The sequence below is a fragment of the Cololabis saira genome, chromosome 9 (assembly GCF_033807715.1).
Source record: "Cololabis saira isolate AMF1-May2022 chromosome 9, fColSai1.1, whole genome shotgun sequence".
In the NCBI taxonomy this organism is placed as follows: Eukaryota; Metazoa; Chordata; class Actinopteri; order Beloniformes; family Belonidae; genus Cololabis; species Cololabis saira.
Window position 1 is genome coordinate 2,921,554 of NC_084595.1, and position 72,089 is coordinate 2,993,642.

The following is a 72,089-nucleotide window of genomic DNA, read 5'->3' on the forward strand; positions in this document are numbered from 1 at the left end:
CATGCATATACACAAACATACACAGCCACACAAACATATACATACACACACACACACACACACACGCATGATCGTATACATACACACACACACACATAGACATACACACTGGCTTGTTCACCTGCATGCTGGCTCTCTAGTTTTTGGGTTTAGGTAGGGGTAGCGATAGCTTAGCTCAGACTGCGATCAGATCTCAAGATTTAGGTCGATTGCTGTTGTTGTTTTGGTTGGCTCCGTGCCGGTTTCATGTTTTGTTTGTGGTTTTTTGTTGCAGATTTCCAGTGCGTGTTTCCATGTGTTCCTGCTTCCTGGATTGGCAGTGGATGTCGTCACCCCCACCCCCCCCCCAAAAAAAAAAAAAAAAGAAAAAAAAAAAAAATCACTGGGTTTGTATGTGTATATTTATGTATGTGTACGCATATGTATGCGTATATATATGTATATATATTAAATATAGTAATAATGCACATGTGTATGCTTTTGGTTTCTACCGTCATGGTATCAATCATTAATATGTGTGCAGACAAGGGAAAAAAAAAAGAAAGGTACAAACTGTCCTCCTACAATTTACGTGCTGTATGTACCGTATTCCTTGATCCCTCCATTGAACAAAGTTTACCATATTTTTATCATTTTTCAGGATGTCTGGGTTGTTCCATATGGGTGTACGGTCACGTGGAAAAAGTGAAATTTTAGCTACTTTAAGAAATTCCCACCAAGCTGTCAGATCAAGAATTATTAATACCTTAATATGTGCGGAAAATGTTTATGAAAGTTTATCTGATCTAATCACCAAGTGTTTATGAAGCTATCTCTAATCTAATTACCAAATGTTTATAAGGCTATATCTAATCTAATCACCATTTAGTGAGAGAGAAAGAGAAAAGAAAAAAAGGCAAATTTTGAACTCATCTATCAGAAGAGCCAGGGAGTTATGTTGGGGTTCCGGTACAGTTCTCCGTTCACGTACAGCCGGTCCACGGTGATGACAGCCCGACATCCCTCCGTAATGAGCCTCCTCCGGACCGGGAAGAGGACTCGGCGACGGTCCAGGATCTCCCGGGGGAACTGGTCGTTCACAGAGAACGGCAATCCGCGTAGCTGTGGTCCACGCCTCCGAACCTGCTCCTTCTGCTTAAAGTGTTCAAACTTGGCAACAATGGGTCTGGGTCTCTGGGCTTCCGATATTCTTCCTCCAAGGCGATGGACGCGGTGAAACGTGATGGAATTTGCCATGTCTTCCGGAAGCTTCAGGTGGTTCCGGATGAAATCCTGAACAGTTTCCTCAGGATCTTCATCAGGTTTTCGGGGATCCCAGAGAACACTAAATTGTCTCGCATGCTTCTACATTGAAGGTCTAAATTTGCCTCTTTCATGGAATTATTCTCCCTTTTAAGCTGACTCATCCCCTCTGTCAGAGTTTTTACCGACTCCTTTAAATCCCGGTTTTCAGCCGCGAGCGATTCCACCTGCCGTTGGCTGAATTCCAGGGAGGGCTGCAGCGCTTGTATCTCCCTGTGAAAAACCTCAAGGAGGGACAGACGGTTCTCAAAGCCATTTAGCCGGGCGTCGATGGACAGCAGGGCGTCTGTAGTGGTGTTACCTGGGAGGGAGATGGCTCCAGGTGATTTTTCGTCCCGGGATCTTTTTGACGATGAGGCGTTCGGGGTAGCTGCGTCTTTTTTACCCATGACAATCCTATTGTAGTTTTCTTCCATATACTCCACCAGGGACTCTATGGTTTCTTTCTTATCCAGATTATTTATACCTATATAACCTCTCTGTAGAATACATTTTCGCTTAATGTACTCTTACTATTTGTTTAATAACCGAAAATATATTTTTCAGCTCGACATTGAATGCTGCTGCTGTCTCGTGCTCCTCGTGGTCCTACCACATCTCACGAGAACTCAGTCTCTCTCGCGAGAACTCAGCCTACTGGTCTCCTGGTCTCAGTGAGGACTCTGGTCTCCTGGTCTCAGTGAGGACTCTGGTCTCCTGGTCTCAGTGAGGACTCTGGTCTCCTGGTCTCAGTGAGGACTCTGGTCTCAGTGAGGACTCTGGTCTCCTGGTCTTAGTGAGGACTCTGGTCTCAGTGAGGACTCTGGTCTCTGGTCTTAGTGAGGACTCTGGTCTCAGTGAGGACTCTGGTCTCAGTGAGGACTCTGGTCTCCTGGTCTTAGTGAGGACTCTGGTCTCAGTGAGGACTCTGGTCTCTGGTCTTAGTGAGGACTCTGGTCTCAGTGAGGACTCTGGTCTCTGGTCTTAGTGAGGACTCTGGTCTCTGGTCTCAGTGAGGACTCTGGTCTCAGTGAGGACTCTGGTCTCTGGTCTTAGTGAGGACTCTGGTCTCTGGTCTCAGTGAGGACTCTGGTCTCAGTGAGGACTCTGGTCTCCTGGGCCCTCATTTATCAACCGTGCGTACGCACAGATCTGTGCGTAAAGCGTGCGTACGAGCATTCCCACGCAAAGTATGGTATTTATCAACATGTATTTGTGCGCAGAAACACGTGTAAATATACGCACAGCTCCGACCATGCGTACACACAAAACCTAGTGGTAGAACAGTGAAACTACAAATAGAACCCATTAAAAGAGTCTCAAACTTTACATGTGAAGTTTGAGATCGCTGAACTGACTGAACGGGGAACATGTTCACATGTTCCCCGTTTCCTCCAATTAATAAAAATTCTCCATAAGTAATTCAGACATTTTGAATAATTGGTGTGACAAGCTATAAAAGACAGCTTTGGCAGGACGACCTGAAAAGAAAATACAAGTACCATGGCTTATCTTGCACTGTTGGAGGATTTAGAGACTGTGCGCTCCGCAAAAACAACGCTCCGAGGGAGCGTTGTTTTCAAAGAGCTGATCTGTTGATCTGTGAGAGCACGGAGCGGCTTCTCAGCAGGTACCGCTTCCCCAAAAACATTCTGATGGATCTATGCTGTGATTTACAACTCCATCCCAGTCACATCCAGCTCCTGTCCACCCTGGGATGTTTGTCCACCGGAACATTTCAGAGAGAGATTGGAGACATGCGGCATTTCGCAGCAGAATCATGCCGGCAGTGTTGTATGCAATCATTTCTCTGGCCCTAATTTACACCCAGTTTCCATACACACATCACCAAGTCGAAATTAAACGAGGATTTCACGCCATCGCCGGATTCCCAAACATAATTGGAGCTATATTGCACCCAAATCACAATAAAAGCACCGAATTTAGTTACGTGAACATGAAAGGATTTCATTCAATCAATGCACAAATAATCTGCGATGCAAATATGTCTCTGTTGCCAGTCGTTGCCCGGTGGCCTGGAGGAACGCAACATTCATTTATTCTGCAGAACAGCTCTAGTGGTGTTTGCACCTCCAAGCAGGAGCTTTTGACTCCAACCAAATCTTAATTTATATGGATAATCTTCCAAGAAATATATCAAACATGGTCAGCTTAATTATTTTACAAGCCAAATATCACATACATAAATGCAAATGGAATAAAAAAACGATATTGCCAAAAGCATAGTTGCATCGCAGATTATTTGTGCATTCATTGAATGAAATCCTTTCATGTTCACGTAACTAAATTCATTGTGTGATGGTGCTTTTATGGCAATGTGGGTACAATCTAGCTCCAATTATGTTTGGGAATCCGGCGATGGCATGAAATCCTCGTTTAATTTCGACTTGGTGATGTGTGTATGGAAACTGGGTGTAAATTAGGGCCAGAGAAATTATTGCATCCAACACTGCCGGCATGATTTTGCTTAGTGTCGGCTGCGAAATTCTGCATATGTGAAAATGTTCCGGTGGCAAAAAATCCCAGGGTGGACGGAGCTGGATGTGACTGGGATGGCTTGCGTTTTGTCTCTCGCTCCATTATGTTGTAAATCACGGCATAAATCCATCAAAATGTTTTTGGGGAAGCGCTACCTGCTGAGCAGCCACTCCGTGCTCTCAGATCAACAGATCAGCGCGCTCTTTGAAAACGCGCTCCCTCGGAGCGCAAATCCTCCAACACTGCAAGATAAGCCATGGTACTTGGCTTGTCACACCAATTATTCAAAATGTCTGAATTACTTATGGAGAATTTTTATTAATTGGAGGAAACGGGGAACATGTGCACATGTTCCCCGTTCAGTCACAGTTCAGCGATCTCAAACTTCACATGTAAAGTTTGAGACTCTTTTAATGGGTTCTATTTGTAGTTTCACTGTTCTACCACTAGGTTTTGTGTGTACGCATGGTCGGAGCTGTGCGTATATTTACACGTGTTTCTGCGCACAAATACATGTTGATAAATACCATACTTTGCGTGGGAATGCTCGTACGCACGCTTTACGCACAGATCTGTGCGTACGCACGGTTGATAAATGCAGGCCCAGGTACATTTTTATGGCTAAATATTTACTCTAATCTAAATTGTATGTTTTGGTCCTGGTTATAGCATGCATTTCCTGAAAATTACTGCTGAGGAGCAGCATGAGTCTCCAGATGAGGAGGAGATCAATTATTTGAGAAAAACAATGTAAGTGAATGTTTGTGAGTCTTATTTTGTTTTACTCGTGTGTAATTGGCTAAGTATTCAAGGCACTTGCAGGTACGCTTAATTTTGTGGTTGATTCAAAATTAAATGTACCTGCGAGTGCCTTGAATTGTTTGCCAGAAACACACTGAAGAAGGGGGAAACGAAATCGTCTGTGTGACGATAAATATATTTTTACACTTGGAATTGCTGTTCCTTTTATCCTTTTGAACTATACATACAGTATATTGGTAATTCAGCACACAGTTGAGTGCATTGTCTCCTATTTATTTTACTGGTGTGTAATTCCATTCTTATGTGTTTATGTATGCTCACGTGCAGCATTGACATTGATGATCCTGGTCAGAGGTTCAGGAAAAGGAGACGGGTCTGATGAGGAATATATTCCTCACCTTTGTTTATGGTATGCTTTACTTATTGGTTGTATATCAAGTATTTAGAAAATGTATAAAAGTACATATGTATTATGATATATACATATCATATACATATAATATGTATAGTACAGACTTTATTTGAAATGATAAAGTACTATTAACACTATATGATATAAAAGTGAGTAATGTGACAGTAACAGAGCTGTTGTTTTTTTCTCAACTAACAGGACATGTCAGACTTCGAGAACTTCCAAAATCACATCCTGATGTATGCAGGAAAGCATTTTGGCTTTAGCCCACCTGTATACACAGCTCAGACGTTGCTTGTAACACTTGGTTACAACCACCGCCTCCCTGCACGAAACCGTGATGGGACACAAGATGTAAGTTGTTGGGGTTTTTTATATCATAGTTGTCTGACACCCGAATAGATTCTTAGCACTGTTACCATATCTCTTTGTGAAATTGTTTTAAATTATGTAGTTTTTTCCCAAGTTACCGATGGTTCTACAATAAAAACTTGAAGAGCTGGAGTGTGTATACCCTGAAAGAGAACAAGGACTATGGCTACTGTGCATCCCTGAACTGCAGAAGGCTACTCTTTCAAAGAGGCTTCAGTGGAAAGGGTCTTCCCAGGAGACAGTCTGAGGCCTGGAGATCCAAGGCCCCTGGGTCTGCTGCCATATCACAGCCACCTCCTACACATGGACTGGTAAAAACTAAGGTGTCACGTGGAGATGCAGGTCCTCGTGATGACAGCTAAAACTTTGATTGCCTGTTGTTATATCTGTCTCAATACTCGGGAACAAAGCTCCAGGATTTCAGGACAGAGTAAAATAATTCACTGACATAATTTCTTGTTCATGTCTTGTCACAATCCCTAAATAAATGTTGCTGTAATTGCAAATGATCTGATTTATCACAGTTTTCTCAAAACTTCTCACTTGAATCAAAATCTCTCGGAGATTCTCTGCATTTGGTGTTTTTCACAATGAATATAATTCAGACTCGGAAAGATGTATATATTTTTTATTCTGTAAACAAGGACAGAACTCAACATTTCTGACTTGTACATAATAAAATGTATAAAAATAAAAACGATTTACATTGAAAGTGTAACCCAGCTAAACACTGTTATTCACACCAGCCAGTGCAAAAGAAATCCGGTGTACTGGTTGTTTGGAAGATTACAGCTTGGGATGACGACCTGATTTCCTTCTGCATGCCGCAACTCTCAGCTCCACTCCAGGCTTCTGGTGGTCATCATGGTGAAGATGTTGTTCCAGGCAGCCCGGGCCGGCCACAAAACCCCCTCTTCTAATATAAAATACTGCATGTGTGCCATATGATTACTTCTGCAGAGCTTCTCCAGGTCTGTGGGCATGTCCCTGCACCAGTGCAGCTGGGGTTCATCTGGACCACCTGGACTTGGACGCTCAAGTAACGCCATCACATCAAACACCAGGCCTGGCAGCCTGGTCACGACCTGCCCCAGAAAGGTTTACATCTGTGGTGGAGTCAGGGCTTATCCTACAACATAAAGCATTTATTTGATATTTTATGTTATTGTACGAGATTGCATTGCTGGATGACATGAGTTATCTAACCCAGCTAACAAATAAATAAATGTTACGCCAGAGAGTTGCCTTTGTAATTGTCTTTCCACAGCCAAACCTTATTTCTTGACCCTTAGAAACACATCTACCTGCAAGTAATAAATTACCCTCTCGATTGTAAATGCAGTGATGTAAGTTAGATGTGATCTGCACACATCAAGCCAACATTTCTTTATAAAATAACATGCTCAACATGCAAACATTATGCTAAAAACAAGCGAAAATGCTAGTAAAGTCATTTTTGTGTCAAAATCCGGTAATATTACTGTACCTTGTCGGTCGACATTGCTCCTCTTTGCATTTCGGTCTCCATAGGTTGTAAACAAACACACGTGTCTGAATAGGAGGAGTCAGCCCGGCAACAACGCTCCGTGTAGAGAAACGCCGCTACTGTCTGTGTCTGTGTCTCATGTTGACATCTAGAACTCTGTTAGAGTTGTAGGAAATCAGACCTTTTCTAACAGACTTTGGGAAATCGGCAAAATACGATGTCACCTTAAAAAACGTGAGCAGTTTCCAGGGTTTCTGGGCTGCAGCTGGAGAACAGGAGAAGCCGTGACGTCACTCTCCTGCGCCGCTGGGATTGCGAATTCATTTTGAATTTTGTCCACTTTTTTGCGGGCAGAGCATGAAAAAGAAAAAGCAATGTCTTCTTTGTTTTCTTTTTGATTATGACATAAAATGTGCAGCGTAAAGAATAAAATTAAAATGCAATTCGGATTATATATTATCAATTTTAGTTTTGACTCAAATAATGCAGCTACATTCTTAAAATGAAAAAGCATTTCTGCAAATGCATTTTAATTTTCAAATTTTAGATTTAAAATTGAATATTGTGAACTATTTGCTGAGGCATGATTTGAAAATTAAATCTCAAACGTCTTTTTCTTTTTAATTTGAATTAAGTACAAGAATGAGCAGTGTTGAATACGAAAATTAAAATGCAATTCGGATTATATATTATCAATTTCATTTTTGACTCAAATAATGCGGGCACATTCTTAAAATGAAAAAGCATTTCCGCAAATGCATTTTAATTTGAATATAGTCCCTCATATGCTTCCATACGCAACTTTTACGGGAGCGGCCAGTCTATTTCCTTATTTTACAACGCTGTTAATAATTGTTCGGTTTTTTTCCCACTTATTCCACCGAACACTGAAAGTGTTTTTTTTGCCATTTTCGGCCGAACAATTTTGGTTACCGAACAATCGGTGCATATGCTCACATTCACTAGGGCATATATTGTTACTGTGTTGGTATCAAGTAAATTTCCCAACCGTGGGATTAATAAGGGACTATTCTATTGAATCTAAATTTTGTTGGACACACACTGTAAATAAACCCATGGCACAATTAATTGGTCTCAAACCCACTACATATGGCATGAATGTCATTTACTGCATGTTTTTTGAGACTTTGGTGCATGTGTGTATATATATATATATATATATATATAGTATTTTAATATAAAGTATACTTGGTGACAGATGGTCCTTTTTAGCCTTGTGTTGAAAGAACGTGGGGTGAAGAGAGCTCAGATGCAGGAGGAACTGGAAGGTGGCATATGAAAAAAGAGAAAAATTAAAGGGTATTGGGACAGATTGGACTGGTCAGCGAAAGGGGAAAGATGAGACAGTAGGAATTATGAAGGAGGGAAACTACAATAATTCCTTTTGAACACAACAATGTGTCATTCTGTTCAGATCCAAGAAAAGACTAACAAAAAGGGGCTAGCCACCAAAACAAAGGTAAACAATGTGCCAACATTTGCCGGTGTCTTAAAGGCACAGTGCTCAATCTTAACACATAAACTTGGCTAAAATACAAGCAATATAATTGATCAACAGGCTGAACATTGTAACTTAATCCAAAACGCAGATCTAAGACTTTACAGCATTCAAACACTACTTTTATGGTGAATTATGTCTAAAGCTGGGCATAAATACATATTTTAAATCGTTTGAGACTGCCCCATCTCACACTGCACGACTAGATCACTGAGTTCAAAAGTTCACAGCCCACGATTTATGGTCTCACACTGTACGACCCGATGCTTGGATGTGACATGTCTGCTCACACTATACGATCATAATCCTCACGTCTGCTCACACTATACGATCATAATCCTCACGTCTGCTCACACTATACAATCATAATCCTCCCGTCTGCTCACACTATACGATCATAATCCTCACGTCGGACCTCTGTGTACTGGAACTCGAGGCCGGTTTTGGGGCACGGGTAGGCTGTGTCCACCCAAACGTGTGTCCTGCCCACCCGATCAAAGGTAATGGGGATCCTTCATTTTTTTATAATTTTATTTTTTATATATATAAAAATAAATCACCAAATATCTGTACCGTTTCTGATTGGGTCGGCACTGCGCATTATTTTTAGTCACAACAATGAACACATACCGCAAAAGTGCAAAAGTGCAAAGCAAAATCCGACGTCCCAGCAAAATGAGCACAAGAGAGTGTTAAGAACAGCGCACAGAGCGCACACTAAAGGCTGATTTATGGTTCCGCGTTACACCAACGCAGAGCCTACGGCATAGTTTATGCAGCGACGCGCCACGTACCCTACGCCGTATGCTCTGCGTTGGTGTAACGCGGAACCATAAATCAGGATTTAGCAATTTGTGCCATTCTGTGTGGCGATAAACGAAAAAAGATTAGACAACGCCGTGATTGGACAAGGAATTGGCTGGGCAGATGTGGGAAATGCGGTCTTTTTTTCTGCTATTAAAACATGATTTGTAATGTGAATTTGCAACACTTAAACTACAAATAATAGTTTTCGACGTGATATCAGAGATTGCGCATGCTCTCTGCGAAAGAATGAGGCAAATCGGGTCGTAGCACGACCAGGATTTCAAACACGTTTGATTTTCTTGCGAGCACACGATTTGTGATCGGGAGCTCGTCGTGAGGTGTTAATATCTCGTCGTGAGGTGTTAATCTCTTGTCGTTACCCCACGTTTACTGCACGAGGCACGACCAACGATTGGGTCGAAATCCGGCCCGATCCAAAAAATAGTCGCACGACTGGAAAATCGGCTCAAAACGAGCCGATAAACGCACAGTGTCTGCCCGGCTTAACAGATCCACCACATATCCACCACATATCTTCACAGGCATTGATGTGACACAGATGTAAAGAAAACTGGTAAGAGTGGACCTTAAAATACTAAGAAACAGACTTTAAAACCAGAAGTAAACAGGAAGTAAATAAACCAGAGGCTTCACTAAGGGTTAAGGCAATTTAATACAAATGAGAGAATACAGTGTATTAGTACATATAAGTACAACCCACAAAACAGTATAATAGTCCATCCATCCATCCATTATCTATACCCGCTTTGTCCCTTGCGGGGTGACGGGGGTCTGCTGGAGCCTATCCAAGCTACTTTCAGGTGAGAGGCAGGGGTTACATCCCTGACAGGTCACCAGTCCATCACAGCAGTATAATAGTAAATAATGAAAACACAGAAGTTATAAAGAAACTAAACCAAAATCCCAATTCCTAACATGCATGGTTAGTGTATGTATGAAAAAAATAACAATAAAGCAGCAAAATTGATTAATCAGTCAGGGACCAATCAGAAGGCTAACAGAGGGTCAAATAGAAATGGCATGGCTGACGTAACGCTTAAATAGCATATTGCAGGTTGGCAACCCCTGTGAATCAATGTGTAGGAAAATAATGTAGGAACTGAATTTTCATTGAAATACGCACAAATATATACTACAGTGACCTCCGGAGTTGTTTTTGTGAGAGTATTTTACTTCCGCATCTGAAAAAGTTGAACCGGAAGTGACGTCGCATTGGGGAGCGCGGTGAATTCAACAATAGGAAAAATAGTGGATCTTAATGTTATTTGTGACACTGAAGAGGTTGTGAATGTGTATTCACACCAATATGACGGGCCACAGCCTTATAATTACGAACCCGTTAGGCCCCCCACGTTCTTTTGATTGACAGCTGAAACTCGCTTTTTAAAAGGCTGATTTATGGGTCCGCGTTACACCAACGCAGACCCTACGGCGTAGGTTACGCGGCGACGCACTGAACGCTGCGTGCGCCGCGTACCCTACACCGTAGGCTACGCCGTCGATTTTACGCGGAACCATAAATCCGCCTTTATTCACTGCAGCACCCGTGCTCCGTGCTCCTGAAAGAAACTCTGAAAATAACTCCTTAAAAACGGGTGAGTACTTGTAATCTGTCTATGTTTGTACTTTCTAAACAGAAAACAGGCTTATTATCTTCTCTTTTTTTTTAAAAGCATCCGAAATAGCCGGGTATTTTTAAAACCGAATACTTCCCCCCCTTCGTTTATCCACATTACATCGTTGTTAAAAAAAAAAAAACCTTCCACACAGAACCGAAGATCTGCGTTTTCGACCACTTTCATAAGCACAGACCTGTAGATCATCTGGTCTTCCGGACTCCGGGCCGCCTCCGCGGCGCAGTTACCCCGGGATCCGCGCCTCCTCCTCGGGCAACGAGCTGGAGTCCCCCCGGTGTCCGCCGCGGAGCTGCCGCGTTAATCGACGCAGCCCTGCTGCAGCCCTGCTGCGCGTCGCCGCGTACCCTACGGCGTAGGCTCCGCGTCGGTGTAACGGTGTCAAGAGCAGAGACTATTTATTTAATAAATAGCTTGGAGGACAGATGCTGGATCATCTGCAGTTCTGGATCGCACGTTAGACGTCAGACTCAGAGCAGATTTGTTGTTGTTTTGGAGCATAATGTGACGTTCGAAAACGCAAAACTCCTCTACTCTACACGCATCTACATAAACGGAGTTTTCAAAAATCTTCCCTTTGCCCGGAGTTTTTTTAAACATTCGTTTATTTGTGTTTTCATGTGGATGACAGGTCCAAACGTAGGAAAATATCTTGGGTTTAGCAGATAACCAGCTACGTGTGTACGGGGTCTGGGCATACAGATGGGGCAGCTGTGGAGACTGCTCCCTGGTGTGACGTCATATGACGCTGTGTTCGAAAAAAAAAGCGTTTGTACGAGCTTGGCTAAAATCAGCCACTTTTTCCTCTGAATAAGTGCCCTTATGTCTTGTAAAACATATTAAATCCTACATTAACTTCTCACATAGTCATTTTCACATAAGGTCAGGTATCATTTTTGAAAAAATTCTAACCTGCAATATGCTCTTTAACTTCAGCTAACATGTATCTGCAATGAATGACTTATTGCACTTTACATTAATAATACCCTAAAGGTAATATTAATGTAATATTAATCTATTACAGTATCTCTTCTGGAAATAAAGGTATTTCTGCAATTATGCTTTCTAGCTCAGCCAAGACTTTTTCCAAGCTATCTGCTGCCTCCCTCACTGATAGAATGATAAACTGATAAAAGGTAGATATTTGGAGCTTGTAAGACTCCTTGAGGTTTAGGTTTTTGTAGTTTAATCCTTGGTGTTTTATTTTTCCAATAGAATTTTGTAACAGTTGAATCTAAAGAGTTAAATGAAGTGCAAGAAGGCTGAGTTGGAATCATTTAGAATAAATAGTTTGTTTTAAGGAAGAAATCAGAACCGTGGTCTGTCTATCCCTGGCACCCGCTCACGTCAAACTTACCGAAGCATTTCCAACGCAGCAGGCCCAGTATTTGGGCCTCTGCCGGTAAGTTTTGATACAACTTTTACTTCTCCCGTGTACACCGCAACTGTCTTCTCTCCGCTGCGGGCTCCTCTTGGAGCCCTCGCGAGTAAGTTTTGCTCTGAACCACCGGCTAAAGCAACTAGCTAGCTGCTCGCTACTCTGCCATTACTCGTTACTGGTCACCGCTGTTTTCCGTCCTCAGCCACCACCATCTCCACCTCAACAAGCTTACCTGCTGGATGTAGCATGCTGTGGCTAATCCTGTGGATATTCCTGGGGTTCTCGTCGCTCCTCTTCACCCGGACCCTCGGCTCCTCGACGCTAGCTCTCGTTAGCTTCCAGCTACCGCTCTCGACCGGGACCATGCCGCCGCTCCACTCCGCCGCGGCCCACCACCCGCGCCCGACACCTGGTCCACTCTGGCAAAACCATCCTCCACACAGCCGCTCAGGACGCATGTTTTCCTACAACTTCACGTCGCCAAACTCCATTCCTTCCTTCTGGTCCTCCTGCCGTCCTGCAACTTCGTTACGTCATCACAACAAACAGAATCTGTCCAATCTCCGTCCACTTCCTCAGTCCTCTCAGCCAATCACCAAGCAACACCACCTGAAACTGGCTCTGTTCAACACCCGCTCACTCAACAACAAAAGCCTGCTGCTGAATGAATTTATAACGGACAATAATCTGGATTTCCTCTGTCTAACAGAAACCTGGCACAAACCCCTGGACTATTTCTCACTAAATCAGGCCACTCCCCCCAACTTCACCTACATGGAACAAGCTCGTGCTGAGGGGCGGGGGGGCGGTGTTGCAGCAATATACAGAAAGGACATTAAAGCAACCTCCATCCCCATTCCTGTCATTCCTTCATTCGAACACACTGCCTTCAAACTACCTGGCCCCACTCCTCTTGTCACCGCCGTCATTTATCGCCCCCCCAAACCAAACCCCTCCTTTCTCTCGGATCTCTCGGATTTTCTGACCCAGCTCTGCTCCATCTCTCCCTCTGTTCTCCTCCTGGGTGATTTCAACTTCCACATCAACGATCCTAACTGTAAACCTGCTGCTGAATTCCTGGACCTGCTACACTGCCTCAACTTCACTCAACACGTCGACTTCCCCACTCACGCCCGCGGCCACACCCTCGATCTCGTCTGCTCCACTGGCCTCACCATAAATCAGCTCTCCAGCCTCAACCTCCACGGGTCTGATCACCTGGCAATCATCATGGACATCAACATCCCCATCCCCACTCCCAAAGAAGCACGCAAAATATCCTTCCGCAACATCAGATCCATCTCCCCCTCTGCCCTCTCAGCCTCTCTTGCCACTCAGATGTCCGCCTCCCCTCCCCCGTCACCCGACAACCCCTCGGACCTCGTGGATTACTACAATCATACACTCTCCTCCTGTCTTGATCAACTGGCTCCCATCAAAACCAAAACAGTCTCTTTCGCACGCTCAGCACCCTGGTACACCCCTGAACTCCGCAAACTGAAATCCCGTAAACGTCAACTCGAGCGACTCTGCAAGAAATCTGGATTAACTGTTCATCAACTCGCCTACTCTGATCATCTCCACCAATACAAGGATGCCCTCAACTCAGCTCGCTCCACCTACTTCTCCAACATCATCCATTCCGACTCCTCCAACCCAAAGGCTCTCTTCTCCACAATCAACAAACTTCTCAAACCCAGTGACAATATCTCCAACTCCTTCACAGTCTCTAAGTGCAACGACTTCCTCTCATTTTTTCAATCCAAAATCCAGACCATCTACAGTAACCTGACCACCTCCTCCACCCCCTCCACCTCCCCACCTGTTTCCCCCCCCTCCACCTCTCAGCCCCTGTCTCACTTCTCTCCCATGTCTTCAGCGTCTCTTTCCACTGTCATGATGGGCATGAAAACCTCTTCCTGTGCTCTGGACCCCATCCCATCCACATTTATAAAAAACTGTCTCCCAGCCATCTCCCCACTCATCATCAACATCATCAACTCCTCCTTCAGCTCTCCTTCAACCTCCCTTTCCTGTCAAAAATTCTGGAACGTGCCGTCGCCACTCAGCTCAAGACCCACCTCACCTCCAATGATCTGTTTGAAACATTTCAATCTGGTTTCCGCTCACGTCACAGCACCGAAACAGCCCTCATCAAAGTCACCAATGATCTCCTTCTCTCCTCCGACTCCGGCAACCTCAGCATTCTCCTTCTCCTGGACCTCACAGCAGCCTTCGACACCATCAGTCACACCATCCTCCTTTCCCGCCTGGAATCATCTCTCTACATCACCGGATCCGCCCTCTCCTGGTTAAAATCCTATCTCACCAACAGACATCAATTCATCAGCATCAACAACTGCTCCTCCTCCACTGCCCCTCTGTCACAAGGGGTCCCCCAGGGTTCGGTGCTTGGTCCTCTACTCTTCATCCTCTACATGCTCCCCCTTGGCAACATCATCCGCCGCCACCGCCTCCACTTCCACTGCTACGCTGACGACGTCCAACTGTACATCTCCACCAAATCCCTCACCTCTGCAACCCACTCTACCCTGACCAACTGCCTCGCTGAAATCAAGTCATGGATGCACTCGAACTTCCTCCAACTCAACTACAACAAATCGGACATGCTCATCATCGGCCCAAAATCCCTCACCAAAACCGCTCACAACTTCACCCTCACCATGGACAACTCCATTCCGTCTCCCTCCACTCACATCCGAAACCTCGGAGTTATCCTGGACAATAACCTCTCCTTCCAACACCATGTCAACCACATCACAAGGACTGCTTTCTTCCACCTCAGAAATATTGCCCGTCTCCGTCCATCACTCTCCTTCTCTACCGCTGAAACCTTGATCCACGCCTTCATCACCTCAAGACTCGACTACTGCAACAGCATCCTCTACGGTTCAACTTCCAAGGTCCTCAATAAACTCCAATACATTCAAAACTCTGCTGCCCGCCTGCTCACCCACACCCGCTCCAGAGACCACATCACCCCAGTCCTCCAGAAGCTCCACTGGCTCCCCATCCCTCAACGGATCCACTTCAAAATCCTTCTCCTCACCCACAAAGCTCTCCACAACCAGGCCCCCTGCTACCTCACCGACCTGCTCCACCGCTACACTCCCTCTCGCAGCCTCCGCTCCTCTGACGCCAACCTCCTGTCCCTTCCAGTCAGAACCAAGCACCGGACCTGGGGCGACAGGGCCTTCTCCATCGCTGCTCCCACCCTCTGGAACTCCCTCCCCAAAAACATCCGTGACTGTACAGACCTCCCAGCATTCAAATCCCATCTCAAAACTCACCTTTACAGAGCAGCTTTTAATGTGTGATTAATGTCCTGTCTCATGTTGTGTCCTTATGTACTGTCCTGTGTAATTGTAATTTGTATTATGTGTTTTGTTTTAATGTAAAGCGTCTTTGAGTGCCCTGAAAAGCGCTATATAAATAAAATGTATTATTATTATTATTATTATTATTATGGTCTAAAAGAGGGGTATTATGGTCTAAAAGGGGGGTATTATGGTCTAAAAGGGGGTATTATGGTCTAAAAGAGGGGTATTATGGTCTAAAAGGGGGGTATTATGGTCTAAAAGGGGGTATTATGGTCTAAAAGGGGGGTATTATGGTCTAAAAGGAGGTATTATGGTCTAAAAGGGGGTATTATGATCTAAAAGGGGGTATTATGGTCTAAAAGGGGGTATTATGGTCTAAAAGGGGGTATTACGGTCTAAAAGGGGGGTATTATGGTCTAAAAGGGGGGTATTATGGTCTAAAAGGGGGTATTATGGTCTAAAAGGGGGTATTATGGTCTAAAAGGGGGGTATTATGGTCTAAAAGGGGGTAGTATGGTCTAAAAGGGGGTATTATGGTCTAAAAGGGGGTATTATGGTCTAAAAGGGGGTATTATGGTCTAAAAGGAGGTATTATGGTCTAAAAGGGGGGTATTATGGTCTAAAAGGGGGTATTATGGTCTAAAAGGGGGATATTATGGTCTAAAAGGGGGGTATTATGGTCTAAAAGGGGGTATTATGGTCTAAAAGGGGGGTATTATGGTCTAAAAGGAGGTATTATGGTCTAAAAGGGGGTAGTATGGTCTAAAAGGGGGGTATTATGGTCTAAAAGGGGGTATTATGGTCTAAAAGGGGGTATTATGGTCTAAAAGGGGGGTATTATGGTCTAAAAGGGGGTATTATGGTCTAAAAGGGGGTATTACGGTATAGAAGAGGGTATTATCTAGTCTAACCTGGTTCTGGTCTAACCTGGTTCTGGTTCTGGTTCTGGTCTAACCTGGTTCTGGTTCTGGTTCTGGTCTAACCTGGTTCTGGTTCTGGTTCAGGTCTAACCTGGTTCTGGTTCTGGTTCTGGTTCTGGTCTAACCTGGTTCTGGTTCTGGTTCTGGTTCTGGTCTAACCTGGTTCTGGTTCTGGTCTAACCCGGTTCTGGTTCTGGTTCAGGTGGAGCTGGAGAGGAAGCTGGAATCCACCACCAAGTCCAAACTGCACTACAAGCAGCAGTGGGGGAGAGCGCTGAAGGAGCTGGCCCGGTTCAAACAGGTGAGTTCGGTACCAGCCCGGTACCAGCCCGGTACCAGCCCGGTACCAGCCCGGTACCAGCCCGGTTCAAACAGGTGAGACCAGCTGGACCCGGTCAGGGACCGGTTCCGGTCAGACCTTGGGGGGTCACAGGTGTTGGGCCACAAAGGGGTTCAGTTATTAGAGAGTTATTAATAATTAATAAAGAAGAAACTAACCCTGGATTCACACTGGAACTGCTACCATTCATGTCTATGAGAGCTGCTACCATTCATGTCTATGAGAGCTGCTACCATTCATGTCTATGAGAGCTGCTACCATTCATGTCTATGAGAGCTGCTACCATTCATGTCTATGAGAGCTGCTACCATTCATGTCTATGAGAGCTGCTACCATTCATGTCTATGAGAGCTGCTACCATTCATGTCTATGAGAGCTGCTACCATTCATGTCTATGAGAGCTGCTACCATTCATGTCTATGAGAGCTGCTACCATTCATGTCTATGAGAGCTGCTCCCATTCATGTCTATGAGAGCTGCTACCATTCATGTCTATGAGAGCTGCTACCATTCATGTCTATGAGAGCTGCTACCATTCATGTCTATGAGAGCTGCTACCATTCATGTCTATGAGAGCTGCTGCGTCGGAGGGGGGGCTGAAGGAGCCGATATCACCCCGGTACCACCGGATTGTTCCAGGTTTCTCCGGTTGATCTGGTTGCATTATAAGATAAAGAGAAAAAAAAAAGGAGGATGTGGTTTAGGGAGTAAAACACAGTAAAGGAAGCGGTTTAGCCCTGACCCGGTGGTTTGAACCCTGACCCGGTGGTTTGTGTGTTTGTCTCCAGCGGGAGCAGGAGAACGCCGTGATCCGTCTGAAGAAGCAGCAGGCGGAGCTGGAGGCCATGAGGCTGCGTTACCTAGCAACCCAGGAGAAGGAGGCGGTGCAGCAGGACCGGCAGGAGCTGGACGGGATCAGGAACCAGATCCACAGGTGGGGGGGGGACTTGGGGGGAGGGGGTCTGGGGGATTAGGTCTGAGTTCAGGTCTGGGTTCAGGTCTGGGTTCAGGTCTGGGTTCAGGTCTGAGGTTGAGGTTAAAAAACAAACATGTTTCATGTTTTTGTATCTTTTATTTTTACAGGTTAAAAAAGCAGGAAGAGAAAGTTGACTCCGCCCCCACTGGTCCAGGCCCCGCCCCCTCCCTCCCAGGCCCCGCCCCCAGCGAGGACCACCTGTGTCGTCTCCTGGAGGAGAGGGAGACGCTGCTGAGGACGGGAGTTTACGACCACCAGGACCGGATCATCGTGGAGCTGGACCGGCAGGTCCGGGAGGCCATGGGGGGGATGGGGGGGTCTGGGGGGGGGGCCCTGACCTCTGACCCCTGGGGGGGGGGGGCCCTGACCTCTGACCCCTGACCCCTGACCCCGGTCCGGTTCTTCCACAATAACTCATCAAAGTTCCTCACATGCGGCGACGTGTTCGGGGACCGTGGGAATCTGGAACTTCCTCCTCCAGGACTTTTAATTTATTACTAATGTTTTCTGACATGAAATAAAACAGAACTCTGAGAGGAAAGACTTAGGTAGTTTAGTTTTTTAACTAAGATGAACAAGAGAGCAGAGCCACGTGTCGCCAGCAGGCGGCGCCGTCGCCTCAGGGAAGAACATCCCATTTTTGTTGCATTAAATTTGTGTTTTTGTTAGTTTTTAAAACATTTGTTTTGTTTAATAAAACATGTTTCTTAAATAAAGGTTTTATGTGAAAGTGCATTTACAAATGTGAACTTTATGAATATTAAACTCAAACTCAGCGGTTTAGTTGTTTAAGTCTCTTAAAAAGTAACTCTACAAAAGTCAGATAATTGTTGGTGCTTGCAAGGGTTTATCCCTAACGAAGGTTTTTAAAATGTTTTTATTTATAAAAATTATATTTTATATTTACTTTGATTTCTTTTAATTTAGTTTTATTTATTTTAATTTTTTTTTTTAGTTTTATTTTCACTTTTTATCCCTAACGAGGATTTTTCTTTATTTTTATTTTTGTTTTTATTTTATTTTTTATTTATATTATATTTTATATTTATTTTTTATTATTTATTCTAATTTTGTTTTATTTATTTTTATTTTATTTTTTCATTTATTATTCATAAAGATTATATATTTTTTATTTTATATTTATTTTTTTTATTTATTTTATTCATTTTTGTTATCCCTAACAAAGGTTTTTTTTCTCCCTAACGAAGGTTTTTTTTCTCTCTAAAGAAGGTTTTCTTCTCCCTAATGGTTTTCTTCTCTTCCGTGTTCTGCTGCCCCCTGGTGGTCAGACCTGGTCCCTATAGGCTGATCCAGCCCTCTGCTGGTCGGGGGAGGAACTGCACTCTTAGCTCTTTCTCTGAATAAAGTTCATAAAGTTGTTCTTTGTCTCCAACTGGAATAAAAAAATAATGTTTTTTCCTTTGATGTGAAATTGATTAATAGGCTTTTCTATTGATCTGAAATGGATTAATAGGTTTTTTCATTGATATGTGTTGTGCCACAAGTAGCGGGCGTTGTTCCAGTTATCAAGAGTTATTAATTGTATTCAACAATTATTAATAATTAATAAAGTAGACATTTATCAAATTGAATTATCAAAATGATTTAATCCTCGGGGCAACACCTGGATTTCCAGGAAAAAATGATAACTTTAACAGGAGTTTGCTGGTGGAGTTTCTGCCGGGGTTTTCCCGGTGTGGGAGAGCCCTCGTTTCAGCTCGGCTCCATCACGCGGCTCGGCTCGGTTCCTCTGTCCGGCGGGGATCCCACCGGCAGTTCGGTCCTGCAGGGGTTCTCCGGTAGCGGGCAGACGCTCGGCTCTCTCCTGGTACTAACTTTGGAAAGAAAAGACAGTCTTGCAGCAACAGCCGGGCGATCTCTCCGATCACGGAGCCTCCAGGTTCGGGACAGTCCACTGTAATCAGGCTCCCGTTTCATCGACGAGGCGCCGGCTTCACGGACGGAAGAGGACCGGGATTCTCGGCTAGTAGGGACTTAAACAGAGATTGAGTTAACGCCGCAGCGCTCCGGGACCGCAGGAGGCCGCTACGGATCTCCCCACAGGATCCGGGGAATCTCCCCCCGTCCGGTGGGGGGGCCGGTCTGGTCCCCATGAGCTTTGGGTGCGAAGCCAAGAGCTGACGAGCTGAACAGATGAAGAGCTGAGGAAGAGAGAGTTTGAAGAGAGGCCAGCGCCTTTTGATTCCACGGGCTGCGGTGACGTAGTCAGTGCCTGCAGGACCAGGGGTGGCGAACCGTGCGACCGCACGGGGCCTTGCGCTGTAGGCCGTTTTTTGTTGTTGTTTTTTTTCCCTTTTTTCCCTTATAAATATCAACAGTCACGTTCCATTACAGACCTAAATGTGTACTAGTCTGTGCATATCAATAAATATATGTCTGTTGTTCAATACAACTGATCAGACCAAGCGCAGACACAAGCTGCTCTGATCCAGACGGTGGAGTTGGAACAAACTGTCACACAATGTCGAGAGAACGAGACAGAATCAGGAAATTTCCATCAGGGGATGAAAAAAGAAAAAAACTAAAGAAAATGGAAGAGTTTATGCCTCTCTGAAAGGCTCGTTTGATAAATTTGTTACAAAAATCACCGATCCGACCAGGTCTCAAGCAGCCGTGGGGCCCCGCGTCGAGGCAAGAGATGATGATGAGGCAGGGGAAGGTATCCAGTATTTTGATCATTGGAGAGTTAAAATTGCACATATAGACACCTGATCCGACCAGAAAAACCCAAACATTTCGCGCACGCTCGCTATGCTCACACGCGAGGCCCCCCCCCCCGGCCATGTCGCACAGGACCTCGCAAATCTCCCAGACGGCTCTGAGTAGGATTATTATATTAAGATATTATATTAGGATTATAATAGTAGGATTATTATTTTAGGATTATTATATTTAGATATTATATTAAGATTGTTGTAGCCAATTTAGAGTTGTGCTGTGTGTGTGTGTGTGTGTGTGTGTGTGTGTGTGTGTGTGTGTGTGTGTGTGTGTGTGAAGACTTGCCGCAGTGGTCACGAAATAATTGTATAAATTAAAATGTTGGTTTGATACAAATAAGTTATCATTGAATTTGAACAAAACTACATTTATGTTATTTGGAAATCGTAAAATGAATTAAAGCTGCAAGCAGCGATGAACGGGCCCTCGCACTCACGGCCGCCGCCCCCCATAAGCATATCAGAAATGACACCACCCACGACTTCCTATGTCAAACCATTCAAAAGTTATAGCAGAAAAAAGGGACAACCAATCACAAGAAGGGGCGGGGCTAATTCAGGCCAATGAAGGTCAAGGACTCCATACAAAGTCTGATGACACCACCCACGACTCTCCATGTCAAACCATTCAAAAGTTATAGCAGGAAATAGGGACAACCAATCAAAAGAAGGGGCGGGGCTAATTTTCACCAATTATGGTCAAGGACTCAATACCGAGTCCCATGACACCACCCATGACTCTTTATGTCAAACCATTCAAAAGTTATGGCAGAGAAAAGTTTTCCGGGGGGTGCTGTTGAGCCATTTTGCCACGCCCATTAATGCAAACCATGAAATATCAAATTTATCACGAGGCCTGGCTTGCATGCAAAATTTGGTGACTTTTGGAGAACTATCAAATATGGACCAATCAGATTAAGGGGGCACGCTTTTTGGCGTCTAGCATCGCCACGGTAACACTTTTGAAAGAGAAATGTAATGCGCGTAGTCGCAAGATGGAGACGCACATTTTGAGGTATAAGTCACCTGGATGCACGTTACGGTTCGGGCCGTATTAATTGCCGAAGGAATGGCATTAATTGCGCCAAAATTACACAATTAATTCAAAATGGCCGACTTCCTGTTCAATTTCGGCCATGGCGCCAAGAGACTTTTCTTTAAGTTGCGACATGATACAGGTGTGTACCGATTTTCGTTCATGTACGTCAAACCGTATTATGGGGCTTGAGGCTCAAAGTTTTTTCCCTCTGAACCAATCAGATGAAGGGTGGGCGCACTTTTTGGTGTCTAGCGTTGCCGCGGTAACGCTTTTAAATGAGAAAAGTAATGTGCGTCGTTGCAGGACAGGGACGCACATATTGATGTAGAAAAAAAAAAAATTGCTGACAAAAAAGTCTGGATGCTGTGGGAATCGAACTCTGATCTCTGACTCCAAAGACGGGAACACTCTGGCTGAGCTAAGACTCAGCTTCTCATTTCTATTTGACCTACTGACTTAGGAGAGACCAACATATCGATATTTAGTAATGTAAGTCTGGAGCTGTTTTTTCTAATTTTTTTAAATATTTGTAAGTTATAAATATTAGTAAAACCCTACTATTTTAATTATTACTTTTTCTGTAACCATTCTGCCAAGGTTGTAACCGGGCTGAGCTGGGAATATTTCTGACGTCACCACATTACAGGGAGCTGATTGGTCGGGGGGCGGGGCCGTCATCACCCTACTCGCCACTGATTGGTCGGGGGGCGGGGCCGTCATCACCCTACTCGCCACCGATTGGTCGGGGGGCGGGGCCGTCATCACCCTACTCGCCACCGATTGGTCGGGGGGCGGGGCCGGCAGACGTTTGAATCAGGAAGCGGGAGTCAGCGCGAGAGCGACTGGCGGCTCGTGGCGATTTTATTATAAAAAAGGGACAACCAATCAGAAGAAGGGGCGGGGCTAATTCAGGCCAAAGAAGCTCAAGGACTCATTGCAGAGTCCCTTGACACCACCTACGACTTCCTATGTCAAACCATTCAAAGTTTATAGCAGAAAAAAGGGACAACCAATCAGAAGAAGGGGCGGGGCTAATTCAGGCCAATGAAGGTCAAGGACTCCATACAGAATCTGATGACACCACCCACGACTCTCTATGTCAAACCATTCAAAAGTTATGGCAGAGAAAAGTATTCAAGGTGGCGCTGTTGAGCCGTTAGGCCACGCCCATTAATGCAAACCATGAAATATAAAATTTATCACCAGGCCTGGCTTGCATGCAAAATTTGGTGACTTTTGGAGAACTATCAAATATGGACCAATCACATGAAGGGGGGGCGCGCCTTTTGGCGTCTAGCGTCGCCACGGTAACACTTTTGAAAGAGAAAAGTAATGCGTGGTGTCGCAGGATGTAGACGCACATTTTGATGTATAACACACCTGGGTGCACGATACGGTTCGGGCTGAATTAACTCTCGAAGGAATGGCATAAATTTCGCCAAAATGACACAATTTATTCAAAATGGCCGACATCCTGTTCGGTTTTGGCCATGGCTCCAAGAGACTTTTCTTTAAGTTGTGCCATGATACAGGTGTGTAGCGATTTTCGTGCATGTACGTCAAACCGTATTGTGGGGCTTGAGGCACAAAGTTTTCCGGGGGGCGCTGTTGAGCCATTTTGCCACGCCCATTAATGCAAACCATGAAATATCAAATGTATCACCAGGCCTGGCTTGCATGCCAAATTTGGTGCCTTTTGGGGAACTATCAAATATGGACCAATCAGATGAAGGGGGGGTGCGCCTGTTGGCGTCTAGCGTCGCCACGGTAACACTTTCGAAAGAGAAAAGTAATGCGTGTAGTCGCAGGATGGAGACGCACATTTTGATGTATAACACATCTGGGTTCACGATACGGTTCGGGCTGAATTAACTCTCGAAGAATGGCATATATTGCTCCAAAATTACGCAATTAATTCAGAATGTTCAAAATGGCCGACTTCCTGTTCGATTTCGGCCATGGCGCCAAGAGACTTTTCTTTTAGTTGCGACATGATACAGGAGTGTACCAATTTTCGTTCATGTACGTCAAACCGTATTATGGGGCTTGAGGCGCAAAGTTTTTTCTGTCTGAACCAACCAGATGAAGGGTGGGCGCGCTTTTTGGCGTCTAGCGTCGCCACGGTAACGCTTTTGAAAGAGAAAAGTAATGCGTGTGGTCGCAGGAGGGAGACGCACATTTTGATGTATAATACACCTGGGTGCACGTTACGGTTCGGGCTGAATTAACTGCCGAAGGAATGGCATAAATTGCGCCAAAGTGACACGATTAATTCAAAATGGCCGACTTCCTGTTCGGTTTCGGGCATGACGGCAAGAGACTTTTCTTTAAGTTGTCCCATGATACAGGTGTGTACCGATTTTCGTGCATGTACGTCAAACCGTATCGTGGGGCTTGAGGCACAAAGTTTTCAAGGGGGCGCTGTTGAGCCATTTTGCCACGCCCATTAATGCAAACCATTAAATATCAAATTTTTCGCCAGGCCTGACTTGGGTGCAAAATTTGGTGACTTTTTGGGCATGTTAAGGGGGGCAAAAAGGCCATCACTTTGTCAGAAGAAAAATAATAATAATAATTAAAGCTGCAAGCAGCGATGAACGGGCCCTCGCACTCACGGCCACCGCCCCCCATAAGCATATCAGAAACGACACCAGCCACGACTTCCTATGTCAAACCATTCAAAAGTTATAGCAGAAAAAAGGGACAACCAATCAGAAGAAGGGGGGGGCTAATTCAGGCCAATGAAGGTCAAGGACTCCATACAGAATCTGATGACACCACCCACGACTCTCTATGTCAAACCATTCCAAAGTTATAGCAGAAAATCGGGACAACCAATCAGAAGAAGGGGTGGGGCTAATTCAGGCCAATGAAGGTCAAGGACTCCATACAGAATCTGATGACACCACCCACGACTCTTTATGTCAAACCATTCAAAAGTTATGGCAGAGAAAAGTTTTCTAGGGGGCGCTGTTGAGCCGTTTGGCCACGCCCATTAATGTAAACCATGAAATATCCAATTTATCACCAAGTCTGGCTTGCATGCAAAATTTGGTGACTTTTTGAGCACTATCAAATATGGACCAATCAGATGAAGGGGACGAGCGCTTTTTCGCGTCTAGCGTCATCACCCTACTCGCCACCGATTGGTCGGGGGGCGGGGCCGTCATCACCCTACTCGCCACTGATTGGTAGGGGGGCGGGGCCGTCATCACCCTACTCGCCACTGATTGGTCGGGGGGCGGGGCCGGCAGACGTTTGAATCAGGAAGCGGGAGTCAGCGCGAGAGCGACTGGCGGCTCGCGGCGATTTTATCATTAAAAAAAGGACAACCAATCAGAAGAAGGGGCGGGGCTAATTAAGGCCAACGAAGCTTGAGGACTCATTACAGAGTCCCATGACATCACCCACAACTTCCTATGTCAAACCATTCAAAAGTTATGGCAGATAAAAGTATTCTAGGGGGCGCTGTTGAGCCGTTAGGCCACGCCCATTAATGCAAACCATGAAATATCAAATTTATCGCCAAGTCTGGCTTGCATGCAAAAAATGGTGACTTTTGGAGAACTATCAAATATGGACCAATCAGATGAAGCGCGCGCTTTTTCACGTCTAGCGTCGCCACGGTAACACTTTTGAAAGAGAAAAGTAATGCGTGTAGTCGCAAGATGGAGACGCACATTTTGAGGTATAACACACCTGGGTGCACGTTACGGTTCGGGCCGTATTAATTGCCGAAGGAATGGCATAAATTGCGCCAAAATTACACAATTAATTCAAAATAGCTGACTTCCTGTTCGGTTTCGGCCATGGCTCCAAGAGACTTTTCTTTAAGTTGCGACATGATCCAGGTGTGTACCGATTTTCGTGCATGTACGTCAAACCGTATTGTGGGGCTTGAGGCACAAAGTTTTCCGGGGGGCGCTGTTGAGCCGTTTTGCCACGCCCATTAATACAAACCATGAAATATCAAATTTATCGCCAGGCCTGCCTTGCATGCAAAATTTGGTGACTTTTGGGGAACTATCAAATATGGATCAATCAGATGAAGGGGGGGCGCCCCTTATGGCATCTAGCGTCGCCACGGTAACACTTTTGAAAGAGAAAAGTAATGCGCGTAGTCGCAGGATAGAGACGCACATTTTGATGTATAACACACCTGGGTGCACGTTACGGTTCGGGCCGTATTAATTCTCAAAGGAATGGCTCATATTGCTCCAAAATTACGCGATTCATTCAGAATGTTCAAAATGGCCGACTTCTTGTTCGGTTTCGGCCATGGCGCCAAGAGACTTTTCTTTAAGTAGCAACATGATAAAGATGTGTACCGATTTTCGTGCATGTACGTCAAACCGTATTGTGGGGCTTGAGGCGCAAAGTTTTTTCTGTCTGAACCAATCAGATCAAGGGGGGGTGCGCTTTTTGGCATCTAGCGTCGCCACGGTAACGCTTTTGAAAGAGAAAAGTAATGCGTGGTGTCGGAGGATGGAGACGCACATTTTGATGTATAACACACCTGGGTGCACGTTAAGGTTCGGGCCGTATTAACTGCCGAAGGAATGGCATAAATTGCGCCAAAATGACACAACTAATTCAAAATGGCCGACATCCTGTTCGGTTTCGGGCATGACGCCAAGAGACTTTTCTTTAAGTTGTGCCATGATACAGGTGTGTACCAATTTTCGTGCATGTACGTCAAATCGTATCGTGGGGCTTGAGGCACAAAGTTTTCCGGGGGGCGCTGTTGAGCCATTTTGCCACGCCCATTAATGCAAACCATGAAATATCAAATTTTTCGCCAGGCCTGACTTGCATGCAAAATTTGGTGACTTTTTGGGCATGTTTAGGGGGGCAAAAAGGCCTTCCTTTTGTCAGAAAAATAATAATAATAAAAAAAAAAAAAATAATACAAAGAATTCCTGCAAATACAATAGGGCCTTCGCACTGCAAGTGCTCGGGCCCTAATAATAATAATAATAATAATAAAAATTCCTGCAAATACAATAGGGCCTTCGCACTGCAAGTGCTCGGGCCCTAATTAAAGCTGCAGCAGCAATGAACGGATGAACGGGCCCTCGCACGTGCAGTTTTCACCAATAATCCACTCAAAACCGAGTCCACCATGACTCTTTATATCAAAATATTCAAAAGTTATGGCAGAAAGTAGGAACTATCAAATATGGACCAATCAGATGAAGGGTGGGCGCGCTTTTTGGCGTCTAGCGTCACCACGGTAATGCTTTTAAAAGAGAAAAGTAATGCGCGTTGTCGCAGGATGGAGACGCATATTTTGATGTATAACACATCTGGGTGATCGTTACGGTTTGGGCCGTATTAACCATAGATATATATAAAGGCTAGATGTCTCAAGGCGGAGTCTCCAGCTTCGTTCACTGGCGGCCATCTTAGATCGGGGGTATCTTTAAGCTTGAGTTCTGGTTCTGCGTCAAAACGACGCCGTTTCTACGGCGTGTGGTACACGTCACTGACGCCGTCACTGACGCCGTCACTGACGCCGTCACTGACGCCGTCACTGACGCCGTCACTGACGCCGTCACTGACGTCACCTCCCGAAAATTGTAACTACGCCTGGAGGCGAAACAGACCAAACACAGACGAGAGGGCTGTGATTGGTTCGCTTGGTAGCAACGCATTTCCGGTTTGAAGCAGTCGTGAACTTTCAGCCTCTTTTCTTTGTGTATGTGTGATTTTTTTTGTTTTGGTTTTTTGCACAATAGTTGTCCTTATCTCTTTGATTCACTGTGACCGGAAAAAGTCTGATAAACCGGAAAAGATCGCTAACTAGCGGTCGTGGGGGTAACTGCACCGCGGAGAAATGGAGTGACGGAGAAGTCTGAAGGTTCACGACGGCGTCACGGTGACGGCGTGTGCTCTGCTGTTTGACGCAGAACCATAATCCAGGCTTTAGCGTGCTATCGTTGTTGCTGTTGGAGGGGGAGTGGTCTGTACAGACAAAAATACTCATAACTTGCTGAAATCTTGACGGATTTACAAACGGTTTGGTTTATTATGAACGTCATTAACGTGGGTATGATTCGGGATTCTTGGACATGTTGAAATTGTATCTTTTCTTTTCGAAAAACGACTTATTCATGCAGCACATACAATAGTTGTATCACCACTAACTAATGTTAACGTTACTTGTCCAAGTTATCAAGGGTGAAACAATCACAATATGGTTTGTATTTCACTGGTCTGCATGTTATGTTGTGAACTGATTGTAGCAGGTTTAGTGTCCTTAAAGTAACTTTAAGGATGCAAAACCTCAGCTCTCATTGATTATACTTTAAGATCAGGGATGCAAACTTGTCAGCTTTAGGTTACGGCCCGCTTATTTCTCAAAATATGCTAATGAAGTGAATTGTGTGAAATGTGTATTTGTGTCTGCCCTGACAGCTCCCTGAGAACTGCTGCTCTGGAAGTTTCTACTATTTTCATCCTATACTGCTTGTCTTTGCATCCCTGATTTCTTGTTTTTTACCTGGAGCATCATAGTAATACAATATTTGCTTTTGAAGGTTCCTCTCTATCCTGGGCTTCATCATCAATATTGACACATTGATGATGATGATGATGATGATGGTGATGATGATGATGATGATGATGATGATGATGGTGATGATGATGATGGTGATGATGATGATGATGATGATGATGATGATGATGATGGTGATGATGATGATGGTGATGATGGTGATGATGATGATGATGGTGATGATGGTGAGGATGATGATGATGATGGTAATGGTTCCTGCTTGAAGGACAGCGATATGTCGTGACCTACAGGTTCAGCCAGGACCACCTGGAGCTCCTCTTCAACTCCATCATCTGCTATGGTTCATAAATTAGATTTAGAAAAAAGAAGAGGAATGTCCACACACTGTTTACTAGCTCCAAAAAACCTACTGTTTATTATAGGTTTGCAACGTTTCAACTGGGTCTTCATCAGGCAAATGTTACAGTGACACACAAGATAGACGACCACCACCCCTTGGAAAAAAACCTAAGGGAAACTCTGTGGAAGTGTCACAAATCTGTCTGTCCTTTTCTGTTTTCTTAATTTGTCACCACTGTGATACAGTCTGAATTCATTTATGTGGAAAGATAATTTGGGGTGGCTATTTATGATTTCTTTTCTTCTGTTTAACATACTCATACATGTTTGTGTTAGATGGCTGGAATAACAACCCTAACACCAGCCAGTTCAAGTACATGTTTGGAAGGCTGATGGCCTGCTGTGGGGTTTTTAAACCAAGCATTAAAGGAAATGTCACGGAGTCCCATCAGCCTCTGCTGCCCAGTCCTACCAGACTGACACATCTGTCCATGACCTGTCAGCCGTAGACACGTCCTCTGGTGAAGAAGTCCAAGAGCTTCCATCTCCCTTCACCGACATTCCTGCCCTTGTTCACGACCCCAGCTAGTTAGTTAGTTAGTTAGTTAGTTAGTTAGTTAGTTAGTTAGTTAGCTAATTAACTAACATTCCTGCCCTTGTTCACGACCCCAGCTAGTTAGTTAGTTAGTTAGTTAGTTAGTTAGTTAGTTAGTTAGTTAGCTAATTAACTAACATTCCTGCCCTTGTTCACGACCACAGCTAGTTAGTTAGTTAGTTAGTTAGTTAGTTAGTTAGTTAGTTAGTTAGTTAGTTAGTTAGTTAGTTAGTTAGTTAGCTAACGACCACAGCTCCTTCCCACTCGCTCTCATGGTCTTGTGGACAAAGCTCTCGTGTACATTTCAGGTAGAGGTTGACCAGTAGGGGATTTTTCCTTTAACATTTAAAGCCAAAAGTCAAAATTTAGGGAAAATCAATGGCCGATTAATCAGACGATAGTCAAAAAAAAAAGTCCACATAATTCACCATGCTCATTTATTATTATTATTATTATTATTATTAACCAATCTACCTCTAATATCAGGATTTGTTGTGCGACGGATTTTAAAGAAGCTGTAATGTAATAATGTAATATATATATATATGTTATAATGTAATAATATAAATACATGTTTTATATATATATATATATATATATATATATATATATATATATATATATATATATATATATACACACACATATATACACATATATACACATGTTATAATGTCATAATATAAATACATCATAATGTAATAATATATAAACATGTTATAATGACATAATAATATATGTATATACACACACATATATATATATATATATATATATATATATATATATATATATATATATATATATATATATATATATATATATATATATATATGTTATAAGATAATAATATATATGTATATATGTTATAATGTAAATATAAATATTACTAAGAATACTATAGAAATATTGATTTAATATAAATACCATGTCATAGCTATCTGTTTCTGGTTATCTTCATATAAAAGTACGTTTTTCAATGTTTATAATTATTCACAAGTATGCAGTGTCATAACTACATCTCTGAAGTTCATAACAAACCAGTCTGTTTGAAAATCTGTTGAGAATTGAGCAAGTTAGGGTTGTTTAAGCAGTACAGGCACCATTGAACACAATGTTATTGGTGAGCAAGTCTCCTGTGGCAAGATGGCCGCCGTGTGACGACGTCGCTCTGCATTGGAGCAGCGCGGACGAGTCATCTAGCCTTTATATATGTCTATGGTATTAACTGCCAAAGGAATGGCATACATTTTGCCAAAATTACACGATTAATTCAAAATGGCCGACTTCCTGTTGGGTTTGGGCCATGGCTCCAAGAGACTTTTCTTTAAGTTGTGACATGATACAGGTGTGTACCGATTTTCGTTCATGTACGTCAAACCGTATTGTGGGGCTTGAGGCACAAAGTTTTCTAGGGGGCGCTGTTGAGCCGTTAGGCCACGCCCATTAATGCAAACCATTAAATATCACATTTTTCACCAGGCCTGGCTTGGTGCAGAATTTGGTGACTTTTGGGGCATGTTTAGGGGGAAAAAGGCCCTCATTTGGTCGGAAAAATAAAAAAAAACGAGGATAAAAAAAAAAACGAGAAAAATTCCTACAGATACAATACGGCCTAAAAATACAACAACAACAACAACAACAACAACAACAACAACAACAACAACGAGAGTGGAACTGATTGTTGCCGTCTCAGAAAAAGTTTAATTTGTGAATTTTATTAGCAGAGGTGTATAGTAGCAAAGTAGATGTACTTCGTTACTATACTTAAGTCATTTTTTGGGGGGGATTTGTACTTTACTTGCATTTTCTTTTTTAATCAAGACTTTTATTTTTACTTCACTACATTTAAAAGTTCAAAAATATACTTTTACTTAATTACTTTGATATTTGCTACCTCGTTACTCGTAACAAATTAAAATAATTAAGGAATTACAGTATATTTTGCCAGAAAGACAGTTTATTTTTGGTGTTTATTCTATACCACATTTATTTCAGCTGAAAGTGAAATAAAAACAAGGGAAGGATCATTTTTGGTCGTGTTGCTTCTTTTCATGCGTACTATAAAATACTTGAATAATAACTTTTACATTTTTAAACTTTTACTTTTGATACTTCAGTATATTTTTTCACAAGATACTTTCGATACTTAAGTACATTTAATATAAGACTTAAGACTTTTACTCCAGTAATTTTCTTATAGGTGACTTTAACTTTTACCAAAGTCTTTTTCAGTTATGGTATTTCTACTTTTACTTAGTTACTTTTTTCAAGTACTTTATACACCTCTAGACTACTGTTGATTTCTGATTATATTGCATTTATATTGTTTTTTTTCTGCTCTTTTAATTGATGTTGTGTGCCCTGTAAAGGCGCGTTAAATAAATACAATGTATTATTATTATTAATATTATTATGAATAATAATAATAATAATAATAATAATAATAATAATAATAATTATTATTATTATTATTATTATTATTATTATTATTATTATTATTATTATTATTATTATTCAACTTCAACTAAACTGTTAAATCCTAGTTTGTTTGTTTTTTAAAGTTTGGAGAACAGTGAAAATATTTATTGGATGAGTAAAGTTGGAGATTCAAGGTAAAAGTCTGGTTTAAGTCTGGATAAAGTATTTTTTATTCTTATAAGTTTTGTTTTTGTTTTGTTTTATTTTTATTTCTTTTATACCAGGAATAAATATTAGTGGAAGAGTGTGGTTGTGGGATTAGTGGACTGTGATAGGTTGAGTAGTGAACAGAAGGTAAATTACACTAAAGGTAAACTTCCTCTGGCTCCATCTGGTGGACAGAAGGTAAATTACACTAAAGTAACGACCAACTCCCCATGTGGAGAGGAGGTAAACTTCCTCTGGCTCCATCTGCTGGATAAACGATGGAAATGCATTATTCCAATAGCTTAAAAAAAAAGCAGACATACTCTTGAATTGAATTGAATTTTTATTTCGAACATGAAACAGAAGTGAATACAAAACAAAACAATAATAATCAATAAAAAATAAATGTAAATAAGAAAACAAAACAAAAATATGAATAAAAAAACATGCATCCACTATAATTAACATGCTGGAAAAAGAGTAGGAAGAAATAAAAACGTATTAAATCCTACCCCCTAAACTATATTTCATTATGATCAAAATTAATTTAATTTCTATACAAAAAACAGAAGATCAATGCATAAATATCAATAATAAAACATCCTCACACCTATATACACTAATATAAATATACCCATTTATAACTTAACTAGATATAACTGAGCTCTGCTATCGCTCACAGAACGACTTTCCACATAAAACCTGCAAAGTTAATAAAAATAAACGAACAAATTAATCAAAAATGCACACATACGCACCAAGAATTAATTCACATCTGAAAGATAAATATATTTGTAAAGGCTACGGTATAACCGTATGATCCCCACCTTCCACACACCGTCTTAGTTAGTGAGCACACCTGTACATATACCTCCCTGAAACACCATGTGACTAACACCCAGTGCAACACACCCTCAAGTGGATAAATAAAGACTAGATAAATAAATAAAGTGAACAAACCTCAACTAAAGTGACTATAAATGGCTCCTAGAATTACCCTCACCGACGTCAGTGTCGCCACTCCTCTTCTGCGTCCTGTTTTATTGGACGCTGAACTAATATTTTTCTGGGAGAAATATTATATCCATCTTGTCTTTTTTCATTTTGTAATATTACTACTTTTAACTGGGTTAAGGACACCCTTCACATTATAAGAAACCAGCTTAAGATACACTTTGTGGCTTTCCATCGTAGATCAAGTAACAGATACGTTTTTTCTATCCCCCAAACTCTAAGAAAACTTACTTTAGTACTTACAGGTTTTGGTTGTTGTGATGCCAGTATGGTTGGACTAATCCTTGTTTGAGTATCAGGAGCTGAGCCAAGTCAAACATTAGTCAAACATTCAAGACTGGATAAACAGTGTCAAATGAAATGTTGGGGTCACTTAGTATGGGAGTCTCTCTTCCCGGGACATTTCCCTGGTACAGGTTGGTCCCTGTCCCTTGGTCCCACACTCTTGCAGAATAACAGCTGGTTCTGATGTAAAGGACACCGGGATCCTATGTATACGAATATCGGTCACTTCTTTCTGAAGGTACATACATCTTATAAACGACCTGGTTCACAACATTTTCATCTGACATTTTCCATTTTCCATCGTTATGAAACCCAGTTTTCATCTTCTTATCCTCGTGGAAGTCCACTGTGCTGCAACGTAGGTGATCTGATGTTCCTGGGGTTTGCTGATTATGGAAGCGTATCCAAACAAGACAACGTTCATACGTTATGTAACACTGCAGTTATTGGGATTGGATCGTTTTTCAGGTGAGTATTTTAATAGTGATATTTGCCTGTGAAGGAAGTAACAATCAGACTCGAGTTTCCCTGCATCTCCATCCACTTCACCAAGTATCTTTTTTAAACTACAAAGGTAAACTGGGTTTTACACTCAGTGGGACCTTTAAAAGAAAAAAAGCAACATGTAAACTTCTGACTGATGTTTATTTTTTTATTTGTAATCAATCATTATTGATGATAACAGCATCTACATCACTGAAACATTAATGTATGTTAAACGTTTTAATAAAGCATAACATTTTAATTTCTCTGGAACACTTAGACATCTCTGAAGTACATTTCTTTTTATTTTGCAGCGCTCTTCAGCAGTTTTTTTTCTTACTTATTTGAGAATTGCAGGACATTTCACCTCATTAAATGTTTTGAGAGATTTGCATTTTATATGATTTTTCAGATCGTTGTCCATCTGATGTATTAAGAATAGAGACAATGGGAGGATCACAGGATATTACATTTTTCTTTGTACTTCTTTTCCAGTTCATTTATCTCTTTTTCTTGTTTCTTTTTGAGTTTCTCCATCTCTTCCTGGAGATTTTTCTCTTTGTGCCTTGAAAGATTATCTGACAATTCTTTTTCCTTCTCATGTTTCTCTTCTGTCTCTTGCAGTTTTATTTCAAGCTCGTGCTTCATTTCCTGCATTTCTTCCATGTGTTTTTCCACCAGAGCTTCAAAGTCCTCTGTATATTTCTGTCTGAAATCATTAAACTCTTCTGCCTGTTTCCTGGCGTCCTCTTCATATTTCTTTTTCATGCTCTCTAGCTGATTTTTGTAGTTATCCTCTAATTGTTTTCTCTCCCTCTCCTCTTGTTCTTGTCTCTGGCGATCTTCTTCTTTTCTTTGTTTTTCATATTCTTTTCTTTTTTCTTCGTACTCTTCCTGCAGTTTTTTTGCTCTTTCTCGCTCCTCCTGTCGTCTCTGTTCCTCTTCTCGATGCCGTCCCTCCCACAACTCCGCTCGTTCTTTCTTCCATTTTTCTTGTTGTTTTCTCATCTCTTCTTTTTTCTGTTCCTTCTGTCCTTCAAGTTTCTTATCCCACTCCTGTTTTTGAATTTCCTCTTGCCTTTTCTTCATCTCATCTTTCTTTTTTCTCATTTCTTGCTCTTTTCTTCTCACGACCTTCTCCTTTTTGATTTTATCCTCCATTTCTTTCAGTTGCTTATCTCGTTTTTTTCTCTCTTGTTCTATTTTTTCCATCTCTTCTTTCATTCTTCCTCTCAAGGTTTCCATTTCTTCATCATGATCTCTCTTCAGCTCTTGCTGCTTTATCTTCATCTCTTCTTCCTTATCTTTGAGGATCTTCTCCAGCTCCTTCTGGATCGCTTCTTCCGCCTCCTGGAACATCTCAGTTGTGTAGCATCCGCCTCCGTTTCTCTCCAGCATTCTGCTGCTTTTTGTCATCAACTCTCGGACTTGTGTTCGATCTTTCTTTTCCTTGTTGTTGAACAAGTGGTATCCCCCGCCACATTCATGTATCAGCTGTTGTAAGAGAGGGTCACTGTCTATGTACTCCTCAATGGACTGGGTGAGATCGTCTCCTCTGGTGAATAAGACCGTGATGAAGTCTGCTGATTTCTTGCCAAAGCACTTCTTGATGAGATCCACGCTGTCTTTTTCCTCTTTTGTAAATCGACCGATCTGCAGAACCAGTAAGATCACATGAGGTCCAGGAGACACCAAGCTGATGCAGTTCACAAGCTCCTGCTGAACGACGTCATTGGACACAGACGTGTCGAACAACCCGGGGGTGTCAACGACAACGACTGGCCGACCGTCAACGTTTTTTGTTTTTTTCTTGCAAAACCTGGTCACTGACTTTGAGCTGCATGAAGATTTAAAAAGTTCTTCACCCAAAATGGTGTTTCCAGCAGAACTTTTCCCACTGCCAGTCTTCCCTATCAGGACTATCCTGAGAGCCTCCGTGCTCTGTTTTATGGCTTCAATTTTAGGCTTATTATATTGCTCTACTACCCTCTTCATGAGAACCTTGGTGAACATGTCCTTGGTGAAACATCTGGGCTCTTCATATCTGATACGACCAACATCATCTAGCAGCTGTGGGACCTGCTGATTGTCCTTGATGTTGAGGACCATGGCCCCCCCCCCACAGCTCTGACGGAGCTCCTGGATGTCTTTGCTATTTTCCACAAAGTTAACAACGTCTGGATGGGTGGGATCTGACTCCACGGTGAACAGAATCATGGTGAAGTCATTGACTCGAGAGCTGAAGGTGTTCTTGATGGTCTGCAGCTCCCTCTTGTCCTCATTGGTGACACGACCCACAGGTAGGACCAGGACGAAGGCGTGGACGCCCTCAGGTCCACAGAGGGAGACACACTTGAATGATTCCTCCATCACTTTCTCTGGAGGTTTTCCACCCAAGGCAGGCAGCTCCACCAGGGAAACCCAACGTCCACACACCTCTCCTTGATTCTGGACACACACTGGTGAGTCGGAGACTGAATGATGTTCTCTTTCACCTAAAATGGCCTTGGCTGCCGAGGTTTTCCCTGCTCCTTGTCTCCCAAACAGAACCAGGTTTAAAGAGGGTTTCACGTGCTCAGTGAAGGTGAGAAAGGTCCCTTCATTTTCATCAACAATGTTCTCAATCTTCTCCATTAACTGTGTACGATTGTTATCGACCATGTTGTACCTTCTTCCTCTGCAGTCGTGAAGCAGCTGATTTACCTCAGAACTTGGCTGATGTTCTACATGTGTGAAGATGATCATTAACCGTTTAAAACCATCCTGATCAAACAATCTCAGAGTGAAGTCCAGTCTTTGTCTGTCCTCTTGAGTAAACTCAGAAGGATTCAGCAGCAGCAGCAGAACATTTGGTCCAGGGAAGCACAAACCTGCACATGCTTTCATCTCTTTTCTGACATCCTGTTCAGACATAGTGAAAATGTTTGCTTTAGCGACTGTTACTGCTCTTTCCTTCCACTCACAGGGTTTGGTTGGCCCGCGGATATGGGTTTTGAAGCAAGTAGAAACCTTTTCCGTGGTAATGAGCTTAGAAATTGTTGTTATTTTGTTGTCACTTTTCCCAAGCAGTACAATCCTGAGTGAAGAGGCTGCAAACAAATTGAAAGAGAGAAAACATAAAGTTTAAATTACAGGTCAGAGTTGGAGACATTGGCCACTCATGAAGAGTTTTAATTATAACTAGAAAATTTCAGGAAATTTTGATATGGGCATGCCCTACCGCCCATTCGTCCCCTCTCGCTGCTTTGGTTTGGGGCTGTAGTGTTTGTGTTCGGGGTGGTTCTATGTCAGTTTGAGGTGTTTACGGTTGTATTGCATTCATTCTTGTGCTCCCAATAGTTATTATTGGGGCACGCTTTTTGGCGTCTAGCGTTGCCATGGTAACGCTTTTGACTGAGAAAAGAAATGCCCATTGAGGCAACATGGAAACACATCTAACGATGTATGCCATGCATGGGTGCATGTTCCGGTTCAGGCTACGTTAACGGATAGGGTTTTTTTTTCACCATGGTAAAAAACCCCATCCGAATGAATGGGGCCATTTGGCATGGATTTTTGACATAAAATTTTCTTAAATCACAGCTTCATGAAATTTGAATATGTTAAAGTCCACAGCGTGCCGAGTCGGGAAATATTTGTATGATGTCTCTACGATAACCTGTTGCCTAGCAACAAGCATCCAAAGTCAAATGTAAATTAAAAAAAAATGAAAGGTAAATATCGAGTTTGAACAATGTCTCTACGAAGTTCGGCCGAGCAATAAGCTTCCGAATTTTCGCCTTTTTTTTGCTTTTTGGCATCTAGCGTTGCCACGATAAAACTTTTGACTGAGAAAAGTAATGCCCATCGAGGCACAATGAAGATGCATCTAACGGTGTATGCCATGCATGGGTGCACGTTGCGGTTCGGGCCGTATTAACGGACGAAAAAAGAGTGCGGAATAATAATAATAAGGAAGAAAAGGGAAACCTTTTCTGTATACTAATATACTATATATTTTTGGGGATTTTTTTTTTCTATATCAGAGCGGGGTCATGCTGTACACCCGCTGGTGCGCAGTGGGACTTTTGTGACTTTAGCTTGTTAGCAAAATATATAAATAACGTAGTAGGATAATAGCCATTTAAATTGTGCAAAAGTAGTGCAACACTGCCATCTATTGGCGCAGTGGTTGGCGAGGGATCGCACAGACCAGTGAGGATTTCACTGTGGTAAGTTGTGGTCTTGCATGGTCCGGGATGTTAATTGATTTTATTTCGTTTCAAAAGTTAATGTTTTGATTTTTGCCGTGTAATATTCTTACAAGGATCTAAGCTAACTGTCTGTAGAAAAGACTGTAATTATTTGTTACTAAAATTGTGTGTTTGAAGATCGGATAAACTATTTTTTGTGTTAACCTAGCTTAATTGGTTACACGTGTTTCATGTGTTATTCAGACGGTATCCTGAGACCACTGCAGATCCCCTGTCTTCATACCACTGTTGTTAAATGTGTGTTGCAGAGCTGAGGAATAAAGATACCTGTAGTCTTCCTGGTTGGCATCTGTCTTATGTGGAAGCGACAGTAGTGTGGAGCTGCATCTTCTCACATACAGCTGTGACCCGTCCCATATATATATATATATATATATATATATATATATATATATATATATATATATATATATATATATATGTATCTATCTATCTATCTATCTATCTATCTATCTATCTATCTATCTATCTATCTATCTATCTATCTATCTATCTATCTATCTATCTATATATATATATATATATATATATATAAATATACACACACACACACATATACACACACACACACACATCTCGCTGCTAACTCACGAACAAAGGTCTGGACGTCTTTCTTAACGTCCTTCTCTATTCCCACCTAGGTAAAATATCTGGGGCCTCATTTAAAATGGACTGCGTAGGAGTCATACTAAAAGTGCACGTACACTCAAAAGCCGAAAATGCCGGGCGCAAAAAAAAATCCGGATCAATAAAACCATGTGCATGCAGATTTGCACGCAACGTTCCTTTATGAATCACAGGCCAGCTGGAAGGCTGCGTAACTGAATCCACCTCATATCCCGCCCTCTACACGCCCAGAAATGCATATGGATGAGCCTACTGAGCATGCGCAGTGGCTTCCTGCAGCCTGTTTGGCGTCAGAATGAATGAGAGGGAGCAGCCACCGTGACACTGACTTTCACGTAGACCTAGATGTTGTAGATGAGGTGGAGGACAGGAAAACTACATTATTTGGTGGTCACAGTAAAAGTTAGAATAAGTATATTAATAGTATACAAAAAAATAAAGCGAGTGAGTGGCAGCACGCCGTTGCTGCGCTAAACGCCGTGAGTTCCCCGGCGCAACAAATTGCAAATTATCAAGACACTGTATGAAAGCGATACGAAAACGGGCCCGCAGCCCCGCTTCACCCCCCGCTCCCCCTCCTCCTCTCCCTTCTCCCCTCAGAGCTGCTCAGGGCTGATTTATGGTTCTGCGTCACCAACGCAGAGCCTACGGCGTAGGTGCGCGTCACTGCGTACCCTACGCCGTAGGCTCTGCGTCGTTTTAATGCGGGACCCTAATTTAGGCAACATACACCCGCACGTAAAGGTTTCACGCGCACGTAAAACTCATATATATGAAAAAAAATCTGATTCCCTTTAGGGAAGAAATGAGGGGCTCCGTGGGGCCCCTAAACGCAGCCCCTCATTTGTTCTGTCCTAAAGCGGTGGGTGAAGAGGAGGTTCCCCGCGTGTCACCGCGGGTGCAGCTCCAGCAGCACCAGAGTCCTGATTGACTGAGCTTCACACACAGAGGAACACGATCAACGCTATTTTATTTTATTATTTTATTATTTTAAGTCTGATATATGTTGTGATATGTGATGACATTATTAAGAGTATGACATGAATCTGGCTTCATTTCACCACCTCACAGCCTGCGCCAGTTCCCCGTGTCTTAAGTAAATTATTTTACTTTTTCGGTTAGTTTTTTCTTTTTAGATCCGAGGCTTTGCGTAGATGGCGGCTTCCGCAACTTTCAGGCGCTTTTTCTGCGCAAGCAAGCTTTATAGATGAGGCCCCTGAGCAATAAGCCAAGACTTTATAAAATCTAATTTCATCCATCCATCCAGGTTCAGGTCTCAAGCTGAGCAGAGATGTCCAGATCTGTCTGCCAGCCACTTACTCCAGCTCTGCCAGAAGCACATAGGTGTTCCCTTGGCAACTGAAAAATCTCTATCGTTTTCTGGGTCTGTCACATAGTCTGCCCATTTGGATTCTTTATATCAGTTTCTAAAGTACATTTTGGTATAGCCAATAATACAATCAATATGTGTATAAGCACAGACAACAGTCAAAACCCTTTACCCGACAAGGACAACAAGTAAAACCAACCCCACTTGCCACCAATCACTCAGGGTGACCACAGATCGCAATATTTAAGAAACATCAACATTTTTCAATTAACCTTGAAAAAATATGCCTTTTGATATTTTACTTCATAGTTTCAAAGTTCACTTACGGTTATAGAACGGATGCTTGATAGATCTCATTCCTGCAAATAAAGAAACATAAAAATTACACTTAGGAATAAGTAATTTCCTTAGGTTTTAATTCAATCCACAGTTGCAGGAGCTGCATGCTGGCCTGCGGTCCCCACCCCCGGTCATCCCGTTGCTGCTTCCACCTGCCTGCTGTGCTGTTGCCGTCCCTGACCCACCAGTCTGGCCCTCGGCAGGAGGGTCCCCCCTTATGAGCCTGGTCCTGCTCAAGGTTTCTTCCCTCCTAAAGGGGAGTTTTTCTTGCCACTGTTTGGCTTAAGGTTTTTCTCCCACTAGGGGAGTTTTTACCTGCCATTGTTTATGTAATAACTGCTCGGGGGTTCATGTTCTGGGTATGGGTCTCTGGAAAGCGTCTAGAGACAACTTTGTTGTATTAGACGCTATATAAATAAAATTGAATTGAATTGAATTGCTTTGACCGGGTCAGTGAACTCCCTGTCTTCCCCTCTGAATGTGACTCAGAATCACGCTGGAAACAGAATCCCGTACCGGACTCCCTCTCGGAAATGTCCGCTTTCAGAGAAAGAAGGATTTCTGACTTCAAGCCTGCAACGTCCATTTTTCCTGGGGCAGGTGAGGGAGGGGTTACTTTAGCTGGGATCTTGGCAGTACTCGGATCCCAGGAGGTGTTGGGCCTTGTGTTGGAGGATCCAGAATACTTGAATTTATTCCGCCTCGTTTCCATCTGGACGTCGCTGTGGATTTGTTAGGTATGTCCGGTTGCGTTTAGAAACGGTTTACTGTAACTTTTTTCGCTTAAACTAGAGGCTCAACGGGAGCTTGCGTCAAACACAGCTTACTCCATGGCGGCCATCTTGGCTCCCCCCAATGGAAAGATATTCTAATATTATATAAAAAAAGCCATTCGTAAAGCCAGAACAGCTTATTATTCAATGTTGATAGAGGATAACAAAAGTAACCCACGTTTTCTGTTCAGCACTGTAGCCAGGCTGACAAAGAGTCACAACTCTGTTGAGCCGTGCATTCCTGCAGCTCTCAGTAGTGAAGACTTTGTGAGCTTCTTTAACAGTAAAATCACGAGAATTAGAGAAGAAATCAACCAGCCGGTTGTGGGCGTTTCTTCAGCTTTAGCGACTTCCCTAGGCTCTGACTTGACTCTAGACCAGGGGTTTTCAATTCCGGTCCTCGGGCCTCCCTGCCCTGCATGTTTTAGATGTTGTCTTGCATCAATACACCTGATTCTAATTAATGGTCCTCATTAGTTTGTCATCGAGGTCTGTACAACTCTGTTGATTACACAGCTCCTTATATCATGGTGTGCTGAAAGCAGGGTAGCATCTAAAACAAGCAGGGCAGGGGGGCCTGAGGACCGGAATTGAAAACCCCTGGTCTCGACTGTTTTGTTCCTATAGACCTCCCTGAGCCGACCTCAGTCGTAAATAGAGCTAAATCAACCACATGTATGTTAGACCCCATCCCGACTCCACTATTCAAAAATGTTTTCTCTTATTGGTGCGACAATACTGGACCAAATCAACCTATCCCTAGACTTAGGATGTAACCACAGGTTTAGTTGCAGTAATTAACCTTTACTTAAAAACTTTCTCTTGACCCAGACATTTTAGCTAATTATAGACCAATTTCAAACTTTCCATTTGTATTTAGAATTCTGGAAAAGGATCGTTGCTGTTATGGTTTTCGAAACCCCCACCTCTGCACTCTACTGCTGGAGTCCCTGCGCTATCTATTGCACCATAGTCAGTCACTCGGGCTCACCTCAGCGTTTTCCTTCCTGGTGACGAGCTGGCTGGGTGTGGGCCCTGCACACCTGCATCCATTTTTCAACCACCAGAGTCTTCAAGTACTCTGTCTTACCTTCCCATAGAATTATCTGATCTACAGTGTCTATCACCCACCATCCCCATTGGTCTGGGCTGTTTGTTTGGTAACCTACACCCGCCGGGACGCTGACTACTCTTATGGATTTCCGAGAAAATACACAACAGAAAATATTTGACTATTCAGGTCCAGCCACATAACAAACTGCCTTTGTGACTAAATATCAGAGGTGATATTGGGAGGCGTCTTCAAAAAGAAAAGAAAAGAAAAGGAGCACAACACAAACTTTTATATGCATGACAAATGATGTAAAGATATTTTGAAACGTACCAACTTCTCGAACAGCATCCCAGTTGATCCTGACTCCCTTGTCTTCTTTCAGGTTTTCAGAGGAGCTGGGCATCTCAGACTTTGCATCTACATATATATCGCAGGTCACATGAGCTCTATCACATGTTTTCATAATCCTGCCCATGACTGTAAACAGCTCTGAACGTTGAAGGTTCTTATGCAACATCAACCTCTGATTACATTTACTCATCAGTTCTCCATACTGTGGATGTTGCTGAGGTTTGTCTAGGCCACCTGATCCGTCTGGTATTAAGACCAGAATATGGTTGTAAACCTGGTCACCATAAAACTGCAGGGCTGATTGGAGCCTCTTCTGTTGCTGCTCAGTGAAGCTTTCAGGCTGGAGAACCAGCAAGAACATGTGAGGTCCAGGATCAGAGAGTTTCACCAAGTCTTCTACAAACTCATTAAGTTTGCTTTCAAGAATGTCAGGATGAAAAAAATTTGGTGTGCTGATTACAACCATTTTTTTGTCTCCAATAAATTCGCTAAGTGATACACAGCGCTCTGGTTCTTCTTGGGGGTTGAACCAGATCTTGCTGAATATGAAGTTCCCCACAGAACTCTGTTCAGACCAGCTGTTCCCCAGCAGAACAACCCTCATCTCAGTCACTGGAGGATGAAAAAGAAGTTTGTACTTACTTACGCAAATTAAGCATATTGTGACGTACATGAAGAAAAGAAATTCAGAAATATTTAACATACTTAGAGGTGGCAGAAATTCAAGACTATTTCTGCGCTTAGTGGATGTTTCATGTTCTGTAAGAGTAGGGACAAAGAAAACATTTAAGGAATGTTAAAGTTTGGAAACTTAAAGAAGTATAAAAACATCTATCTATATGTCTGTCTGTGGTTCTGATGTTGTCAGGGTTTGACATTTCCCCCAGTTTATGTTTTCAGTTCTGCTCCTCCTGTTTCCATCTGCCCTGATTGTCTGCACCTGTGTCTCGTTACCCCCTTGTTTATATCTGGTCTTGTCTTTCCCTGCTCCATGTCGGTCCGTACTGTTTCCTCCCTCCATGTGTCCTGTTTTTGGTTTTTGCTCTCTTGTTTTTGTTAATCCTGCTCTGCAGTGTTTTTGGTTCTTGTTTTTGGTAAAAAAAAATCCTGTTTTTTTGCAACTCCTGCCTCTTGCTCTCCTGCATTTGGGTCCTCAACAAACCACACCCGTGACAGATGTGGCCCTTTAGTGTTGCAGATCCTGCACACTCGCCAGTTTTTCATTTAGGTTGGTCTCCACCACACACAAACATGCTTTTACTTCCTTTCTGTTTCTACTTTTCTTTCCATCTTACCCACTTTTTATTTTTTTTGACATTTTGGTTTAAAATTCTAGGACTAAACCACAGAACTGTTGAAGAAAACAGTTTACCGTATTTTCGCAACCATGTGGAAAGGCGCAGCCTCAGTTTTGTGTGTCATTTCTGTATTTAAAACACATACGGCGCTGTTTGAATTATTGTAGTAAGTTATCATGCTTGCTATTAACAGAACGTATGATAATTTGCTTACGCCTGTGACACACTGATAAAACAATGCTGTGTTAAGTGATTAAAAAGTGCTGCACAAGAAGTTTCCTGATTATCAGCATAAAGCAGAAATCTGCAGAGAAGAGGAAACTTCTTGTTACTAACAAACAAGAACAATCTATACCTTTCCACTGACTGCAACCACTCCCTTCCCCCCTCCCTTTAGGGGCGCAGTCAGCTCTGTAAACTAGGGTACACCCAGAGTGAATAAAAGCAAGGAAGCAGCAGAGACAAATCAGAGTATGTCGGAGATTTTACACGTCTCGACTGCTCTCCTTGCGCAAGCCATTTTTAATTGTGTTTGTGTCTCTTTTTGTCTCCAGAAAGTTTGATGATACAAATGTTAAGTGTATGAACCTAACAGGCGCACCGAACGAAAAGGCGCCGTCTACACACACACAAACATACTAGTGTGCGTATTTAAAAATAGAGCGGGAGCAAAACTTAGTTTGATTGTGTTTGATTTAAGTTACTACAATTGTTATTGCATTAATCAAACCCATCGAAATCTTCATCCTCCATTTCTGCATTAAACAGCTGCACAAAATCAGCTGTGCCAGTTCCACTTTCCTCGCTGTCGGAGTCACTTTCGGTGCCGTGCGGCCCCTCGGAAATGCCGGCTTTTGCGAAAGCTCAACAACAGTCCAGACCAGCAGATCCGTCAGCCCACGTTAGCATCTACAATCCATCAACAGTAAACGACAGAGCCCGCAAACCTGAGTACCTCAAGTCTCTGGATGTCGTAGGTCTTGGTTGACACGCCTCTGTGACATGGAGGAAGGGGACAGAGCTGTGGGGGGCAAACCGGGGTGGTGGTCCCTCTGTTTAAAAAGGGGGACCGGAGAGTGTGTTCCAACTACAGGGGGATCACACTTCTCAGCCTCCCCGGGAAAGTCTACGCCAGGGTACTGGAGAGGAGAATACGGCCGATAGTTGAACCTCGGATTCAGGAGGAACAATGCGGTTTTCGTCCCGGTCGTGGAACACTGGACCAGCTCTATACCCTCCGCAGGGTGCTCGAGGGTTCATGGGAATTTGCCCAACCAGTCTACATGTGTTTTGTGGATCTGGAGAAGGCATTTGACCGTGTCCCTCGTGCCATTCTGTGGGGGGTCAGTGAGTTCAGGTCCAGGTCTGGTTCTGGTTCTCGTTGCCAGCAGTAGATCAGACTTGTTCCCGATGCATGTTGGACTCTGGCAGGGCTGCCCTTTGTCACCGGTTCTGTTCATAATTTTTATGCACAGGATTTCTGGGCGTAGCCAGGACTTCCGGGCGAAGCCAGGATTTCTAGGCGCAGCCAGCGGCCGGAGGGGATCTGGTTTGGGAACCACAGGATTTCATCTCTGCTTTTTGGGTATGACGTTGTCCTGTTGGCTTCATCGGACCGGGAACTTCAGCAGGTGCTTCGGCGTTTAGGATGTGAACAAGCATGTTCAAAACCGAGGCCATGGTTCTGTACCGTCAAGTACAGAAACAATTGACACAAAAAAGGCCAATCTTGCAAGTAAGATTTAAACCATTGAACCACAGTGCCGGTAAGTCCCACCCACTTTTAAAATCTGCTGAGAAGAATGTTATGATCAACTGTGTCAAATGCAGCACTGAGATCCAGTAATACCAGAACAGAGGATTTGCCTGCATCATTATTCAGATGAATATCATTTAGGACTTTGATGAGTACAGTCTCAGTGCTGTGGTGTGGCCGAAATCCAGACTGAAATACATTAAAGAGGTTGTTTTGCATCATGAAAGCATGAATTTCCTGGAAAACAACCTTTTCAATGATTTTCCCCAAAAATGGCAGATTTGATATTGGCCTATAGTTACTAAGTGTTGTAGCATCCAGATTAGATTTCTTTAGGTTTTATTACTGCAGTTTTCAAGGCCTAAAAGAACTGGCCTGTTTGAAGAGAAGTATTTATTATCTGCAATACATCCGGAGCTATGCAGTTAAAAACTGTTTTGAAAATTCTCAATTTCTTACTGTTTTGCTTTGTCTTTAATTATTGCTGTTTAACTCGTGTCTACACTGGTTATTCTAAATTGGAGTTTCAAAATTTAATCACATTTTAAATCCTGTAAATTCGGTCGTGTAAGTCTGTACAAAAGTGAGGGAGACCTGCCAGTCAGGCCGATCAAGCTGAAAAATCAGCAAATTCTGGTCCCCGACCGATCAATTGGTGCATCTCCAATTTTATGGTCTTGGTATCAATGTCAGACTCACCATAAGGAGAAGATGACGACTCTGCCATGTCCCTACTCTGGTAGGAAGTCGTTACAGTACCAGATGATCTTGTCTGTCTGCTGGAGGAAACAATGCAAACATTATACTAGAAATTGTTTCAAATGTTTACATTTTTGTTGTGGTCTGAATAACAGAAGGGCAGTGTCAATAATATTTATTCTATTATAATTGATCACACATCGATACATTTATGATCATAAAGCTGATTATAAGTCAGCTGCCCTAATTAGGGACAGTGCGAAGGCTCATTGTATCTGTAGGAATTCTTTTTTTCCCCTCATTTTTATTTTTCTTCTTTCTCCTGTATCATGTCGCATCTTAAAGAAAAGTCTCTTGGCGCCATGGCCCAAACCGAACAGAAAGTCAGCCAATTTTTAATTAATCGTGTAATTTTGGCAAAATGTATGCCATTCCTTCGGCAGTTAATACGGCCCGAACCGTAACGTGCACCCAGGTGTGTTAAACATCAAAATGTGCGTCTCAATCCTGCAACGATGCGCATTACTTTTCTCAGTCAAAAGCGTTACCATGGCGACGATAGACGCCAAAAAGCGCGCCCACCCTTCATCCAATTGGTCCATATTTGATAGTTCCTACTTTCTGCCATAACTTTTGAATGGTTTGACGTAAAGACTCGTGGGTGGAGTCATCAGACTCTGTATTGAGTACTTGACCTTCATTAGTGCAAAATAGTCCCCCCTTTTCTTCTGATTGGTCAATATTTTTATAGTCCCTATTCTCCACCATAACTTTTGAATGTTTTGACATAGTCGTGGGTGGTGTCATCTGACTCAATTTTGAGTACTTGACCTTCATTGGCATGAATTAGCCCCACCCCTTTTTCTGATTGGTCGATATGTGATACTTCCGATTTTCTGCAATAACTTTTGAATGGTTTGACATAAAGACTCTTGGGTGGTGTCATCGGACTCAATTTTCAGTCCTTGAACATAATTGCTGCAAATTAGCCTCGCCCCTTCTTCTGATCGGTCGATATCTGATAGTTCCTACTTTCCGCCATAACTTTTGAATGGTTTGATATAGAGAGTTGTGGCTGGTGTCATCCGCTAAATGTCCAGCCCTGAAGAATCTACATACAAGTCATACAAGCTTCCACTGCAGCCTCAACGTGCACAAGGGTGCGAGGGCCCATTCATCGCTGCTTGCAGCTTTAATTCTAGTTGTATTTGCTCCCACTTGGCTCCTTACTTAGGAAGCATGGGATTTTTTTATCATTGTTATGCAGATGACAGTCAAATTTTATTGGATGTCTCTGAACTTTTTAAATTTTAATGAAAAAAAGACTGAACTGATGGTTTTTGGTAGCGCCGCTGGAACATTCCAGATCTGGGCTCTTTGACCCGGCATGTAAAACATCACCAACCTTGGGGTAAAAGTGGATGCAGCTCTCAAGCTTGACAGCCAGATCAGGGCGGTGGTCAAATCAAGTTTTTATCATTTGCGGCAGCTGGCTAAAATAAAACCAATTCTTTCAAAACAGCTCTAAATAGTTATCCATGCCTTTGTCACCACTCGGCTGGACTATTGCAATGCCCTTTGTGTCGGTTAGTGCTTCCTCCATCTCCCGTCTCCAGATGGTCCAGAAGGGGCGCTGTAATGGCGACAGGTGGAGAGTGTCTCGCTGTGTGTTAAGTCTGTGTTAAGTCTGTTAAAGTTTATCCAAATCTGTCAAAGTTGAATGAGTTGCAACTGATTGCAGTACGACTGTGACTTTGCTAAGAACACTTGCTAAGAACACTTTTTTGATAATGGGGAAGACCGTGCTGCTGTTCCTGCTGCTGCTATTGCTCTGGACAGCTGATTCGCTTATGTCGGCGTCAGGGAGTTTCAGAGGTGATATTCTGCGGTACTCCCGGAGTGATTTCCTGCTTCTTCGTCATATGGATTACCCTGCACCGACCCTGGACAGCTGTCGGGAGCTTCTACTGGGACAACCCGGATCGAGCCGAGACCACCACCGATCAGGTACGAAGAGGAAGCGGGGAAGGAGGGGAGGCGTGAGGCAGAGACTAAAAAGACTCAGCGGTACCCTAAAAACTCCACCGCTCCCATCCATCATGCTTGCAAATGTCCGTTCTTTACGCAGTAAACTGGACGAACTACATGCAAACATATCCTGCCAGTGGGCATACAAAGAAGCAAGCCTACTCTGCTTCACCGAAACCTGGCTTGACAACACGATCACTGATTCGCAACTCGATCTGGACGGATTTGGAATTCCGCTCAGATTGGACCGGGATACTGGGAGTAGTCTGAAAAAACATGGCGGTGGGCTGTGTGTGTACTTTAACAAACAATGGAGTAGATCTACTGATTTGAAATACTCCTGCTGCACACCTGACGTAGAGATCCTTGCTGTGTCGTTTAGACCGAAGTATCTCCCCCGGGAGTTTGGTCAGCTGGCTCTAGTGCTTGTTTACGTTCCTCCCTCTAGAAACGTCAGAGGCCGTCACAGGGTCCATCAGATAGAAAACACATCACCAGACTCCCCTGTTTTCATCTTGGGGGATTTTAACAGTTGCAGGCTAGACAAAACTCTTTCAACATATCAGCAGTATGTTACTTGCCCCACCAGAGGTGATAAAACAATTGACCTCTGCTACGGTAATGTAAAGAATGCATATAAAGCGTACAAAAAAACCTCCACTACATTACCTTCTGTGAGGAAATAATTGTCCCAACCAAAATTGTAAAAGTATTCCCTAATAATAAGCCGTGGATCACGAAAGCCTTGAAAACCACTCTAAATGAAAATAGCATTCATCTCAGGAAACAGGACTGAGTCAAAAATTATTCAAAATAAATTGAACAAACAAATAAAATCTGCCAAGAGAGCTTACAAGGATAAAGTTGAGAAGCTTTTTCTTGAAGGCAAAGCCAGGGATGCCTGGGCAGGCGTGAAAACACTGGCAGGCCTTCCCAACAGAAATCCTAGCTGACAGTAGATCAGCTGATCTACTGTAGTACTACAGTAGATCAGCTGATCAGCTGCTCCTGAGAGCCTGAAACTAAGAGGAAGCTCAGAGGGGACGGCGCCTTCGCTGTTGAAGCTCCAAAACTTTGGAACAACCTGCCTCAGCAAATCAAACAGGCCTCCTCTCTGTCTGGTTTTAAATCTCTTCTCAAAACCCACCTTTTCTCCTTGGCTTTTAACACCTAGAAACACAGTTGAGTTTACTTTATCCTTTTATTCTTTTATCTTCTATTCTATCCTATTTTATTAACTTAACTTATCAAGATTGGTTTATTTATGTGTCTTGTGTTTTACAGTGTTTAGTGTTTGTTTTCCATTCGCCTGTCCAGCACTTTGGACCATGTTGGTGTTTTTAAAGTGCTTTATAAATAAACCTGACTTGACTTGACTTGAATCATGGTAGAGCAGTAAAGGTAAGACTTTTTTGGGGCACCAGATGGGGTGGGGAGGATCTGGCCGGAATAACGTGATGCTCCCACGCGCTTCGTCCGGCCAGAGAAGCCCCACACTGTCTGGTGAAAAGAAGCTGCTGCTCACTCCTCAGGATAAGGAAGAGACCTGAGCTCAGTGCAGGAATTCCTGGGGTTGGTAGAGGATGGAAATGCCCAGGACTGACTTAGGGAGGAGCACTGGGGGATAAAATGGGGAAAAAAAAAACGGGAATAAAATATATATAAAAAAAAAAAAAAGATCATAAGAAATGGAAATAAATAAGAGTTGTATTGATACCGATACCACGATCAACTCACTGATGCTGCTGAAAATAAGGGCATAATTATCTGAGTATTTAGTTCTGTGAATCAGCAGATAAATAATTCTGCCCTACAACTTCCTGTCTGGAGCCAGTGAAGATAGGTTTGTAGCATTTGCATTTTGTAAGCTCATAGTATTGGAACATCTCTAAAATAAATGTGCCTCTAGAAAACAAGAGATGTATTAAGAAATGGTCCTTGCGTTATTCCGTTTGATGTTTACAACTCATGAGTTGAATGTGGGTCTTGATTTGACCAGTGTGGTTAAAATGATAATGTGATATAAAACAAAGGAATAGATGTTGTATTATTTGAATTGTAAATCTATCCAGCAAACTTGACAAATCAAGATGTGATTCATTTCTAAATAATACACATTTTTATTGTTGGCTTAGATTGCCTTAGATTTCCGTCTAGGATTAATAAAGTATTATTTAATTGACTTGAATTGTATAATTATAAATTAGTTCTATTAAGTAAAGCTGAATTTGCTATTGAATTTAGTGTCCTCTAGTTTCTACTTAGGATTTGAAAAAAATGACAAATCCATTGAATAATTGCATTCATAAGAAACATTACAAGAAATAACATTTAAAACTCACTGTGATGGTTAAATCTCAGCCTATAAATCCCGTCAGATCAAAATGTCGGCTTGGATTTTTTACCTGACGGTTCAGCAAAATTGGTCACAGTCAGTTTAAGGAGGCATTTTTCTTTTCTTTACTCACCAGCTCAGACTTTTCTCCAGCAGTTCTTCCTTTATCATATCAACTGACACTTAACAGCTAAAAACTGAAACACTTCACAAGAGAAAAGCAGTTTTACCAGCAGAATAAGAAGGCGGTGCTCTGTACACGTATGATGGCTATCAACTGCTGCACATTAAGTTACTTATTAAATGAACCCCTGACGCAGCATTGTTTTTATACTTAATGCTAAAGTGTAAAATATAGAGTAACGTTTTGATTATTATTATTATTATTATTATTATTGTTACAAATATTGTTATTGTTGTTACCAGTATAATAACATGTAGACACTCCAGTCATGTCAGTGTAAATCACATATCAATATTTATATGTTAATATTAAATAATGTAATAAGATTTTTGCTTTTCCTCTCTTCATCAAGAATAGTGTTAAAATGACTCATCAGTACTGGGTTACCTTAAATGACCTGTTGACAACAGTAGGGAGATGGCGTGTTACGGCTCAATGGTTGACTGCCTGCCTGCCTGTCTGACTGGTTTGTGATGCTCTACAAATAGTTCATAACAGATAATTCGACATTATCTTGCTCTTCTATCTCACCTCATCTGTCTTTTGTCTTTCTGAAGTAAGTGAAATGTCACTAAACCTGCAGGACCAGCTGTTATCTGGGATCAGACGGACTGGAGGAATACTAACATTTGTATAGAAACAGGCTGTTTGTGTTGGGCTTTAGTTACTGAAGACATGTTAAACTGCTGTAATAGAAAGTAAGATAGCGGCGCACGCAGTTGCAGCAGCTCTCTCAGTCGGTGCTATATTCGGCTGTTCGTGTGTGCATTGATTTTTGTCGAATGAACAACATATACAGTCGTGAAGATCTCCGTTACAGTGGAGTTTCAATGCTTGTTGGACACGTGACACTTGTTGGAGGGAGGTGATGTTCAGCTCCCACTTGAGGTCCTGGGATATGATGGTCCCCAGGAAGCGGTGGGACTCCACAGAGTCTGCTGGGGAGTCACACAGGGTGAGGGGGGCCAGTGGGGCTGCGTTCCTCCGGTAGTCCACTATCATCTCCACTGTCTTTAGAGCGTTGAGCTCTAGATTGTTCTGGCCGCACCAGGTCACCAGCTGGTCCACCTCCCACCTGTAGGCGGACTCATCACCATCAGAGATGAGTCCAATGAGGGTGGTGTCATCCGCAAACTTCAGGAGCTTGACGGACTGATGACTGGAGGTGCAGCTGTTTGTGTACAGGGAGAAGAGTAGAGGAGAGAGAACGCAGCCTTGAGGGGATCCGGTGCTGATGGTCCGAGGGTCAGAGACATGTTTCCCCAGCTTCACCCACTGCTTCCTGTCAGACAGGAAGTCAGTGATCCACCTGCAGGTGGAGTCAGGCACGTTCAGCTGGGAGAGCTTGTCCTGGAGCAGAGATGGGATGATCGTGTTAAAGGCAGAGCTGAAGTCCACGAACAGGATCCTGGCGTAGGTTCCTGTGGAGTCCAGGTGCTGGAGGATGAAGTGCAGGGCCATGTTTACAGCATCGTCTACAGACCTGTTGGCTCTGTAGGCGAACTGCAGTGGATCCAGTAGTGGGTCGGTGATGATTTTGAGGTGTGGCAGCACAAGGCGCTCAAAAGACTTCATGACCACAGATGTCAGGGCGACGGGTCTGTAGTCGTTAAGTCCTGTGGTCCTTGTTTTTTTGGGGACAGGTATGATGGTGGAGGTTTTGAAGCAGGCTGGCACATGGCATGTCTTCAGTGAGGTGTTAAAGATGTCCGTGAACATCGGAGACAGCTGATCGGCACAGTGCTTCAGGGTGGATGGGGAGACAGAGTCCGGTCCTGCTGCTTTGCGGGGGTTCAGTTTTTTGAATATTTTATTAACGTCCCTCTCCAGGATAGAGAGGGGCGTCGCAGTGGTGTGGGGGGTGGAGGATGGGGCCTCTGGGGTGTGAAGTGGTGAAGACGCTCCAGCCCCTGCTGGGGAGGGGGGGGGGCTGTTGGAGGAATGGGACTGGGGAATGTGAATGTAGTCTGGGGGGATGGTATCAGGACTGTCCCTTTGTCTTTCAAAGCGACAGTAGAACTGGTTCAGGTTGTTGGCTAGGCGTCGGTCGTTGATGGAGGGGGGGGCTCTGGGTTTGTAGTTTGTTATCTGTCTCAGTCCTTTCCAGACTGAGCTGGCATCATTATCTGAGAACTGTTGGCGTAGTTTCTCAGAGTACAGACGTTTAGCTGCTCTCACCTCCTTGCTGAACGTGTACTTTGCCTTTTTGAGCCTGTCCTTGTCGCCACTCCTGAACGCTTCCTCCTTCTGCAGCCGCAACCTTCTGAGCTTAGAAGAAAACCAGGGTTTGTCATTGTTATAAACAACCCTGGTTCGTGTTGGAATACAACTGTCCTCACAGAAGCTGATGTAAGATGTAACAGCCTCTGTGAGCTCGTCCAGGCTGCTGGAAGAAGTCCTGAAAACATCCCAGTCAGTAGAGTCCAAACATGCCTGAAGATCCTCCGTAGCTTTCCTGGTCCACTGCTTTGAGGTCCTCACAGCAGGTTTGCAGAGCTTTAATTTCTGCTTATATGCTGGAATCAGGTGGATCATGAGGTGGTCTGAGTGTCCCAGTGCAGCTCGGGGGACGGCATGATAGGCTCTGCTCACTGTAGAGTAACAGTGATCCAAGATTTTTCCCTCTCTGGTCGGGCATTTAATTAGCTGTCTGTATTTAGGGAGTTCGTGGCTGAGGTTACCTTTGTTAAAGTCACCGAGGACAGTAACTAAGGAGTCCGGGTTAGTCCGCTCCACGTTCAGTATGTGGTCGGCGAGCACGCGCTGAGCATCCTGCACGTGGGCCTGAGGTGTGATGTAAACGCCGACCAGGATGAATGAGCTGAACTCACGGGGAGAGTAGAAGGGTTTGCAGTTTATAATAAAAATTTCCAGATCGGGAGAACAGTGTTGCTGCATAACTGTCACATCCTCGCACCAGCCGTTGTTGATGAAAAAGCAGATTCCACCACCTTTCTTTTTTCCGGAGAGCTGCACGTCTCTATTTAAGTCTTTATTACAAATAACACATTTTTTTAAAATCACCAATTAATAATCAAAAATTAAAACAAGCACATTCGCGGTAATCGCATTAATCAAACCCATCGAAGTCCACATCCTCAGTTTTTGCATTAAACAGCTGCGCTAAATCAAATATACCAGTTCCACTTTCTTCGCTGTCACTTTCCGTGCCGTGTGGCTCCTCGGAAATGATGCCGGCTTTTGCGAAAGCTGGAACAACAACAGACACGTTAGCCCACGTTAGCCCACGCATCTACAATCCATCCCAGACTGTGGCATAACTTGCTCGGCGCTGCCTTCTACTCTTGGTGAGACTGTGTTCTCCATCGGTCATCCATCGCTCCCACGCCACTGCAGCCTCACTCTGAATGGCAGGTTCACACTGACGTCCAGCGGTTGGAGTTCCTTTGTCAGACCTCCCGGAATAACATCAAGCGCAGCGTTCATTTGTTTCACTTCTTTTTTCCACATCAGCTGTGAGATGGGCACGCATAGCGCCCGTACTTCCCTGTTTAACGTTCTCATGGCCTCAATTACGTCCGCTTTACAATAACAACACACATTGGGCGCACTGCGCTTATGAGGCGCGCCACACGTTTTGAAAAAAATATAAGACGTTTATATGCACCTTATGGTCGTGAAAATACGGTATTTCTATTTTGTCTTAATGTAATTGAAAAAAATTCTGCCACATCCACTCTTTAATTCAATTGTAGGGTGTCAGTCATAGATTCAACCCTAACCCTGTTTATTGAACGTCTTTTACATCATAAATTGTCTCTAAGATCTTTCCAGAGACCCAGAACATAAACCCCCTAGGAATTATTACATGAACATAAACAATGGCAGTTGTATTGTGTTCATTATGTCTTCAGATAGATATCCTGATAGATAGATATCCTAATGAAGATAATGTCGAGGATCTGACCAATCGTGTATTAACACTGGAGAAGGAGAATGTCTACCTGAAGGATAAAGTTGATGAGGCTGAAAACAGAAGCCGCTCCTCTAATCTTCGTTTCCTCAATGTTCCTGAACAAAGCGAGGGTAAAGACATGATGGCTGTCCTGGATCAACTTATTCCGCAACTCCTGGGCAAAGAAAATTTCTCCGCAGCAATCCTGATTGAAAGGGCGCACCGCTCCCCCACCTTCAGCTCCAGATCACGGTCCTCTCCTCGGTAAAATTCTTACATTTCCAAGACAAAGTGAGAATCCTGCGTCTTTCACGGGAGAAAGGAGAGCTCACATTTTTCGGAGCTCGAGTCCACATCTATCCCGACTTCAGCGCTGCGCTGAATAAACGTCGGCAGTTTGATAACGTCAAAAAGAAACTTCATGCCGCTGACATTAAGTACTCGTTGCTCTATCCCTGCACGCTGAGAGTACCTGTTGATGGAAAGACGAAGTTCTTCAAAAATGCTGAAGATGCAGAGACTTTCTTCAATGACTCTATCGGTTCTTCTCCATGACAGCTCTGTAAGTGCTCATTCCGCCAGCTTTGGTTCAAACTTTGCATACAAACTTCCTTCTTTGCATCTCCCCACACAATCGGATCATTGTTGAGTCTTAACTCTTCATTGGTACCTCTTTAGTTATTATTCTTATATTTTGTTGCTTGCAAAGTTACCTTTTGTGAAGGATTTACTGTCCATCTCTTGTGTGTGAGTTCCCTCTGTGTTTGCCATAAACTGCTCTGCCTGTGACGTCATTGTTACCGGGTTCCAGCGGGTACTGTCGTGATACTATCGTGATACTGTCGCAACTGGATTTCAGCTGATAACTGTCCATTGCTTTTCATTACTACTGCCCTTGGATGCATATAAGGCATTAACTTTCTTTTCTTTTTCTTTTCTTTTTTTCTGCCTCGCACTTTGTCCCTCTGAGGATGTACGATTATAATTTATGATATTTAATGCTGGCCATTCTATTCTTTTTGTTTGTTTTTTGTATTTATTTAAAAGGGCCATTCCTTATTTCTACTTGCATATTACTGCAATCTGAGTCTTTGTATTTGTTTTAAGTAGTTGTTTCACTATGTTTCTTATGTGTGTGTGTGTGTTTTTGTGTTTATGTCTGTAAGTGTGTGTCCTGTCTTTCTCTTGCTCCCCTCTCTCTTCACTTTATCCCTCCCCATTGGAACCTTTTTTTTGAACTGTTATTTTCTATAAGATACAATTGACTTAAAGGGTCTAAAGGTTATTCAACTTAACATTCGGAGTCTTGCCTCTGAAATTGATTTATTAAGAGCTTGGGTTGCTCTTTATAAACATAACATCATTACCATTTCTGAAACGTGGCTTCATGACAATATCACTGATGCTGAAATTGAAATTGAAAAAGTTGTGTTATATAGAGCTGATAGGTGTTCCAGAGGTGGTGGTGTGGCTACTTATGTTGCAGTTAATTTAGCTTCTGACTGTATCACTCCTACTGTTGAACCAGTTAATTTTGAATGTCTTTTTGTTAATATAATGTTTCATGAAAACAAACAGTTAACAATTGGCAATATTTACAGGCCCCCCTCATCCACTGTTGATTCTACTATGCACATTTTATCTACAATTCATTCTCTTGGGAGGCAAAACGAATTAATTATTCGTGGGGACTTTAATTGTAACTGGCTTGATCGTTCTTCTCATAAGGACAGAAACTTATTTGACAGTGTACACCTCACACAGCTTAATAATGAACCTACAAGAGATGATTCTAGATCTTCATCTTTGCTTGATTGGATCCAAATCCCGATAGAATAGTTAAATCTGGTGTCTGGTGATGTCAGACTGTTTAAGTGATCATTCTATTATATTTTGTGTCTGGAGAATAAAATAATACATTTGTTACATTCAGACAAAGTAAGAATATTAATGAAAATAACTTTATTTATGATTTGATTTCCATTAATTGGGATAGATTTCAGTTAATTCCTTATGTTGAGGAAGCTTGGAACTTCTTTTTTTCTGAAGTAGACAAAATAATTGACAAACATGCTCCGATGAAGACTGTTAGAGTCAAAGGAAGACACTTGCCTTGGATCAGTTCTGATCTCATTAGTCTTTTTAAACAGAGGGATAGATCTTGGGCCAGATATCATGCATCTAGAGACTCTACTGACTGGGATACTTACAGATCACTGAGAAATGAATGTACAATTAAAACCAGAAATGCAATGTCTAACTATTTTGAAGATAGTTTATCCCATCATTTTCATAATCCAAGACAGTTCTGGAATCGATTAAATTTTGTTCTAAATCAGAATAAGAAAAATGCTTTAAACCAGATTCAATTTAATAATGAGTCTATTTCTGATCCATCACTTATCTCTCGTGCTTTTAATCATCATTTCTCTTCCATCTGTAACTCTTACCAGTTTGAATTCTATTTCAATCCCTATGATTTGTAAATGTGCTAAGGTTACCCTTCTGTTCAAAGGAGGTTATCCTTCAGATGTAAACAATTATCGCCCTATCTCTATTATTTGTACATTTGCAAAAACCTTTGAAAGGATTATTTTTAATCAACTGTCACTTTATTTAAACTCATCCAACATTCTATCACCTTTTGAAATTCACAAATGATGTGTTCACCTCCTTTGATCATGGCCAATTTACTGGTGCAATTTTTATTGATTTGTCTAAAGCTTTTGACTTGGTTGATCTCTATTTACTTCTTGACAAACTTTTTGCTATTGGTCTTGATCAAAATGCTCTTCTCTGGTTTAATGCTTATCTCCATAATCGTCGTCAATGTGTTGTTGTTCAGAGTCATCGGTCTGACTTTTTAATTATTGACAAAGGTGTTCCTCAAGGTTCCACATTGGGTCCGCTTCTTTTTTCTATTTTTATTAATGATTTGCCTAGTATCTGTTCTAATTGTCATACCCACTTATATGCTGACGACACTGTTATATACACCTAAAACCTTGATATATTACACATCCAAAACTTTTTACAGCTTGATTTTAATATGGTTCAAGACTGGTTCCGTAAGAACAAACTCATATTGAACAAAAAGAAGTCCTGTAGCAGGTTTTCAGTACACGTCACCTCCGATCCCGTTTATCTGATTTTCATATTTATTTTTCCGATGGATCTCTTGTTGATAAAGTTATTTACCTTTAAACCTCACATAGATTATACTGTTAAAAAAGCATATGTCTGTCTCACTTCACTTTACCATTCAATCAACTGTTTCACACTTCCTGTCAGAAAAAGGTTAATTTCTCAACTCATACTACCACTTGTTGATTATGCATATATTGTTTATCAAAATACTCCAGATACCCATCTTAAACCTCTGACTGTATTATTTAATTCATTATGTAGATTTGTGTTACGTTGTGCTTTCAGAAACACGTCATTGTTTTATGTTTGATTCATTGAACTGGTTTCAACCCAAATCTAGACGGCAATTTCACCGGCTTCACTTCCTTTTTAAATGTGTTTATTTTCACTGTCCTCCATATTTAAAAGAACTCATGATTCTATATAAATCTCTATACTCACTCAGACATATGAATTTTCCTTTTTCCTTTGTTACTAGAATTTTGAAAGAGGTTGGGAAAAGATCATTTTATTTTAAAGCTCCATCAGATTGTAATAATCTTCCTCTCTTTTTGCGTTCTATTACCTCTTTTCATTGTTTTAAGTTGGCATTATATTCTCATCTTAAAACAAATTGCCTATGTTTTTAATTTATTTATGTATTTTTTGTGTCCTTTTTTCTATTATTTTTATTTATTTATTTATTTATTTATTTATTTATTTATTTATTTATTTATTTATTTATTTATTTATTTATTTATTTATTTATGTATTTATTTATTTTCTCTTTTCTCTCTGTTATGTTATATTTATCTCATTGTTTCGGTTATTTAATTAGTCTACTTTGTAACTACACTTATGTGTGTAGGGGTTGTGGGTGAGCAAGATGTTTGTGTTTGTTTTATGTCATGAAAATGAGATGTAGCATCTCAAGGGGCTATCCTTTAATAAATTCTAATTCTAAATTCTAATCCTATGGTTTCTTTTTTCAGACAAAGTTCGTACTTCTTACCTTCAATCTGACAGTTTCGGCGGTTCTCCCGACTTCCTCAGAGTGTCACGTGATGGGAAGTGACAACGTCCTTATCCGCTGTTGTTACTATGAGGGCCAATGCCAATCCAGGAAGCAAGAACACACGGAGGCACATGTCAAGCACTGGAAATCTGCAACAAAAACCACAAACGAAACACAAAACCGACACGGGAAGAAGCAGCCAGGGGATCCCGGCGGACCGCGACCCAGGCAAACCCCGGCCACCCGGTCCGGGCCAGACACGTGGCCGGGAGGCCCTCACCCTCCAGGCCAACGACCCCCACCCGGCGAGGTGCCAGCCTGCCCGGAGAGACAGAGCCGCACCGCCCGCCGACGCGGGCAGGTGCACCCGCCCCCACGAAAGTGGCCCTCCAAGACCAGAGGGGCACCCCGCTGCGGAGGCAGCGGAGGGGACCTGAGACGGGCCCGGGGAGAGGGAACCCCCCAACAGGGCGACACCCGCGCGGGCCCAACAACAGACCCAGGCATCCCATTCATCCATCCATCCATTCATCTATCCGGTATCTATAATAATAATAATTATAATATACTAACCACAATAATGATGATAACAATAATAATGATAATAATATAATAATAATATTAATAACCAGCTTTGTATAGTAATAATATCAATAAATTCTTAAATTTTGTTGTCCTGCCAATGGAGGCCCAAATCCTCCATGGCAGGACCCTTCCATAGCGCATTCTCACCGACACAGACACACAATCACGCACCGTTTCCCCCTCTCCGGGGGGGGTCCAGCACCGCCAGAAGGCACCCCAGGCTGCGCGGCGAACCCCGTCAGGCCCGGGCATTGCAACCCACCTATCCCAAGATAGGGAACGAGGGAACGCGGGTGATGTGGGACCCCCTCCCGGCCCGGGTGTTGAGTGCATGTGATTAATGCCATAAAAACAGGGAGGGGGAGGTCAGGGCATCATGCTGACAAAGATCCCCCCCTCCAGAACTAAGTATCCTTGTTAAATGTATTTATTAAATGTTGAATGTGCAGTGTCTACAGTGTTATTAAAACCGTGAGGCGGGGAGTGCCGGGCCACACGGAACAATGCCCCCCACGCCCCGGACCCCCCGCCCCATCGCCTATGTGCGTATGAGTCGTGTAAGGGGGGGAAGGAGGGGGAGCGGAGGCCGAAGCCAGGAGGCAGGGCCAGCAGAGCCGGCCCTGGAAGGACGCCAACGCTCCCCCACCGGCCATCCAGTTGACGGGGGCCGGCCCTCCGAGCCGGGCCAGGGCCCCACCGTACCTCCACGGGCGCCCCCGGCGCGCGGGAGCCCCCAGGCGGAGGGGGAAATGGTCCATAATCCCTCCATTCATACTGACAACATAAGACATAGACACCTGAGAATGGCTGCACCCCGCCGATGCTCCCGCCCATGCACACCCCGGCCAGGGGAGGTGCACGGAGGTGCAATCCGATCCCCGGATTTGTACTGTATAAGTTGTAAGTTTGGGTTCTTAGTCATAGTAAAAGTATTTAAACATATTTGTGACCAAGAAATCTGGTCGGTGTTAAGAGAGAGATCCGCCTCCCATTTTGAGATCGGGAGAGATACTGAATTATCTAATTTAGACACTAACCTGTAAAGTTTTGATAACAACTTTAAAGTGCTTAGGTTCAATACATCTATTATCCTGGTGGGATGTTTTAAGTCTAATTGGTAATTTTATATGTTTTATTTATGGCCTTAAGTTGTAGGTATTCTAAAAATGTATTACTGCTAATTCCATATTGAACAGTAAGTGTAATGAAAGGTACAAACTGTCCTCCTATAATTACATGCTGTAGATACCGTATTCCTTGATCTCTCCATTGAACAAAGTTCACCATCTTTTTCTTATTTTTCAGGATGTCTAGGTTGTTCCATATGGGTGTACGGTCACATGGAAAAAGTGAATTTTTAACTACTTTAAGAAATTCCCACCAGGCTGTCAGAGTTGTGCTAATATTAATGCTTTTGAAACATTTATGATGTTTAATGCTTTGACTAATAAATGGTAACTCTGAGATTTCTAGCTCATTGCAAAATATTGCTCTGAGTCCAGCCATTGACTATCTAAAGGATGATTTTTCGACCATTTTACAATATACTGCAATGTATTGGCTATGAAGTAATACTGGAAGTTAGGTAACTCTAAACCTCCACATTCTTTGGATTTTTGCATTGTCTTTAAACTAATACGCAGTGTTTTATTCTTCAACAGAAATTTTGATACATATGAGTCCAATGATTTAAACCAAGAAAGAGGGGGTTTGAATGGTATCATTGAAAAAAAATTCCATCTGGAAAGATCATATTCTATTTTCTTTAAAGGCTGAATATAATTTTATTTTATTAACTCTGACAGCCTAGGGGAGATGTTTATGCCTAAATATCTAATGTTCCCTGATTGTAATTGAGTATTGGTTATATTCCTAAAATTGCAGTTAACACACAAAACTGTGGATTTAGACCAATTAATAGAATAGTCAGACAGAGATGAAAATCCCTCTATAAGTGCAATTGTCTATGATAGTGAAGTTTGTGAATTCTGGAGGAAGAGGAGTACGTCATCCGCATAAAGACTTATTTTTTGCTCTAATGTTTTGCATTGTATACCTTTAATATTTTGATTTTGTCTAATTGCTGCTGCTAAAGGTTCAATAAATATTGCAAATAGTGCGGGAGACAGAGGGCAATCCTGTCTAGTGCCTCTTTGCAAATTAAAACTTGTAGAGATTTGATCATTTGTCCTTACACGTGCCTTGGGAGATCTGTATAATATTTGTATCCAGTCAATGAAAGCTTCGCGAAATCCAAATTTATGTAAAGTTGCCAATGGAAACTTTCATTTTACCCGATCGAATGCTTTTTCAGCATCTAAAGATATAATAGTAGTTTCCTGTTTATTGATACTCAAATAATCTATAATATTAAGTAATCTACGAGTATTAGTAGAAGTATGTCTACCTTAAATTAAACCTGTGTGATCTGGATGTATAATAGAAGGGGTGACTCTTTTCAGACGTTTGGTAAGAGCCTTGGTGATTATTTTAAGATCTACATTTATCAATGATATTGGGCGGTATGGGAGCAAGGGATCCTTGTCCGGTTATAATAAAAGACAAATATTAGCAGAATTCATATTTAAGGGTAAGCTTTTATTCTCCCTAACATTTAGGATCATTTTATAAAATGTTGGTGCTAATATGCTCCAGAATTCCTTATAGAATTCGGCTGGGAAGCCATCTGGGCCTGGAGCTTTATTATTAGGCATATGTTGAAGAGCTTCATGAACTTCTCCTATTGAGAGCGGTGAGTCTAAATTCGTAACCTGCTCCTGATGTAACTTCGGCAGATTAATTTCTCCAAGAAACTCATTGATGGATTGTTCAGATGGTTCAATTCGTGATGAGTATAGTTTATAGTAAAAGTCTCTAAAAACTGAATTTATTAAACAGGGATCATGTGTAACTTCCCCTGATTGGTCCTTGATAGATGTTCTGGTGTTTTTTCTTTGTTTATTTTTAATTGATTGGCTAAATATTTCCCCGATCTGTTGGCGTGTGTAAAGTTTTCCAGGCGGAGCCTTTGTACTAGAAACTGCGTTTTTGCGTCAATTATTTTATTTAATTCTATTTTAGTTTTCACTATTCTATTAAGGATATTTTCGTCTGCAGAGGTCCGGAAGGCCTCCTCTAGCATTTTAATTTTGCATTCTAATTCTTTCGTTTTTAAGTTATCTTTCCTTTTCTTATTTGAGGAAAAGGAAAATATTTTACCTTGCACTGCCTTTCTGAAGTTTTAATGAAAAGAGAAAAACATTCAATGAATAGAGGGTCACACAGTGCCGATCTGAACAGGCGCTCAGTCAGCCAGTAATGCCGTGCCGATGTTTTCGGCACATGCTATCTTATAGTTTCAGCCAGGCTGGGAACAAAGACAAAACATATATATCACCCTGACAACCATGCCAGGCAATGTGTCAAAAGGAGCTTGACCTCGGCCCTCGGCAGCATAGGAATGTTCACAACAAAACAGGATTGTGAAAGCATATAAGATTAAAATGTATATGTTATACCAAAATTTCCCATTACATTCCACCCTTTTTAGTATTTTTATGCTAAACCATAATAAAATAGGACATTTTGCAATGATCTACCCCGTGACCCTTATGCTCTGACCCGAACCAGCCAAACGCTAGCACACCCAGTCTCCAACATGGATCTATTATATTACTGGATGGAAGACCGCAAAGTGGCCGCCATTCATTTCAATGTAAGTTGCTCGTCTGGCGCATAAGCCGAAAAAAGTTCCGGACTTCCGGGTTTACTTCCGCGTTGTGGGGCCCATAGAGCATGCGCAGTTGAGTCACCTCCCATGATGCTCTGGGCCTCCCATCATGCCCCGGGGCAATGACACAAGTATTAATATAATATGTATTAATATAGTATATTAATTAATGTATATTATTACATATATTATTAATGTATTAATATAATATAATTATATAATATATATTAATATATTACATCCATGGAGTGCACGGACACGGCTGTGACGTCAGCCATGACGTCACGCCCAGAAAGAGAAAAATCAGCGTGCCTGCTGAGTGCGAGACCGGGGGGCTGGTCTCCAACTTGGGAGTTAAAAAAAGAAACCCCGACAGAGGATCAAAGGTTACGGGTACAGAAATAGCCAAAACCCCTCCCCCCACTAGACAAGAGGAGGGTAAAAGACTCATTCCGTCTAGCTACACTGAACCTAAATGAAAGGGGAAAAAACCCCATGAAGGGGAAAGTCCCATAATGAAATATAAACTAATTTACTTCAAACAATAACAAAACAAATCACATTTAGCACAATAGTCCATGAAGGAAAAAGGAGCATAAAAAAAAAGAAAAATCAAAAGCACTGTGTGACCAGGCAGTAAGGATAAAATGTGTGAAAGAAAAAAAAGGTAAAATCATAAAAAGAAGTGATAAAATTCTCCATATGTTCTGGCATAACTCTCCATGTATTAACCCTTCGTAACACGGGGCTAATGCTTGACTCCCTCTAATTTTTTCAACAGGACATATCAGCTCAAAATCAGTTCAAAACAGCATAAATGAAAACATCAGCTTGAGGAAGGATTAATGCAGAATATAAAGTTAAAGTAACTCTTCTTCCTCCACGAAAGGAGGAACCCACTCATCATCCCGGCCCATCTCCTGGGCAAACCGCTCAGGTGCTGTAGGGATGGCAGAAGCCACTAGTTTCTTCACCAATGGCACAATACAACACAGAAAAACACACAAACCCAAAAGAATAGTCAGGAGTGGGGCAGAAAGGTGGGGCAGAAAGGTGGAACAGCGCAGTTTGCCACCCTGAAATGGAAAACCAGGACCTCCTCTGCAAATGCAACAAGTTATTCAGGTGTGCAACAACATGTGTCATATTGATCTCGTTGGTCAGCTTCCTCGTCACAGTGACCATGGCACGGTATCACATGTCCTCTATTTTTGGGGGCGATTTGGGGGCGATTTTGGGGGGTGGCCTGGGGTGGCCCAGGCCACCCCACCCTGTGGCCACCCCCACCCTGATTGGTAGTTCATGAAGTTCACAACCTTGCATATAACCTGCTCTCTCTCTCCTACCTGTGCTCGCCCTTTGCCCAACAAGTCTGGACATGTCCGCTCTCTTCACGCCATCTTCACGCTGTATTTCAGGTGACGCAGCAGACTGAGACAGTTACTCAGTTAATCACCTAGTTGAGTTGGTTTCCCAGTTTGTGTGTGTGTCCATGACCACAAGTAAGTATTTAATTGTTTGTATTTAAGACATTTAGTGACTGTTAGTGAATATGTTGTTGTTGTAAGTCTAAGAGTTATTTATATGATAATTTACCACCTGAAGTTGCCTGTGTGCATATATCATCTTGTTTTTTCATTTAATTTAAAAAAGGTGATCCCCTTTTGCTCAGTGTATGATAATCATTTGCTAATACAGAGAAAAACCCACACTTTAGCGTAATACAATATTATTTAGATCTCAATATCGAACATAAAATATAAGGGAAAATATGTAACAACAGTGTGTTCATGAGCAAACTATGAATGTGATGGTTATTTTTATTACTTCAGGTTCCTCACCTAGTGAGGAAAATTATTCTGATGTTGATGATGAAGAGGATCCTCAGACACAGACTGCCCCACCTGGACCTCACGGTATGTTGTGACATTTAATCTTTCAGTCTACACAACATTATGAGTGCCTTCAGTGTAAATATAACGCAACAAGTTGTTATACTGTCTACTACTTAACCTTATAACTAATCCGTTTGAATGTAATTTGAATGTTACATTCTTGCTCATATGTTATAAAATTATGCAACAATGCATTGATACATTGTAACAGTTAGCCTCACACTGATGGACTTATTTTGATCAATATTTGCAGATCTCTCCCAGTCCAGAGCAGCAGGTTCAACACGGCCTCATCTGAAGGTATTTCCTGGGAACCTGCAAGGTAACAGGAACAGGTGCTTCCAGAGAGACTGGTACCAACAGTATCCATGGCTTGAATATTCCCAAAGCCAAGACGCATCAACTGTGCAGTGCAATACAAAAGCAAGTGCTTATTGGGAACCTCTTATTGTTCTTGACTTTAAAAGTTTATAGAAGAGTGTGTTGTTGTACATAGTGTATTTTTATCATATTGCGTTTGACTTATTTATCATTTATTTAAATAAATATTCAAAAGAATCATTACTTTTGACCTGGATCATTTTTTAATGATTATACATTATACCTGATATTATCGGCAGATTGATTTTGTTGAGGACTTTAATGTTCTATAATGAGAATGGCTCTGAAAATGTGTAACTACCATAATAGGTTGAAATGGAACAGGAATAGAAAACTGTCAAATGTCAAAACAACAGTCTGACAATTCAATGAATGCTACCATGAGTTCTAGAATTATTATACATATGTGTAGATGTTGATGCAAAGCACTGCGTTACACATTTTAATCACATGCCATTCATAAAGGTTCTCCCGGTACGGCCACCCCAGTCTGGCTCTGTTTCCCATCTTGGCCACCCCAGTAAAAATGTCCTGGATACGCCACTGTGCGACGGTGAGGTGTATTTGCCGCATCAGAATCGTGGTCAGGAGGAGGTGAGATTGTCGTGCTGTCAGCCTGTGAGGTGTGGTCATGCAGCCTTTCCAACAGCAGCAGAGTCAACCCCACCCCTATGGGGATGACCAGCAGGACGCTGGTCGCCACCCTTAGGCCGCATCCGAGCCGCCTAAAGGGATGGTACGGCCGTGGCCTCTCGATCACGTACATGGCGTGCGTGTGGATCAGGAACCTGTCGGCAGTGGCTAGCGTGAATCCACGTGGCTCTCTCTTCAACCTTGACTGCTGTCTCCGTCACCAGAAGCACTTGGAACGGTCCGTTCCACCTCCGAGCTTTCCAGTGTTTACGTCTGAAGTCTTTCACGACAATGTAGTCTCCACTCCGAGGTCATGGAGTTTTGTCTCTGCCGGTTTGGGGAGGGCGACCTTAACCTGTTTGTGAATATCAGACAAAACAGAGGACAAGGTTGCACAATATCGTAACATATCATCTTCACAAAAGCCAGGCTCTTGCAGCTCCCTCTTAAACGAGCCCAATCCCTGTTTAGAGGTCTCCCAAAATGGGATTTTCAAAGGGGCTCAGGCCATTTCTGCTTCTCTGGCCCGCCATCATGTGCATCAGCACAATGGGGAGCGCTTTGGTCCAGGACAGTTTTGTAGACCCACACACTTAAGCAAGTTTGTTTTTCAAATTGCCATTTTCTCTTTCACATGCGACACATGAGGCCGGATGGTAGGAGCAATGTTGTCTTATATCAATGCCCATATACTCACCAACCTGTTTCAGTGCAGCACTCACAAAAGGAGTGCCATTGTCTGAGCTGATTTTTGCTGGAACCCCCCCCCCCATATGGGAATTATCAGGTGCATCAAAGCCTTTGCCACTGCAGCAGAGTCCTGTTTTGTTGTGGGGAAAGCTTCAATCCATTTAGAAAACATGCAAACGATAACCAAAAGAAACTTTTTGCCTTCACTGGGTGTAAGTTCAATGAAATCCATCTGCAAATGCTGAAACGGTCTGTCTGTCTTATTTGTTGAGCAAATCACACATCTTTTGCAAAAATCAGTAGCGTAAGTTGTGAACCCTCTCGTGAACCAGTGGTTTCGTATTTCACTCACCATACCCCCCTTTGACACATGATCCAATCCGTGTGTCAATTTAGCATAGTGAGGGAAAAGAAATTTGGGGAGACATGGCTGGCCGTCGGGCCCCATCCACACCCCGACAATTACCCTGCAGTCTGCATTCTTCCAGGACTGTTTTTCAGTGTGTGAGGTCCTTAACTGCAGGTCAGCAATCTCAACCAAGGTCACAGCGGAGGAAGGAAAAAGCAGGGAAACAGTCTGTATCTTGAAAGATAAGGGATTTTTTTATGCAGTTTTTGCAGCTGCGCCTGCTCGAACATTTCCCTTGAGAGATAAGATGAGATTTGTTAGTGTGAGCATCACATGTACACACAGCAATTTGTTTAGGCAGCAACATGGCATCCAGGAGGGCAGCCACTAGGACGTGATGCGCTATCGGTCTACCTGTGGAAGTCAAAAAGTCTCTGTTACGCCAAATTTGGCCAAAATCATGAACAACACCCCAAGCGTATCTGCTGTCAGTGTAAAAGTTTACTGATTTCCCTTCAGCAAACTTGCATGCCTCTGTCAGCGCCACCAGTTCAGCAGCTTGTGCTGAGTACAGTGCTGAGTGAACAGCAAAACCTGCAATGTTATTGCTCGTAGCAGGATCCCTGGAAGCAGAACCATCAACAAAAAAAAATCAAAGTCAGCATTGTAAATTGCAACATCACTCAAATTCAGGTCTTGGGGAACAAATGGATGTTATCGTTGCCACACAGTCGTGTGGTTCTCCGTCCTCAGCTGTTGGCAAAAGGGTAAGGGTTAAGAACTTGAAGTAGCACTTGAAGTCATGTAACCCCCCTTTTCGTCCCCAGTCTGGGTGAAAGGTCGTGAACAGTCAGGCAGTCCAGGTATTGGAGGCGTCTGTAACGTCAGTTTCAGGTCAGTGAAAGCTTTGTCAGCCTCGTCAGTCCAGGTAACAGGGTCTGATGCTTTTTAGGCCTTTTCCATGGGCAATTGCTGTCAATGGTGCCTCAATTTCAGTATAATGCAGTACCCACTGTCGACAAAAACTGGTGACGCCCAGAAATGACATCATTTGTTTCTTAGTGACTGGTTTTGGCATTTTTTTCTTTGAATGGCCTTAATTCTGCTTGGTGAGAGGGATTTGCCCTCCCCCGAAATGACATGACCCAGAAACGTAACCTCTGTGGCAGCAAACTGCAGTTTGGACAGGCTGACTTTATGCCCCTGTTCAGCCAAAATGGGTCAAAAGAGCCAGAGTATCTTTAACGCATTTGTCTCTGGTGATAGTACGTGACTTCACGACAGACAAAATAGGAGAAATTATTGATATGTTCCACCCCTGTGTCACAATTAACCCAATCATACACAGCTCATACTCGCAAATGGCAAGAATCCCATTTCCATACAATCCGGGTCAAATACAGTAAATGGTGAATCAACCCAATTTGACAATTCTACGTCACCATGCCTCCATTCAGGGCCTAGAATGATTAAAAAAAAAACAAAGAAAAACTATATCATTCCATCTCTAAACACTAGCCAAAACGTCCTCTGAAGCTCTTGTGTTTTCCAGCAGACAAAAAATCTCCCTCGTTAGACACAGACCACACCACATCAAGAAGCCTGATCAAGAAGCCTACACACACGCACACTGCAGCCGTTTACACACACGGGTTTACACACACACATCAAAACTTTGGGCACTACTGCAGTCTGCAGCAGCCCCATTCTCTCCTATTTTTCAATCTCCCACCAAACCCATATTTCTTACGCTCTTAGCCTTAAATTAGTTGTTTTCGAAGGTTGTAAGTTCGGTATATTATTTCGCACAAGATTTATTTTAAATTTTTCCAAAATCTTTATGTCCTAGTTTAAGGGATGTCTCCCGTTGACTAAGACTCTTTTAGAAATTATTTTAGGAATAAGTTTCAAATTAACCGTTTGTCTGCTATTTTAGCCAGCTTTTTTAGCCGTGTCAAGTTTCTTTCTGCTCATAAGTTTTCCTTTTTGACAGTTTGGTTTAGCGCTGATCTTGAGTTAACAATCGAAACTTTACTTCACAATGTTGGAAAACCGCAACATTGTCAATAAACAGTTTCGGTCATAAACATTAGACAAAAACATTGGACAAGACAACCATTAGACAAAACAGACAAAATCCCATTCCCCTAGATCTATCGAGAGGAGCGTGTCTTACGTCAGCTGCCCCTATTGGCAGCTGATGAGGAAACCCGTCACCGGGCCTCGGATCGGCGCAGGACCATAGCCTTGTCGCTGAAATCAGCACGGCTATTGATCCTACATTGTGCCGACTCCACATGAGTGAACGTTTACGTTTTACCATCAAAACAAAAGCGAATAAAAATCGAACGTCAGGATGCACTGGAACGCTGAGAAAAAACGTTGGAAATATCAACAACCGAAAGCCATTCACTCCCTGCCGGTACCTGAGACAGAATAGCATGTGGATTCAGGTCGAATCTCTTTCACTTCTGGTCCATTTATATTACTTCATCTTATTTGTACCTCATTTTTAATTACAGTTTTTCACAATTGTTTAAACACATTTATTGGAACATCAGACACGATGTGCACAACCTGAAACTCATGTTTCAGGTGTCTGAACCAATCCTGCTGAACTCCAAGCACATTTACTGCTCTAAACTCACATTCCCATTCCATACCACACATTTCTCACAACACTACACACAATTCCCAATATCCTGCACACTCTTCATGATTTCCCTCTCTTGCTGTTCACTCAGAACACACAGTCAATCACATTTCTAAACTCCAAAGGCTGTTGTGCAATATGCAATCAGCAATTTGCCATTGAATTCATATTCATTGATGAAGCGGGGTTCAACCTTGTAAAAAGAAGGCGCCGAGGGAGGAATATCATCGGCCAGCGTGCCATCACAGAGGTCCCTGGCCAACATGGAGGGAACATAACAATGTGTGCTGCCATCAATCACCACAGCGTCCTCCATCACCATGCCACCCTTGGCCCCAACAACACTGCACTTCTTCTAGCATTCCTGGACCAGCTCTACAATATCATTGTCCAGCCAGACCAGATGGAGGACACAGAGGTGGTCAGGTTCGTTGTTATCTGGGACAATGTCAGTTTCCATCGGGCTGCTCTGGTCAGTGAGTGGTTCAGGATCCATCCAGAAGTTGATGTCCTATATCTCCCTCCATACTCTCCCTTCCTCTACCCAATTGAGGAGTTTTTCTCTGCCTGGAGCTGGATGGTATACGAGAGAATCCCTCAGACACGGATCCCACTGCTGCAGGCCACGGAGGACGCATTGTGGCGATGTCACTGCTGAGGCCTGTCAAGGCTTCATGCAGCATTGTAGGAGATTGTTCCCCCGCTGCTTGGCCAGGGAGAACATCTCCTGCGACGTGGACGAGGTCCTGTGGCCAGCTAGGGATGAAAGGCAGGATGCAGCCTAATACTTTTGTTCTGTTTCTATTTTCTGTCAAGTTTTCATCCACAGCTTGCTGTGATGTCCAGTGGACTGCACATTTTGAGTCCAAATACTGTAAAATATTATTTGTTGTTACAGTACAGAATTGTGTGTTGTTTTCTATTTGAGTAGCCTATACATAAGAATACTAGATGGTGATATATTACATCCAACAGCTGAAGGTGTAACACTGAGGCATTCATTCATTCATATAGTGTTTTCCATTCATACCATAGTGTCTTCCATTCTGCACATCAGTGTTCAGTGGGTGCTTAGCAATGTCTACTCAAATGATGTATGTGTTTGGCATTTGAGAAGGAAATACCATTTAGTGAAGAGTTAACACTGTTTTGAGGGTAGAGTGTGCTTTTGCAAGAGAAGTGTAGGATTTTGCATTTTGTGTGTGAGTTTTGCAATTTTTGTTTAGAGTTTTGAGAAAGTGAGGTAGTCAATCAGGAAATGTGTTTAAACAATTGTGAAAAACTGTAACTGTGAATGAAGCGTTCCAGAAGTGACAACGTCCTTATCAGCTGTTGTTACTCTGAGGGCATGACCAATCTGTCAGGTTTGACAGGTCGGCTGTCAAACAGCTGATAAGGACGTTGTCACTTCCCATCACGTGACACTCTGTTTTCCCCTTCCCTTCGTGTTTGGTTTTGCAGGTTGTGGCTGGAGTCGTGGTCGGCCTGTTTCCCTCCCGGGCTTCATCACCTGTTTATTGCGTGACCATCAAGTTCCCCAAAAAGACAGTTCTGCCTCCACTCCTCTGCCAGATACTTCCTCCCGTTGTGTGGTTTTCCTCATGCCTGAGCTCCTCGGTTGTTTCCTCGTTCCTGTGGCCAGCCTGACTTCTGCCACCGCACTCTGGATTTGTTTTTTTTTTATCCACGAGTGGTTGTTGTGCTTCGAGTTTTTGTTTTTGTGATAATTTTTGTGACGATTAAACATTGTAAGACCATTCCTGTGTGCACTCTCCTCTCTGGCTACAGTGGTTCATACTGAACCCTTCTGAACGTAACACACACGTCGTTGTACCAGGGTGTGTTGAAGCAGGAAACATCTAAAACATGCAGGACAGCAAACCTGAGGACCAGGTTTGTTAGGAAGTTATAATTAGCCTCAGTCTCCTGCCCTGTAAGAGCATACTAAACCCTAAACCTACGCCCACATTTTATTTAGGGATTTTAGTTCTGTTTCTATTAAAATTACATTTCTTTTATTTCCCTAAAAGAAATGGGGGGTCAATAAACAAATAAAGTGTCTGTCCGTCTGTCCGTCTGTCTGTCTAAAAGGACTGTACTTTCTGAGGTCAGCACATCTGTCCAGAGGTGTGATGATCACCTCGATATCGATGCAAAAAAACAACAAACAGAAAGACAGGAGATGAAGACTGTTGTGCTTTTACAATGAAACAGATGATTCCAACTGCAGGTTTCTGGATGTTCTACAGGAATCAGCATGTTCTTGGTTGTTCGTGAGTTATCAGTCTCACAGCAGAACTTAGTTCCTGGAACTCTGCGATATTGAGGCATCTCCATCCTTACAGGAATGTTCAACGACTTATCCAGAACTACTTTAATAGTATGTTGTTATTTTTATGTTTTAGTCATTCTTATCTTCTCTAAGTTGGGATATTTCTTTTGTAAATAAGTCCATGAAAAATATCACAAAAAGAAAAATAAAGTCAGCTTTATTGGAATCTAATTTAAATTGTGTTTTATAAGACATTTATTTCCGTGTCAGTTTCATTTCACAACAGTTCAACAAGGATGTACTTATCATCATTATCAAATGTACACAGGGAAGGGTTGTCTCTTTGTTTTACATGATTTTACGTAATGAAAAGGAAGAACGTTGTTTGAGTTATAAAGAGAACGCTATTACTTTCAGTTGAATCAGTC

General features: G+C 42.6%; 2 protein-coding genes across 2 annotated transcripts; both read right to left on the reverse strand.

Annotated features, from left to right (window-relative positions):
* Positions 1 to 33,746: 33,746 nt before the first annotated feature.
* On the reverse strand, positions 33,747 to 40,063 carry LOC133450882 (GTPase IMAP family member 8-like). The gene is made up of 2 exons (XM_061729784.1): positions 39,926 to 40,063; positions 33,747 to 36,478 (listed from the first exon to the last, which is right to left on the reverse strand). Exons 1-2 carry the CDS (start codon positions 39,954 to 39,956, stop codon positions 33,846 to 33,848), a joined length of 2,664 nt encoding a protein of 887 aa, XP_061585768.1. The 5' UTR covers positions 39,957 to 40,063; the 3' UTR covers positions 33,747 to 33,845.
* A 1,925-nt stretch (positions 40,064 to 41,988) lies between these two features.
* Positions 41,989 to 48,334, reverse strand: LOC133450823 (GTPase IMAP family member 4-like). Its single transcript, XM_061729728.1, has 6 exons — positions 48,249 to 48,334; positions 45,870 to 45,946; positions 42,822 to 42,875; positions 42,303 to 42,728; positions 42,096 to 42,182; positions 41,989 to 42,011 (listed from the first exon to the last, which is right to left on the reverse strand). The coding sequence occupies exons 2-6, from the start codon at positions 45,895 to 45,897 to the stop codon at positions 41,989 to 41,991; spliced, it is 618 nt and encodes a 205-aa protein (XP_061585712.1). The 5' UTR covers positions 45,898 to 45,946; positions 48,249 to 48,334.
* Between the last annotated feature and the right edge of the window lie 23,755 nt (positions 48,335 to 72,089).

Bases quoted from the DNA above. Each gene is read 5' to 3' on its own strand.
- LOC133450823 (XM_061729728.1), bottom strand. From the start codon at position 45,897: ATGGCAGAGTCGTCATCTTCTCCTTATG. The intron at 42,876-45,869 runs GTGAGTCTGACA...CTACTCTTACAG, and splicing joins GTCGTCATCTTCTCCTTATG to AACATGAAACATCCACTAAG. The intron at 42,183-42,302 runs GTAAATGTAATC...ATATATATGTAG, and splicing joins ACAGTATGGAGAACTGATGA to ATGCAAAGTCTGAGATGCCC.
- LOC133450882 (XM_061729784.1), bottom strand. From the start codon at position 39,956: ATGAGATCTATCAAGCATCCGTTCTATAACC. The intron at 36,479-39,925 runs GTAAGTGAACTT...ATTTGTTTGCAG, and splicing joins CAAGCATCCGTTCTATAACC to CCTCTTCACTCAGGATTGTA.